Source organism: Myzus persicae, unplaced genomic scaffold (genome assembly GCF_001856785.1).
Source record: "Myzus persicae strain clone G006 unplaced genomic scaffold, MPER_G0061.0, whole genome shotgun sequence".
Classification (NCBI taxonomy): Eukaryota; Metazoa; Arthropoda; class Insecta; order Hemiptera; family Aphididae; genus Myzus; species Myzus persicae.
Genome location: NW_019102320.1, coordinates 295,771 through 367,859, shown reverse-complemented (window position 1 = coordinate 367,859; position 72,089 = coordinate 295,771). Strand labels below are relative to the sequence as shown.

The following is a 72,089-nucleotide window of genomic DNA, read 5'->3' as shown; positions in this document are numbered from 1 at the left end:
TTTATAGACTAGGTACAAACAATATAAGTATTATAGATTTATCACATATAATATTACATTATTACGTCATCTCGGTGATCATTGTTTACATATTTGTATACTTCCTAACATATACAGTGGCTTGATCTCAGAACGTAAAAAAATACAAAACCTTCAAGATTTAAATTGTTGACTAATGACTATGTATATGAATAATTCATAATATGTATTACATAATATTTACCTATACCACAGAGCTATAATTGTATTACAGTCGTCTCTCGATAATTCGAAGTTGACGGGACTGTTGAAAAACTTCGAATTACCAAGAATTCGAATTGTTGAGTAGTTCAAAATAACGAGAGGGCATAAAACAATTCAAATTACACTCTTAAGAAAACAATTTTGTTTTTTATTATTGTACATATTAATTATTTCAGTAAATTAGGTAGTACGTATTAGAGTTATTTATTGTTTTTTAATTTAAAATTAACTATATAATAATTATTCTATGTAAATTAAATGATTATTATAGAAGATTATTTTTTTTTGAAGAAATCTGTAATGGTTTTCTGCTTCATCGAATTTAGTTTCATTTTACAATAGTATTTTCTATAGTAAATAAAGCATCAAAAACCTCAGCAGTGAGTCAGAGTTCTGACTGGAGCAAAATGTTTCTTAATTTTTCCAAGGATGAACTGGCTTCTTTTTTAGTCACAAGAGGTAGAGGACTTGTGTCCTCCTGTGAATAATAATTCTATAGTTATCGAAAATTAAAAGCTGAATTTCTACATGATTGTATAGTAAATTATTAACAAAAAAATTATAAGAATACAGATAAAATACATTTGGTGAATATACTTCGAATTGCCGAGCGTTTAACGAATTATACTTCGAATTGTCACGTGTTAGTGGCCAGTTTTCCCATTATTTAATTTCGAATTACCGAGTGTACTTAAATGCATTGTTTTTATTCGAATTACCGCGTGATTTTCAAAGGACCGAGTATTTATTTCGAATTATTGAAGGTTTGAATTATCGAGAGTCGACTGTATATATATATAACTAAACTGAATTCATTTTTACTGGGAAAAAAATAAATCATTATAAAACTATTTTCCCTGAACAAATTGTGTGATGTGCTGCGAAAAACAATTTATGAGGCTGAATACTATATTTTTATTTTTATTTCGTCAAATTGTGTTCGGGACGAATAACAACATCGGACGCTATTTTACAAATTTATCGTAACACAGTTCAACGAATATTGTTATAGATCCCACGCGAGTACCTATAGCAAGCTGTCTGACGTCGGACAGGTATACACACTACACTCACGTTAAAAAAAAATACATGCCTAATATATATATATATTATAATATGTATATTATATTAATGATGCTTAAAATAATAATCATAATACAAAATATATACTCACGTTAAACCGATTAAAGAATTATAATGTTTACCACTCTACGAATTGTTATTAATTAAATATTCGTAAAATACTTCGAAACCGCACGCGCGCCTGATTTTGAGTTGCTGTGAAAAAAAATAATATTAATTATAACTAATATATAAATTCTTTTGTTATAATAATATGACGCTAGTAGTTTTAACCCACTGAATTCGTCGATGTCTGTTTAACACATTTTAATAAACAAAGAACCCACCAAAAATATTCAATCTAACTTAACAATCAAGTTACATTATAATTTATATTACCATATTAAATATACCTATATTAAATTGAAAAGTGCATAGGTAATTTAGGAGCGCCAGGCAATAGTGTACCCAAGTTTCAGTTGTAAGGTGGGTCGAAGAAGGGGTAACAATGTAACATGAAGGGCAGATGCGCATCAACAATATTATAGTACCTATGAAGTATATTTAAAGTATCTACTAAATAAATAATAATTAAAAGTTTCTTATTAATCTTACATATTATATTATAATTTATAATATTCATATTTCAAATCTCTACTCTTTTCTGCTGACTTCTGATGTGATGTTTGTGTAAAAGCATCTATTGGTTTTAAAAATGAATCAATCATCTTAATCATTATAGAAAACAGACACTAAATTACAAAAATTAAAAAACAAATTTTATGAATTTTAAAATAGTTTTAATGAATTATAAAATGACCTATACATTTTTGTACCGATCTTAGCCTATGTTAAAATATAGCTTGTACAATTTTACTCAAAGTTCATAGTAGGTATTCGATATATGCGTTAAATTTTTTATTGTAATATGAGTTGAAATGGTCATGTAATATGTAATCATAACTAGTTATGCGTTTATGCACTCTAAATTTATAAGTCATAAATGCCATATTATTTTGTTAATACACAGTATAAGATCTATTTATCTAGCGGTAAATCAATCATTTTGTTAGCATGGTTTATTAGGGCTGGGTGGTTTCACTGAAAATGCACCCTCTGTAATTACAGCAGAAACAAATTATTCATACCTTTCTACGTAAAAGAGAATTAGAAGGCTCCTTCTATCTTAATTAAAACATTTTAAATATTCTTTCAGTGAAAATTTTGAGCATAAAAATATTAACGACCTATGTGGTTAGTAAGACTGTGACTGAGTCGTTCATACGCAAATTGACAAATTATAAAGAAAAGGAAACAGCTGAGATCATGATATTATGATCTAATAACATGTTAAGGTATTAAAGTCTCCATTCTGAAATGGATTCTTGAAACTTATGGGTAAAATTTAAGTCCTAACCTGAATTTATACTTTTTTTTATCTTTTATTTATTTGCCTATTCTCCTTACGTTTAGCAAATTGTTCTTTTCTTTATTTTTTTTTCGTAAATAACTATTATCCATTGTTAATAATTGTATTTAGAGTACTTACTTTGTGACTCAGTGCCTCCGCCACATGCCTAGTTTAAGGGAGGTATTTATAATTTCACTCCTGTGTATAACTTGTATTAGTTGTATTTATGTACACTCATGCAGAAATAAAATAAAACCATATTCATATCAATTATTGTGACAGAAAGTTCATTTCATACATTTCGATTGTCATAATATTTAATTATTATAGAAAAAAGATTGCTTACCATTGGAATAAAAAAAATTAAATTAACAAATAATTTAATAGCTATAAAGCCAGTGAAGTTTTTTTTTCATTATTTTATAAAGTTTTAAAATATATTTTATACTAATTTATAACCAATTAATAAAAGGTACCTTTTTGGTTATTTTCTTTAATTTTATAAACAAATATCGTTTGTCCGTTCAATAGCCTAATTTATGAACTATAATTTAATTTTAAAATAACGAACTTAAACATTCCGTTAAGTGTATTTTGTACTTTATCATATTGAAATGCAATTAAAATATGAGTTTATTTTTTTATCACCTAAATGTTGAAATTGTATTATACATTTTTAAATTGCTTCTAGATTTTTTTAATTTTCGAAGATGTAGGTATTCATATTACATAGTATTGTAAAGACGTAAAGTATTAAGTATTAGAGTAAATATATTTGAATACTTCGATTGTATTTGTAATACTTTTCAAACACTTTTCAAATGAAGTGTTTGGAAACTGGAAAGTTTTTTAAATACTTTCTTGTTTGTATTTGAAAATCAAATGCTTTTATGTAAATATTTTTTAAAATTCAACAGAATTATTTGTCATATTTTTGATTATTTTTGATAATCATTGTTTACATTGTTTTATTTATAATAAAAATCAAATTATTATTGTCTATTGTTTAATTCGTATTATTTAGTATTTTAGATTTAATACATAACACATTTTTGTTTATTTTAGTTTTTCAGTATAAAATGAAGTGGATAATTCAAAGTTCTATTGATACTTAAAATAAATGTGACAATATAACTGTAAAATAGTAATATTATTAATGACGAAATTTTTTTTTTTTTCTTAAACCTACCTGTACAATTAAATAAGTAAAATTGAAAGAGTATTTGAAACGTACAACTTATTTAAACTTTAAAGACATGTCAAGTTTTCATATTTGTTCTTCCTTCTCAAATAATTTGTTTTGAAAATGTATGGATTTATACCTATATTTAAATACAATTTTAAAAGTATTTTTATACAAGACAAATATTATATATTACTTACAACCCACAAGCGGGGTTTCAATATACTTTTGTTTAAGTATGTATATTAAAAGACGAGAGTATTATTAAATGTGTTTTTAGATTGTTAATCAACACTTATAAAACATTGTTTATAAGTTTATGACAATCCCTTAAAATAATATGCAACCTCCCGGACCGAAAATCTTCAGTTCTAAACTTTCACTCCTATTTGATCGTTTTGATTGGTCAATTTCAATAAAAATTCATCACAACTATCGAACTATAATAATACTAATTTCTACATGTATCTAAAACTAACGTGTTGTAGTCATATGTTCAGGAAATATTGTTCGATCCGTCTGATTTCAAAATAGAACTGTATCTGACTAGTAATTATAAGAAAACACTATTAAGTATTCAATATCACAACATAATAATATGCAGACATACTAAAATAAAATTAAGGACGTCGGATAGTCAATAGACTATAAATAATGTAATACCTATACGTTAGACATGAGTCAAACGACTGTACGAGTCTAACACACGGATACTTATTAGTTATTACTAATTAGCAAAAAGAAAATTCAGCAAAAATTAGCGACAATAGCTTTATGAAATATAGTTACTAAGGTACTAATATAAAGAACATTGTACCTACCTCCATATATGAATAACCGCGAGAGCTATGAACGCTCTCTCGTAATATTCTGTTCAGTGGATTGTAAATCGGACGTACGTGCGTTCACGTGCGTGGTGCCCTCTTCTCCCGATATCTGATATCTGTCAACTATAACGTGCATGTAGATTGTAGGTATATCGCACACTTAGTCGTGTACCTATAAGTAGGTATTATGTATTATACTGTATACGGGGTGATCTGTATAACCGGCTACAGAAATTTTCTAAGTAATTAAAAGTAGGTAATTCTAAAAAGTTCTAAGAATTTCTAAGTGAGTAATTTCTGAAATGTTTGAAAATAAAATTAGAACAAAGGGTTTAAACTCTACATTTTTACTAAAAAAATTTCTTTCATGTTTTATCATATACACAGTGATTATTTATAAAAATATTTAAGGTTTAGACGAATAAAAGCAAAATATCAAGGGATTTCATCCCAAGACAGTTGTGGTTGGCTGCCACTAACCGTTAATTTAAATTTTAAATGTTGGTTAATCGAAACCTATACCTATATTTATTAAATATTTGATATTTATGCATCAACACTTTTAGGAAAAAATCCAATGCTTCCAGGTATATCGAATCTAAATAAATTTCACATGCCTCATGAAATAATGAATAACCTAAAAATCTTCACGATACAACAATGGTAAAAATATAGATTTTTATAGTGCAACAAATACTTAATCATTGGAAAACAATTTTTTTTTTTTTAATTTTTGATACCTGACTTCAATAGTTAGAGTGTCCAGTTAAAAAGGTATTACCCCGTACATAAATGTTTAATAATATGTAGGCATTAAACACAAAAATATGTTCGTCCGGGTTCGATACACGTACTTAGTACCTACACACGACAATGTTAAAAATTCAAAATATTATTTTATGTACGCGGGTAAACCTATACAGTCGACGTGCATATAAAACAGGTTTGGGAAAGCAAAATATAGAACAATATATAGTACCCATCGTAACTATTCGTTTATGTGCCTGCGTTTTATTATTGAGATTTGCACATAGGTATCGAAAAATGTGAGGAAAAATTATACGAAATTGTACGTCAATAATAATAGCAAGCCTCATTCCTGTTAATGAGCACACACACGTCATGATGTGCATCTCGAATATGTGGATCAGTTACACATGGGGAGGACTATATGGGTACGCGATTGTAACAGTTTTCATAAAATTATTTATTTCTGACAAAATGCTGAGGTCTATCCACTGAAGTCTGCAGTATTTTTCTATAAAGTTTTCGTGGTAAAAACGTACTCCAAATCGATTTTATATAGTTTTGATACAGTAAGTATTTCATTATATTATAGTCTTAGAAATGGGACCTAATGTTTATAACAGCTGTAAGTTCCATGTCTAACATCTCTTACATTTAAAAAATAATACAATTAAATTTTTACCTTGAAAAATCACACATGTTGACAAATATGCATACCTATGTACTAGTGTCGTACTGTTACCTACATATTATGGCTACATTTAATATAAAAACATCCAAACAATGAACAATTTTGCACGTTTTTAATTTGTAATACTACCTATAGAAACTACCTGATATTAGACTAAATATATTAAGTCTATTCTATATTTCATGGAAATTACAATTTCTAACTATCAGAACTTTTATAGTTTTATCCGTATAGTAGGTATACACATATTTTAACAGCTTCGCTACTATATTTGAAATTAAAAAAGATACATTAAAAAAAAAAAACATTTAAAATCATCAACAAATAACAGCAAAAAAACGGAGTTCTCATAAAAAAAAAGAAGTTGATATCATTACACTATTACAGTATAGACTCTTTTAATGGTATAAAAATAAATAAGTATTTTAAGATCAGGATTCGAATGAATGTATTATTAATGGACAAAGGGGATAGGTGAACATGCTCTGTGAATCATTTTGTATAATATATTATTGAGAAAAAAATATCTGTAGCGTGTAATAAGAATCAATTTAAATGCCATCAAAAGCTTAAAAGACGTACCTAAATATCTTGATACATAATACTTGTGCAATATTATATTAAGTGCAGGAATATTTAAAAAAATGCGTTCTTTATTATTACGCACGTACCTATAATACAGTATACACGAAAATCGTTATATCTAAGTTTATGTAATAATTACGAATTCAAAAATTCGTTTCCAATTTGTAACATTAATGTTTTGAGCTTTCACACCTCTTGCAGTACGTAGGTATAATATTTACGCTGTAGTTTTTGTTTATGTATATACGGGATGGATGAACGAGCCGGTCTTGCAGGCGGTGGAGTGGTTGAGAGGAGAAAAAACGAAAATTCGATAGCGACGCGCAAATAGACAATTTCCCTCAAAGTGCTAACGTACACAAATATATATATATATATTACCGCGGAAGAGATGTGTTTGCTGCAGTTGAGGAACAGGAGAAGTATAGGAGTATACGAGGAAGAGGAGTAGGAGGAGAAAATGAAGGAGAAAGAGAATAAGGACGAGAAGAAGTTGGGCGAGAAGAGGAGACGTCGAGGTGCATACGGTGCGTGCAGGTGCGTGGAAGGATTGCGGCAGCGGCGCACAATTAACTTTTAGGCCTTTAGTTTCGGTGTGCACAGCGAAAATTGCTTCCGTTCGGCGGGGCGCATACGGCCGAGTGCACGGTCGACAGGGGCGGACGTGTAATATACCTCCACAGACTCTTCTCGACCATGAGGGGTTGAGGCCGGTAGGGGAGGGGCAAAGCGTCTGACGATCGGCTCTCTGCAGCTGCGGCGGCGGCGGCGGCGGCGGCGGGAAAACGCAATTACTACGTAAAAATAAAAAAATATATATGTACGTGGATGTAGGTATACGTAGGTATATATAGTTAAAAACGTAAAACTGAAAAAATCCACCCGAGAGCGCAATCACTTCCGGATTTTCCGGGTTCTCGTCCGCCGGTCTGTATACGATTTACCTATATAGTATATAATATAGTGTATAATGTATATATGTATATGTATATTATTATCAGTTCCGTCAGCCATCGCCATCGCTGCTGCAGAGTGCAGCTCCTCTCATCGTCCTGTCGCCTTCCTTACGACGCGCGTCTTATAGCACGACGGCGGCGGGGATTGAAATGAAATTCAAATTCACGCGCGCTGGCGGCTCCGGTTAAAACCGATTTACGATCTGTTCGAGTTCCACGCACGCGAGATATGAGTGCACATACGTACGCATATATACATGAGACCAACGATGATGTATATACGCTCGTGAAATGTGAAACTAGGGCAAACGTGGTTCCCGCCCCCTTTACCGGTCCGGTCGTCAACACCACCGCCGACACCCCGACCGACTTTATCTCTGTGTGTGTGGGGTGTGTGTGTACAATATACTGTCCCACATTTTCGCGTCTTCTCCCCTTATTGACACACTGCGTTACTGATACATATAATAAGGGTGGGCCGCCGTGGGAGCATAATATAATATTATGATGCACGCGCAGGCATGTATTGGTAAATACCTATAATATGCTTCGAGTATACGCCATATTTTCCTAAAATGTATCAAAAAAAAAAAAAAAAAAATGGTTCTTGCTGCTCTAGGAAATTAGTCAAAAACCATAAACTCGTGTCGATTAATCCTTGTATAGATTGCCAACAACGTGCCAATAACAATAAAAATAAAAACAATTATAATGTATTATAATTTATAACTCTACTTTTTTCCATTAAAAATTTTTTTTTTTACACATCAACTATGTTTATGCGATTTCCATGTATGTATCTCAATTCTCAAGGAAGGTAGTAGTGGAGTGGTGGGTCACGGATAATCATTATAGAATTTAAAAAGAAAGAATTCAATTGAAAACGGATAATTAACATACTCATTGCCCACAGTTCACTGTAATCCCACCGTATACGCATATGAAAATTAATGTTTTTTTTCCCGTTTGTAATAGGTATACTCATTTCTTTATAAATATTATTGTTATGACTTATATCTGAGTAATGAGTATACGCTCCATATACCCTTATTACCCTTGTATTCAAGCTAATATGTACTGTGCCAGTGCAGATGGTGATGGTTCTAATAATATTATGTTCGTCCGCGAAATCAGGTCACTGCTTTGAATTTGCACAGACTGTGAACTTCCATTGAATTCGCTGATAGCCGCCACGGTTATACGAATGTCAACTTTGAGCAGAGTTTTTGATAGAAAATTAAATTTGGTTGTTTGTCCGAGGAATCAAAAATATAATCAGTACTTAACAAAATAATTGGGAAAAATCATGCATTTTCAAGCAAAACAATGACATAACAAAATACAATACAATGATAGCATTTTTTCTTATAAGTGTTTAAAGTTAATTTTTTTAAGGAATTCGTCAAAATCACTAAAATATTTAACTACTATTTGTAGTTAAAAATGCATAAATGTTTAATTCAAACACTTAATTATTTAAGGTTTGTCAATTTAATACAAGATTTCAAATCAGTTTTTGTTATAGAAATTCAAAAATATTGTAGGTATAAAAATGTATATTTTTCTTATAACCAACAGGTATTCATTTCAAAATAAACATTATTTTGTAGTTAAAAATGTATACATTTTTAAAATTGAATAGCCGAGTCTAGAAAAAGGAGTATAAGCAGGTGTTACTTCTTCTAGTGCGCGATTATCGTCACTAACATTTATACAATATCCCGTTAATTATTCCGTGAATTGTGTCATATATGTATAATATTTAGGATGTAAAGCAGCTGACCAGCAGTCTGCGTTTCACTTATAAAGTACAATTATTTGTCAATTTGTGCATATTCAAAATGTGGTAGGTAGTAGGTACACGTACACGTAATTCTGTGGTACGAGCGAGGTATTTTTAGGTAACCGCCGAAGCATGAGACCTATAACTCATCGTAAACTCGTATAGGCTTAGTTATCATATCTCCCCTTATTTTTTCACAAAATAATGCACAATCTCTCTTTTTAGTATTTGTATTCAAATAATATTATTATTTTATATAATTGTTGAGCTGTAATAGTAAAACTAAAAGCTAATAAAAAATAATAATAATAAAAAAAAATAAAAAAAATATTATTATTCTTATAGTAAGTAAGTTAGGTTTAGGTATATTTACAAGTTAACATGAAAATAATAATAAAAAATAATATATCTATACAATATATAATTTTATCATGTAGGTACCTACTATACTGACTTACTAAACATTCATCATTTTTGAGCGGTAATAACTTTATTATTTATGACCAATACGACGAAGATTAAAAAATGATTTTCGATTGTTTGTTCGTTACGAAAGACGGTCTGTGTGATGTATAAAAATATGCGCGTTAACCTGAAAATTGTTGACTAAGACAAATATCAATTATTGTTCAGTATATTATAATTATTTTGATTTAATTCATAGATCGTATGCATACTCATTCACTCTTCATTCAAAAAATGATTTACATAGCTTTTATTAATGACCACGGCTGCAGTTATGAATAGTCATATGAGATTAAAAAAAAAAAAATTGGTTTTTACTTTTTATTATCAATACGTATAACGTTATAATATAATCGATTGAGCTTTGAACGAGGAAATATAAATTGACGTTTAATAATTATTAATTAGTAACGAAATTTAGTCAATTTTTTTTCGTCCTGTTTTTGCATTAGTTTCACTTACAACTTCACAATGTACAGTGCATTCTATATTTATTTTGAAACAAGTTTTTAAAATAATTTTACGAGAACTGCTATTTTCGATAAACAATAGTAACTATTAAAAAAGAAAAATCAGAAAAAACATTACAGAACCTAATATAATATATTATATTACAGTATGTTTATCATTTACTATTGTTGGAGTTAGGCTTAGCTGCCTGTTAAAGAGGACGTCGTACTCGCATATTGTGTTGTCTACACCATACTGACGCAGTAACTCATAGTATTACAAAATTGTCATACGTCCTGCAGAAGTTTCAATTTTGTGTTAGATTGAATATTAGAGTGCAACGACCTATTATAAAATTTAATGTGGAGATTATTATCTAGAGCACAACGTAAGATTTTATTGATATTATTTGTATGTAAATTTTAACCTTTTCGAAACTCTACAATGCTTGTACATTTTAAATTACTATAATTAATTAGTAAGTTGAATACAAAAAGAAAATTAAAAAAACGTAAATATTATTCGACGAAAACTGACGAATGCAAAGTGACTCATAAATTATAACATAGATATAAGGCCGTGTTACGCAACCGATTTGTACCCCCAAAAATTGTACGATATATATAATAAGACTACCTCACAAAATTAAATGAATACTAATTTTTATTCAAATTAATAATTTTATGATTGTGCACTATACACGAGCAGCAACGATATAATGTGAATTTAAAAGTTGTCGTCAAGTGCCTTTATTTCTGATAAACCAGTAGGCATGATTGATATTATTTTAGATTAAAATGCTTGGATTTTGTTAACATTTTTATTGTCTTTGAAGCTGCACATATCTAAATTGCAGGTGATGAATAACATACGAGAGAAGGTAGAACATAGATGAAAACTGTTGAATTATTTGGCGAGGGAACGGAAGGGTTGTAATAAAAAACTTAAAATACCTATACACAATATAAAATAAATTTTATCGCATGACTCGAAAAACATTGCTACAATGCCTCAATTGAAAAATATTAAAAATTCTTTAGCACCAACAGATCACAACAATTTGCCGATTATTTTGTGCTTATGAATTCATAAAATATTAAATTTAAATACCCATAGCTTGGAAATGTAATTCAAAGTTCCTCATCGTAAATCAAAATGTTAAAAATATCAAAAAGATATGTGCACAGTTTTATTTATTGATGAGCGGTCGAAGTGCTAATTGCGTATCTCCTACTATCAGATGTGAGACTTGGTTGTTTTATAATTTATTAAAAAAAAAAAACACATACTGAATCATGTCAAAAGTGTTACTGATGGAACATGTACGTATTTTACCACTCTTTCACGGCCATAGTATTAAAAATACATTATACCTATACAACCTACAAACATTTATATACTAATCGTAAATAAATTAATAGGTCATGTACTCATGAAAAAAAGAAGAAAATATTCTACACCATATTTTTCATTGGGCATTTTGGACTATAACGATCCATCGAACAAATTGTTTCAATCATTTTTTAACTCGTATTTAAGATAGCTTAAATGACTTTCAACGGGGCCGAAACCTCCTAAGCCTCCCTCTCCAATTTACCCCCAATGATGTACACGCCTCATGCGAAGCAGCACCCAGTCAATACATTCCTGGCATTCCTCCCGATTCATAATAAACAGTGTGTCGGTAAAAGAGAGAGAGAGAGTATCTACATAATACTATAATTGAACATGAAAAATATATATCGCACATTTTAATATTATAATCTTTCAACGGACGTCTTGTATTTTTTTTTGCACAAGTTTTCTAACTATGCGCTGTAAAATGTTTTTTTACCCACAATCAATTAGTTATTTTACATACACACATATATCCTTGCGCATATATTCTTATACCTATGTACACGTGCGTACATAACATTTATGCGTTCGAGTTGTTATTGCACCAATACACTGCACTTGTCGATGACATCTACTGCAGCAGTAACGTCGTAACGAAAACGCGTTAATACCTATATACATTCAGACTGACATGAATATAATATAATGATATACACATATGTTATATGTTGTGCCCACCGTAAGAATACGTGCACCTATATACATGTATTCGTACATATCACATTTTAATACTTGATCCACATAGGTATACACGCGTGATCGACGTTCGGTGGCCGGTTATAGGTGTATATAGGTAGCCGCAGACTTAGGTACTTATGATTTCATTTTTTTTGCCGATTTCGATTAATCGATATCGCAATTTCCGTTCGATTAAACATTGTTTTTCTGTACAGTTTTTAATACATATAATATTATATAGGTACACGTCGAGTTTATTCCTCCGAATCACACCTATAACGTTGCAAATTAAACACACGCACACACGTTCAATAATTAATACAGTTAATAATATTACGATATTATACAGCGTGTCTTGAATACTGTCGACTGCATTCGGCGATACGATTGATTTGTCCCGACTGTGCAAGTATATTCGGTTTCATACCGTCGCGCTAAAATGTGAAAAAAAATCACATACACGTGAGATGAAAATGTTAAATACAGACGATCCCCATAGGGTGTGCGTCGTAACCATAATAGGCTCGATTCGCACAATAATACTACACGGATGAGTTGCCATTGATACAGGCGCCGAATACCCACCCGCAATCGCATAAATGGCTAAAATATATTATGTGAAAAAGTATGGACGCATGACTGTTATAACAGACGCTGGCTGCAGTGGCGTGTACGTGAAAAGGCGCACGTCGGACTTGTGACTTGGACATGTGCAAGTATAATAATAATTACTGCACAGGCCGTGGAGAGAAGATTGCCATGAATCATTTTTCGTGTTCACGGGGCACGGCGGGAACGATCGAAAAGTTTGTACCTCCATCGGTATATTTATATATTATACATAAATAATATATGTAATGCGTCAATCATTGTAAAGTTTCCTTTTTCGAGGGTTTATAAGAGAGATTAGATTGAAATATAGATTATAATATACTTAAATCAGGTATAGTGTATGTAATTTGTAAAGTGATAGTGTAATAATATATACCGTGCAGCATGAGTGTATAATACAGGCGATTCTTTTATCAAAGAACACTCGTTATTTTAAAAACACCATCAACGTTTATGATAATATTTTTTTTACATAGGCGGGTAATTTTGAAACGTTACAAAATAACGTTTTTGAAAAAAAAATGATATATTTTTAATATTTTTTAGTATTTTTGTTTTTTTGAATATTTTTTATTTCGTAATCCAAAATATAATTTTCCTGAATACATTTCGAGATAATAATATAAAAAAAAATTTCGGACTAGTAGTTTATTAGGTATACATATTTGCATTTTTATGGTCGGACTAGTAGAATGGTATAGCTATAAGGGTACAAATAAAACAAATACTAGTCTAAATGTTTCGTTTTCTTAAATGTTTTATGTAAAACAAACTTTAAGAAAGTGGGTAAGCGGATAGCGCTCTGTTGTACATTAGCTGATGTACAGAGAGTCACTGTAATGGTTGGTGTTAAATTTGAGTTCAATAATATGAAGTCATTGTACCTATACGAAAAACGATTCTGAGAGAATACGGTCTGTCAGCTTATAATATTACTATATAAGTAGGTTTATTTTATGAAATTATTGTGATTAATATAGTTTATTTTACTATTATGCGTTAGTACTACAGTAGGTTTAATTTTGTCGAAAAAATTGCATTTGAAAATATAATTTTCTATATGTCTGTGTAAAATTTAATAATATAATATATTTAAAAGTTTTAAGTACCAACGAAAAGTATTTTTAAATTACAATAAAATAAATAGAATCGCTATTCTATTAGTTTAAATATAAAAAAAACTGTATTTATTTATTTTTTGGATTTTTTGATTACAAAATGAACTACTTCTTAAATTCTCAATCTTTAGCTATAAAAATCGTTTGATACATTTTTAACTATAAAATAATTTGTACATTTTCAATTTCATATATATTTTGCCAAAATTTGAACTTTGAAATGGTTATAAAACAAAATTTTGTCTATGTATTTTTAATGTTTTCAAACTAAGATTGTAAAAATGTGTGAGGAGCTTTGTATTAAATTTTCAAGCTCTATGACCCAATGAATAACATTTTATTGAGATTTGTAGAAAAATCAACTAAACAATTTGAATGAAAATTTAAAATATCTGTAAACGGCTCAAAACGAGTCAAAATATTTTGACAATTTTATCAAGTGTAGAAATTGTTAAGATAAACATATTTTGTGAATTTCAACTATCTACGGCTATTCGTTTTTGGATTAAAACAAAAAGAGTAATTTTCTAAATGAAAAATTGAGTTAGATAATATACGCTCTTAAAAATTTAATTTGACTTTTTGGCAGACATTTTTTTGTTTTTTTCATAATATGATGTTAGAATTTATAGAATGCATTGTGAATCAAATTGTGATTACATTGTATATTATACACATTTGTGTAATAGCATATAAATATTTTATGTATATTAGCCATTACTTACCATCTTACCATGATGTCTATATTACAGCCATTTAAAAATATTTCGCGTCTCTTTCTAGTCTTTAGTCTTTATTTAGGTATGTACTTATCTATTTGAATGGCTTCGAACAAATACTAATTTATAACTGAAGTTGCGGAAATGAAATTAAGCACCTACATGCATGGCAACACTATTCCCAGGTACGTATATAGGAATATACAATATACCTCATAGAGAATGCACCACGTGTTCTAGAATATCGAGGGAGGAAAAATACAAATAATCATCATAACTCACAATACATATTATACTTGTAGATAAGTAGTAATATACCATTAGCATGGTAACGGTGTCTTCTGCGACATGTTTAGCGCACTGGTGTCGTAATATTGTATTATTACACCATTGTCGGACATTTGATTATGTATATTAAACAGTTTTTTTTGGGGGGGGGGGGAGAGGGAGGCAGGGTTGGACTTTTGAAGTTTCTGGATATTAAGTAACCTCAATCGATGGCCATCTATTGAAGCGATTGTAACAGTAAAATAATAGATACATAATAACAATATATAGTATAATATGTACGATCATAAAAAAGAACGATTTTATTAGTACAAAAATTGACCTCAAAGAAGTTTGTATTATTATTAAAAATAATATTTTTGTACAGAGTAAAATGAATGACACAATTCGACAGTAATAATAATTATCATATACGATATTATTTCAATAAAAAATAATAACTAAAAACGTAAGGATACAAATTGAAAAAATATTTTGTTTTGATCATATGAAATACACAGTTTTACATTAGCACTACGCATGATGTCTGAGACTTAAACAATTACAAAAAAAAAAAAGAAAAAAACACTGTACAACAATACATTTTAATATAAAGACTATAAAATAGTTATAGCCTATATTTTAAAAATATGTTTTTTTTTCAATGAACACAAATTATTTGATTACACATTAATATCAATAACAATATACAACATTAAATCCATAAGTTCTGTAACGCTCTGTCATATTATATATCCCACTTCCCCCCGGAAAATTACAAATGCAAATGAACACGATACTCGTTATATTATAAACGTAAGTATATTTTAAAAAAAACGTTTTATTTTGGAATGCTTTGCTGTCTTTGGGCTTTAAAAAAAATGTCACGAAAAACTGGAGATAAAATTTGAGTTCAGCAGTTATATATATGTAATATATTATCGCATTGTATGGAATGTAAATCGATTTTATCATTCTCCTTACACACAGGTTTGATTGCGGCCGAATGAGTACATAATATAATCAAAGCACAACCTTCCTCTCTATATATATATTATATAAAAAAAAAACAACTACCTAATGTCGTAATGATATGATTAGAGTTTAAAAAAAAAATATATATTAAAAATCGAGAAAAAAATTACAGACTTTCACGTGATAATAATATTATTTTAAATCGAACACTAAAATAATATATATACATTTTTTTTTAATATTTGCTCTTTAAGTTTATATAATCATCGTTTTCCTCGACACGTTTAAAAGGAACAATAATACAAAATAATAGTCTTAAAAATTATTCAATTTTTTTATATATACATACAAATATAGAAGTGATAAAAAAAAAACAACGTCCTTACGTATATAAAACGAAAAAACTTAATAAATTAAATGTTTGTTCATACGGAACACGCGATTAGAAAATATAGTCAATTATAAACATCCGGTTAGCGCCAAGGGCTCGACCAATGAAATATCTCAGTACACATATTACAATATTGTGTTATACAATATATACTATCAATATTTTTATGGCACAAACATTTTCATGCGGTTTTCTTATACATATATTGTGTATCGTATTATATAATAAGATATATACATCCCTCTGGTCTGATGTATCGATTACCATGTTAATTTTAGATTAAATATCATATATTATGATATAATATACATAGGCATACGTAAGACCGTGATATTAATCAATACAATACAATATTACGTATTATATACGAGTATATACCTACAAATAATAATGATTTATAATATATATTTTAATAATAAAATAAATTATTACAATTTTTTACACTGTACAAAATATGGGACGTTTACAACCAAAAATATTCGCAGATTTAAAACATGGTAGTGCAATAAAATTTCATATAAAAAAACGCAAGATTTTTTTGATTTTAAATTACAAAAGAAAAACACAACGTAAACGAATATAAACAAATTTTTTTTTATCACAAAGACGCCGCGAAATAACAATATTCTTGGTGGTTTTCATTACCGTCAGCAGTTTGGTAATTTATACATAAAAGTATTATTATTTCAATTTTTAACAAAAACTACGTTAAAATTGCACTAACCGATTATATTTTTTTTTATCATTTCCATTTTCCATCCTCAATCGAAATCGTTACCGAAACAAAACAAACTCACACCACATATTCTATTATATAGTAATAATATTAAACTTTCCTTAGTCGGCATCCACAGAGTTCTTTACTCCGCCATAATATTATATATATATTATTATTACATGTATTTACACACACGAATCGTCGAATAAGACGTTTATACGAAATACTTATTCGATTTGTTCCCAATTTTTTATTATTTTTTTTTTAAAGTAAGTTTTTTACACCTATCATTAATATATTATGTATACCAACGGTTTTACCTCAGATGACCGCGTCGGCGTTGTCATCGTCGTCGTTTTCCGTTTCAGTCGCATGTTCGGGAGAAGCGGTGGACGCTCGACCAGCGTTTGTTTCGTGTTCTGAATCGTCGTGCTGCTGGTGGCGATGTTCCTGTCCGTCCGGTGACTCAGGTCGTGGCTTCTCGTCATCGCTGTCCGCGGCCGAGTCCTGGCATGACGGCGGGGTGGCCGCTAAGTCTTCCATGTGGTGGTCACCGTCGTTTTCAGCACCGGCTACTCGTGGCGAACGGTCCGGACTGCAGTCATCGTCTCCACCGCTGCCTTCTCCACCTCCTCCCTTAACGGCGTTCTTGGCCGCCGCTTGGACGGCCGCCATAGCAGCCGCCGATTTGAGGCCTGTCTCCAAGCTGGACCTGATGATACCATCCAAGAAGCTGCCATTATCCGTTCCATCGTACAGGTTTTCGGCAACCTCACGAGCGTTCTTGCCGAGGCTGGCGATGGATGCGGCAGCAGCAGCCGCGGCCTGATGGTGTTGTAGCCGTGACTCGGCCTGGATCCGTTGCATCATCGACATTGGTGTGAACGCCGGATTCCGCTGGAAATCCATGGGCACATGGAACGGGCTGGGGGCCCAGAACGGGAACGACGGCTGATACGCGCCCACCGAACCCGTGGCATCGAACATTTTGAGCCCATTGGGCGTCTGGAGTGGCGACAGTTGTTGTTGAGCCGGAAACTGGACGTGTGCGGGGAGTTTGATGGCCGGTGGCGTGGCCGAAGATGAGGATGACGAGGTGGTAGTCATCTTTTCAGCTGGCCGAACGACCGAAGACGTAGACGACAGGTCGGACGACGACTTTTTTCGGTCCGCGTGATGATCGACGGAAACCGCAGCGGACACAGAGGACGAAGATGGAGGGTTCTTGGGCTCACGCTTCCTGGGTCGCATTAGATGTCTTTCTTTAACTTTGTACTCTAGCGTAGAGTGCGGCACGCCGTAATAAGAACCGGCCCGGTGTACGCTCATTTCTCCCCGTTGCACCGCTCGCACGGCTTCCACCAGGCTGTCCCTGTCGTAGTTTCGGTACTTACCGCGCTTGGGCCTGGTGCCCTTACCGCCAGCAGCCGCCGCAGCCGCAGCTGCAGCAGCCGCTGCTGCAGCTGAAGCCGAGTTGGATGATGATGATGACGAACCACCAGTGTGGAACCCAGCGCCGGTGGACGATGGTGTTACGACCGACGATGTTTTATTGGTGGGTGTCGGTACCCGTTTCCGGCAGTCGTCCTGCTGCAAATTGTTGTTGTTGTGGTTCCTGATGATGGGGTTGCCAGTACCGAACGAGGTGGGTATGCCATGCTGCTGTTGCTGTAGATGGTGATGGTGGTGCTGTTGTTGTTGGTTATGGTGGTGTTGCTGCTGGTACTGTTGGTAGGCCCGAGCAAACGACTCGACGGCTGGTATGGGCGGTGGAAGTGGGGGATCCGACTGGAACCTTTGTGTGATGCTCTTGGCGATCACGTCTTTCAGGTTGACTGGATGCTTGCCGCCAACACCACCACCGGATGACGACGGTGGTGACGACGTGTCACTCCGAACGCTGTTGGCCCTTCCCGGTGATCGAATGTCCCTGTTGCACGACATCAACTCGTAATCGCTACCCTTGCCACCGGGAACTGGCTTGTACGATGGTATTCTCAGGATGACGTTGGATGGGTTCGAGTCGTCATCGTTGCTGCGGACTGTGTCCATCGGTTCAGATGAATTGCAGCCGTTGGACGACCACCGCCTCGGGTCTGCCAAATTTTTTCCGTACTGATGCTGCAACTGCTGAAGCTGCTGCTGTTGCTCTTCGTCCAGTATTTTGCGCATCAAGTCCTTGACGGTGAAATCTTTGAGGTATTCATGCTGGTGGTGGGCCGCAGACATCTGCTGCTGCTGCTGCTGCTGTGGCGGCGGTGGTGGTGGCGGTGAACTGTCATGTGACGGCAACAAACGCGGTGACCCTAGTCCGGCCGAAGGTGACACTGCCGCCACAGACGAAGACAGTAACTGCGATAGATATGTTCCCATGTGTTGAGGGTCTAAGGCAGCAGCCGCGGCCGCGGCGGCAGCAGCCGCCGGCCACAGGTCAGCTGTCATGGGTAGCGGAAACCTGGTGGCGGTAGGGGTGGTGGATGGTGGTGATGGCGATCGGCCGTCCGCCATCGATACGTCACGGCCGCGGTAATGCGGTTCTGTTCTGTTTTGGAGCAGTTTGTTGTTGGCGTAGTGTTGCAGGAATAGTCTGAGCGTTTCGGCGTTGGGCATGGCCGCGGCCGCTTGTTGCTGTTGTTCCGCCGTGATCCGCAACAAGTCTTCGACGGTCATGTACGGCGACGCTGTCCTGGGCTGCTGGCCGCGGTGTTGCGGTGGTTGTTGATGGTGCGGCTGTGGCACGTGATGGCGGTCCTTGCTGTCCGCCGCCAATGCCGCCGCTGCCGCTGCTGCAGCTGCTGCAGCCGCCGCCGACTCTCTGCCTGTGCACTCATCCTCGCCCATGGACACCGTGTCCTTGTCTTCGTCGTCGTCATCCTCAAACGGCATCCTTAACGGCAACAGCCCGGTGACCGGTCCATTGGACGGGTCGTCTCCGCCCGTCGACGGATCCCTGATAACACCCACTCCTACACCGCTGCCACCACTGCTGTCCCGTTCGTGCGCCAACTTGTACACCTTGTTCCGCAACGTTGACCTGGGTATGCCGTATATGACGGCCGCACGTCTCGTGCCCAACTTGCCACTCTGGATGTCTCGAAGCGCCTTTTGCAGCTCATCCTCCGTGTAAGTCTTCCGGCCGGCCATGTGACTAGGCTGTTTCACCATCTTGGGCCTATAACATTTAAGCGAAAGGTTTTAGCAATGCAGAACACTTATCCAAACGGTTATTCACACATAAGCGTAGTATTATTTGTGTTAAAGTGTAGAAACTGTATAAGTTGGACTTTGAAGAGTTTAAAAATCTTTCTAGAGGATTGCACGGATAGTCCATTAAATCGTTATTAAATCTTAATTATTGTCCTATTATACGTGTGATGGTTTCAAATGTCTGACACTGTATAACACTCGCATGTTCCAAGAATGGTAAGCGTGTACCACGGATGGTACTCATATTAGACAGTCTCTTGACCGTTGCGCCTCACGTCTGTCACGATCGTACACGTAAACTCCCGTGGTAGTGTTTGACTAATCGTCGACAGTCATTCTTATAAGCGATTTAAGTACTGTGCAAAATTGAGGAGTATGAACTTAAAGGTTCAATGACGAGTGACGAGAGTACGAGCATGTATATAGTGTTATCAATTACGTATAGGAATTTAAATACCACTGAGCAGTTAACGTACAACCCATGTCTATAGAACCAGTAATTAGACGATGATGACTATAAACTCTAATTTCGTGTTCATATTACCTATGCATAATATATATGACGTGTTTACTGTGTACTCATTTACTTCACAATATAATATTATCTCGCGGTGAACGGATTAGACGATCACTGTGTTTATGGTACCTATATAGATGAAATATGAAAAATACGAAAAATAATCAACAGCACTCTAAATAAATTCGGATGAGAAGTAAGTATAGAAGCTATAGAAATTCCAAAATTAGTTTTCTCGGTTTACCGAATAATATATTTCACACAATCATCAATAATGTAATTCCTACCGAGGTAGTCATTTAACCAAATGTTCTGATTCAAGTGAAAAGTAGTAAAGTACACTAAATGCATCTAACGAACTCGGACACCTGTACGCCACACACTCCATGTACTTTGTACATATTATGTTCACGCACTCTGACACTCGTAAAACCGTAACAAGTACTTATTACGGGCATAAATCACTTTTAAGGCATACGCATACGCATTTACATGTACAACACCAACATAAAGCTACTACAACGTGCGGCCACGTGCAGTATAACAACAACAACGATAATGATTGCAATATGTAACTATGCAATAATTGCCAGCCGGAATGAATTTTTTTCGCCAATCCGTAAGGAAAAAAATCGGCAAAGCGAATCACGATAAAAAAAACACGTTTCGTTAAATCGATCGAACGGAACGCTGCAGTGAACGGTCAAATACAGCTAAAATGGATTTTTTAGTGTTCGTTTAAAATCTTATCGAGTTTTGAGATAGTCTAGCCCATGTGTTGCTGCGGCGTACATATCATGGAACATCTAGAACAAGACTGCCAACATTTCAAAAAGTGTAAAAGGGAGCAAGTCTATATTTTTCGGAGAGCCGTTCATAATATTTTAAAAAGTCACATTGTATATAGCAAATACATGGCTGTAAGTATTTAAGTTTTTAGTTTAAAATGCATATAGATGAAGAACTCTTCGTGTTTATATCTTTATTTTAAACTTCAAATCGTTTTTAATCAAAACTTTATATTTTTAGTTGTTGCAGTCCTGCAGTTGTATAAGAAGTGCGAATCAAAATAATATGTAATATTATAATTAACAAGTAGTAACCATGTTATACGACAAAATGATATATTACTACATTCAAATTTTAAAGTCCAAACGGCCACTCACTTGAATATGTTTCGGTTGTTGTTGGTGAGTATGGGCACATTGAGCGGTTGGTGCGGTAGGAACGTGGACGAGGACGGGCCCGGTAACAGGTCACGCAGCCGGTTAACCATGTCTGTGGCGATGAGATCTGACGTGAACTGGTGAATGGTGACGTCGGCGGCGTCGGTGGCGGGCACGTTTTTCAGCTCGGACGACGACGGCGTAGACGACAGGCTTGGGCACGACGGCGTGGACGACGCGGGCGACGACGAAGCGTTGCCGCCCGGACCGCTGACGCTGTTGTTGTTATTGTTGCTCTTGGCGCTGAGATCGAGCGGTTGATCGAGCGACTGGTGTTGTTGTTGCTGTTGATGGTGACGGTGGGCGGGTGGCGACCTGCTGTTAGTGGCCGCCGTGGTCGCGGCCGCGGCTGCGGCTGCTGCTGCTGCCGCGGCGGCTGTCGTCTCTTGCAGTCTCAGCGTGGCGGCGGCCAACAGCCATTTCGGCAGGCCGGCGGCCGCGGATTCCAGCGCGCTGGGCGACGGTGGCCCGCCCGCCGGTGTCATCGTCGCCGTGGACGATGACGACGACGAGTTGTTCAGAGACGCGACCGCGGCCATTGCGGCGGCGGCGGCGGCCGTGGGGTTGGGCAGCAACAGCAGTGGTGGTGGTGGCGGCGACCGGTCATCGGCGCGACACGGCTCTGATGCCGCCGGGGGCGGTGTGGAAGACGACCGCCTGCCCGGTTCCGGTTCCGGACTCTCTGCGCTGCGACTGCCGCCGCTCAAGCTTCCCGTTTCAGACGATGGCTCCTGCGAACACGGCACATGATATTTTAAGTATATAGTATTACAGACAGTTATAAATTTACTGACATATAAATATTTTTTAAGACAGTTGCTGAATTGCCCTGCTTTGCCCGAGTACAGTTTTGAAAAAAAATAGTACCACCTATTTTATTTGACTACCTGATATTATATTTATGATTTAATTATTCTTTATATACTTTTTTAATATTACTTCGTAATTTGTAATTTGCACATCATTTTTTATCATACCCTGAAATACATCTCTATTGTTTCTAGAACGATGCTTCGAAACACGGTGTTTTGCCCATAAAAAATTTTCATGAAAGACTGAGTAGACTTATATTTTTTAGTTGTACACCATTTTCCCACTTATGTAGTAGTAATGTAAACTGTGATCAATTTATTGCAATAATTTGTATAAACAAAAAAGCATTCTATTTTTAACCATCCAAAACTAATGTCATGTGTTAGCCACTCTATTGCAACCTATAAATAACGAACAAAGTAAAGTTTGTTTGCTATATGTATATAATACATACAGATGAGCAGTATTTAATAATAGTATGATAATTATTAATTATACATTTTGGCAAAATAAATTATCAATATAGGTCAAGCCAATGAAGTGAATTTACCTCAAAATTATTATCGACCGTTGTAAATAAAACGTCGCCAACATGACACTGTCTTAGAATTTTGCAAGTGTGTGTATGTGTGTGTTTTGAAGGTAGTATGGGGATAGGTGACGTCTGTAACACGGACTAGTGCAATATTTTATGTTTGTTTTTACATTATCAATAAAATACCGACCGAAAACTGTGTTAAAACTTTTCTTATAATCGTTTTCCGTTCTACTCTTATAACAGAATCACCTCTATAATAATCATCAATATTATCATAGTCAATGATTTCTTATGACTAATTACAACTAAGGAATGAAATAATTTGAATACATCTGCTTTATACGGCCTGAAGACTACATAATATTATGTTCTTCTTAAAAAAAGTTAGATTTTTCTAGTTGGAAGATTAAAATAATGTTTTAAATAAATAATTTTTTTAACAGTATTGCATTATAAGTATGCAGCCGTTAACTGCAACGCACTTGCATAAACAGTACACCGTTCGTATCGTTGCGACAGATTTTCAACAACGGTCGTACTGAGGAATGCATTACCCCTCGGCCACCGCGGTGATGTATTGCAATTTTCCAATAAATAGTATATTATTTTATCCCTACAGGTTTAAAATGCCTACCATAAATACACTACCGAAAGGTTGGGAATGTTTAAATGCTCCAGGAAAATGATACCTCTCCTGGGGGCTACAAAATGCCTAGGATACATTGCACTGCAGGCATTATGAAAAAACTGGACAGCTTTTGCTTTAGACCTTCGACGCATACGATAAGAATCTAAAATGAATCCGGTGAAATTGCTCGCCGATTAGTTTTTATCACGATTAAGCGAATCGATTATAATAATAATATTATTTTATTTTATAAATGACTATCCACACCACGCTGTACATACGTGCAACAATAACAATAATAATAATAATAATACCGCAAAACCATATAAATGTACACTATTATAGGAAATGCCAAATCGGGCGATCGGAAGCAGGTACCTAACCTATACGCACCGCCACTCGTGATAATAATAGCATATTGTTTCAGGGATAAATAATTTATATTATTACCACGCACGAGCGAAACTTTTCCAACGAGTCACGATTCACTTCCGTGATACAAATTCGGTCAAAAGTTTGGAGTATAAAATATGCTGCATGACAAATTGCGATAGCTGCACGTTAAAATCGACACACAATAGTATGCCCGCGAATCGGAAGAGAGACCCTGCTGCACTTTATGATACAGCTGCAGTTAGTGCTACACTTTCTGTGACAAAAATAATAATATGCTTAAAAAATTGTCATCGACTATTGCAGAGCTGTACTCGAATTGGATATGAATAAAACTAATAATTTAGCCCATATAACACGCGAGTATACTTAATACATAATATTATATTATAACAATTTAATCAGTTAAGTTTTTTTTTTTCATTCAAATATATACTAAAACAATACGTATAACACAATAGATATAGGTACCTACACATTTTTCGTTGAAATAATAATACTCCAATAGCATACTTGAAACCTAATAAAGAATATAATTGTATTTGTATGTGCTCTCCAAAAGTAATTATTTAGCTATAATTGTATTATAAATCAATTTATATTCTTGAAATAATAAAATGAATGTAACATGATATAGAAATAAATCTCGATAATAAAAAAATTCTTGAAATGTCAAATGGTTCTTTTTCTTTGATGATTTACGCAATTATGTCAGTGTATCTATCAAATGATTGTATTAAAAAAGAACTGTATTTTTGCTAAATATTGTGTCATTGATTTATACTTTAGTAGAGTTAGATGTAGTGGTGTACTTTTCTTAAACGTTTTATAAATTATTTACGTTAATACTGTTTAATAAAAGATTTATAAGAAAAAATTAAATATATTGGTAGTCAAACGAAATAAAAGCTTTATCTAATGGTTAAAAAATGTTTTTAACTCTAAATGAAAAATTTTCAGTAAGAATATTAAGTTGATTGAATAATGTACTTTTCTCAATAAATGTGTGCCTCTAATTATATAAATATACCAGGCTGATTATGTTGAAGTATATTATATTTATAAGTAGGTAACTATTAAGTGTTAACTACCCATATACTTAGGCACAATGTAATTATTACTCAAATTTTAAGCAAAACCAGTACAATGAACGTGTTTAATAGAATGTTTATGATACATAAATAACATAATAATTAATAAGGTAGAATTTTACAGGTAGAAGTACACACCCTAGTAGCCCCAACTCACTGTAAGATTATAATACATTAATTATAATGTTTTCCTTGATAATTACAATTTCCGTAATTTGTATAGGTGTACATAATATTATGTTCTCGTTACTTTCGCTTTTAACGCACACGTTTAAAACCATTGGCCCATTTAGCACAATATCGAATTTAATATTATGGAGTATTTTATGTATACATTTGAATAAATTAATAATTATATTGATAATTGAAGTATACCGTATTTCTTTTAGATTACCTGCAGCTGCACACTTGCTGGTATACGTAAGTTACGGCCCCGTGATTTTCAATTATGCAAATAATAGTATTAATTGAATACTTTACATGTAATATTAATATTATTCATAAGGACCAAAATATACTTTGATACATCATCATATGAATGTGCATTATATTGATGTCTATATATATATATACCGAAACTGAATTTGTATAAGTATAATATGAACAACATTTGTGCATTATAATTATATATTGAACTACCTACATTAAATAGATCAAATAATGCGACATAATGCCAATAATAGATCGGATGTCCAAATTAGTAACTATAAAATTTTCTGTAGTAGATTCTTATAAAATCCGTGAATCACTAATCAAAAATACGACACTAAACAAATAATATTTAAATATAAAAAAAATCAACGATTGCTAATTAATTATAAAAATACGTAGACACTCAAGATTACAGAGATTGACAATATTTATCATAATTTAATTGGGTTGAGTTTTGGCATATTATATCATATTATATTAATATTACAACCTACAGTATACTCACATAAATTATTTGGCGTTGAGGTATTAATAATAGTAATAATAATGCTCTAAAAATAGAAGTACAGGTGCGTACTTACATATTATTATGTATTTCTACATATTCTATACTTAACAGTAGCTAATTGTAGTTTGTATAATGATTTTCAGTAATTTGCATTATTATTATTATATTATAATCATACTATACAGCAGGGGTCGGGAACCTGCGGCTCTTTGGAAAATTCAAACTCATATTAAATAGATACTTTTTTGTGTTATTGTATTTAATGAAATAATATTATATTTGTATAAAAAAGAATAATAGTAATAATAATGAATTAATCGAACAAAGTTTTTCTATATTTTTTAAATTTTAGACGTATCATTATGTTTTTAATGACTACCAATTTTTCAAAGAAATAATAATATCTTTATTCTAATTATTGTATAATATATTGCCTATACCAGTGGTTCTTAACCCGTGTTTCGTGGACTTGGTATAAGTGTTCTCCCCCCAAAAAAATGTTTAGTTTCATTGTCTTAACATTTTACTTTTTATGGACACAAAAGTATAAGACGTGTATAACAATATACTGTATAGTTTATTGGTTTAATTATTCAAAAAAAAAGTAGACTGCATGTTTCTTTCAGTTAAAAATAACAAAGAAATAATTCATATTAAAGCAGAACATTTAGTAATATTAAAAGAAAAAATCATGATAGACTCTATACTAACAACTACAACTAAAAAAAAGGTTGTTCAAACCTGTGCGGCTCCCTGGACATGATGGTTTTGTAATTTTTCGAAAAAATGGCTCTTTCTTACGAAAAGGTTCCCGACCCCTAATATAGCCTAATCCACAAAAAGTCTGTTAAATCCAGGATACACCAAGCATAGGTATATAATAATATATTTTATGGTCGTACAGTAAACTATACTTGTGTCGTGTGTTTATAGTGTTTACAATATTGCAGGCGTGCGCAATGCAAAAGCTCGTTGTTTTATTTTAGATTAATAATGCGAATCGAATTAACGAGAGCGTGATTTTTCTTTAACATGACATCCGATTGTCGGCACACGCGTTAGGTATGATATTATATATTATATACAATTTATGCGAATAGAAAAAAAAACGAATAAAAATATCGCGAGACGTTTTCTTTTGTTACACATTATTCCGGTGTTTTACGATTTATGAATAAAAAAAAAACGACCATGAATAATAATAATTTCTAGGGAGCACCTAACCTCCTGTAAGAGGTTAAAAGCAAATGAATAAAATGGTATATACGTATGACGACCACGCGAAATGTAGGTCATTTGGAAACGATGACAAGTGGACTCGATCATATATTATATACGTACGCGGGCTGCAGCCATTTAAAAGGTAAACGTCCCACTGAAAAACTTCGCGAGCTCCCGCACGTTGCAGTTTTACGACAACAACAATAATAATATTGTACAATTCGCGCAAGCAGCGTTGCACATTGTTCTTAATTTCGTCGGCGAATTCAAAATTAGGTACACTATTTAACCGCTGTATATAGTCACATATAGTTAAAACTACGCATTGATGTACTGAATTGTATTCATATGATATTATGTGTTACATAATAAACTATACATTTTACTCCGTTTCAGTATTGTATTCGCAATATGTCTTTTTCCGGGGGTATCGAACCGTGTTAATAGAAATAAAAATCAATATCTAATATAACTTCAACATAAGTTACTGTAAAAAAATAACTAAGCGAATATTAATTATACCAATTTATTCCAAAGTGAAAATCGGAAAAAAATCATTAACTATTACTGTCTTGGTATAGTAAAATTATTATCGATAGAATATTTTTATAATTATATTACCCAAGTATATTAATAATAATTTATATTATAATATTGCTATTTCTATACTCATTACTCATATTCACATTTTGGGTATTAATTTAATGAGTTCGACGCATTAAGCAACACATAGATATACGATGAGCTGTCACTGATATGAAGTATACCTATTATACAATTAAGATACAGAAACTAAAGAACTCCATAATTTTAAATTAATAATGTATGAGTAGTAAGTTATTATAGTCATTACTACCTATCAACAATTAATACTACACTTGCCAGTTAAGGTGGTGAATGGTGTCACGGTGATGTGTCAAAAGGCTGTTATGAATAGGTACTGGTTTAAAATAATGAAAATAAAATAAAATATATGAATTTTAATTTGTTAAGCTTATTTAAATACTCACTAAACGTGGTTATTAAATGTTTAAGTAACAAGTTCCAATGCTTTAAGTGTTGCTTTCATTTCATTACCTACCGATAATGCCAGTTATTATTGCCAATTTTCATAAAATACAGTCACAATAGGTATTACAATCGGACTTGGTTAAGCCGAACCTTTTTAACTCAAAATCAACCTCGAACCTTTTTCCTGAACTTTTTGACCGGTCTATTTAACTTTGAGTTAACCAAGTCCGGCTGTATATTATACTTGTATTTAACTCACCTGGGATTCTAAAATTAAATAATATCAGATATATAATAGGTATATTTGCATAATTTACCAGTTCTGAAGGTGAGTGATCCGCTACGCTTAGGTCTGTGTTCACATCACACGAGTTACACGTTTTGACGGGAACCCATTCTCTCCGGTCCATCAATTCCTCTTCCAGTAAATAATTTTTCGCCAAAATGTCTTGATACTGGTGCCATTTTCTTCTTCCCATTAACTCTTCAGCGATCCTTTCCAACCCTGTAAACATAACGAACGGAGACGTTACTCACAATGGCTGCGGTAATAAAAAATAACGATGTATTATATTATAATAAGCGACGACGACGGTCTGCGTGTCGTGTGCAACGAAAAACGTATTGCACTAGTAAAAATATGCATATAATATAATATGTTATAATACCTATGAGCTCAGCAGCGACAAACTAGAATTTCCAGAAATAAAATCGGAGCGCATACGAAATTGTAATACTGCACTGTTAGATACGACCTATATTTAAGATTTAGACACCAGATATGTATATTGTGTATCTACGCTGTAACACCACGCACGCATACACTAGCTGCGCGTCATAATATTATGTTTTACCTATATTATAATATGTATATGCAGTGTACAATTTCAGGATTGTTTTCGACTGATTTGGTCCACGAATTGTATATATTTACTGTTTAAAAAAAAAAAATATAATACAACACTATGAATCCGGTTTCATATCATATACAAATGATAATCGTATATTCGACGAAAAGAAATTGTTTTATCGACAGTACCAAATAATAATAATTAGTCATGACAAACAAAATTATATGATTGATTATTAATTTTTGAGTAACTACAAGATCTACGTCTACAATATAATATTTACTACACATTAACATTATAATATTTTAAACGCAATATCAAAATAACCGTTATGCGATATTGCAATTTTTTCTAGGTACTGATACTTATACGATTCTGTTTGGTCGTTCTAATCCAATATACCTACCTATGCTTATCCTATTGCTAAATACACCTGCTTATCGACCATATTTCAACGTCTATACCTGCAAAGACGTTGAATGGATTATAATTTATTTATTTTTTGTACTGGCTATATCGTATATTATTATCTGATTAAATGTAAATATCTCACTATATTACATTACAGACATAATATACAGGAAAATCCAACAATATAGTGCAGCAGTTAATAATATGCCATCTGTACACTATCTAATATATCTATTAGCTGTACGTATATATAACATGCGTATACATGAATACACGATTACAGAACATAATATGATAATGATTTAAATTTTTAGTTTTATCGCACAGCAGATTATTAAATTGTATAATTTTCAGAGCTGCAGATTATTCTGATCAACGAAATGCTGAAAGGATATATTATTATTGCATTATCTTCGAAAAGAAGTAGGTATTTGTTAAAATTTCCACACGAGATTATAAACGCATTCCATCATAATAATATGAGTAATTTGAGTTTACTATATTTTATTTTTAATTCAATTTGCTATCTTCGTGGTGTGTATGCATTTGTCTGTGGTAGAAAGAGAGAGAGAGAGAGAGATGCTGCTGTCTAAATAGTCCAAATTTACATAATATTTAAACAAGTAAACAGGAAATATTATATGTGGCGTGTGTTGCGTTACCATAATACTTACAGGAAAATAAACTGCTATAACTATAATTTAGTTATATGCATAAACTTCAAAACAAATATCAGACTGTGGCATCAAATGTATATTTAAGCACTTTGCCAGGGACTGCACATATTAAATGCATCGTAGCCAATTATTGTATTTTACTTACAAGAAATAAGAATATATTATAACTACATTCTAAATCATCCACTGTTACTCCGTGTTAAGACCACTATATATTTTTATGCTCGATTTTAAGAAGTTTTTTGTTTGTTTGTAATTCATAATTATTATTATATTGCTGAATATGTCATGCGTGGGACCGACGCGTTTAAGAAATTGAAGTATAAACGAACGTTGAAAATAAGAATTATATATTATACTAAACTATAAACTAATCTGATATGAAATCGCGCCAAAGTTGGCAATGCTCAAATGCAATCAATTTTCCAAGTTTAATCTATACGTTGGATACCTATACCGCACCTTACACATTTAACCAGATGATTGTTCGCCATCGATGCTGCAGCTATTAGTTTAAATTGACTTATTTATTTATTATAAATTAACACAATATCAGTTTAGATCATTATACGCATATACATTATAGTCAGATATACATCACACACAGATATTATAGGTACCTCTACAACAGTGAATAATATACAACTCAATTGGAGGTGACTATAATAACATAATAATAATATGTATTATTTATTTACTGTGTTAAATTTATATTGTAATCAATATTATAGTATAATCACATACCACGCGTATAAAATAAATTAAAATTTTTAATGTTATTTAGAATTCTTCAATAAAATTTAACGAGGAAAATAATTTGTTATACTACGGGTTTGGTTATGGCAGGTGATAAAATTGGTGGAACCAAATGAGTAAGAAGTCAAACCGTGTTCAAACAAAAAAATTGTGTGAAAAACCCAGAATAAAAATCTATTTATTATTTCTATCTAATTAGGTATATAGATTATAGGTACCTAGGTAGGTAATTATATTTATTTTACGAACTAAAAACAATCTCTAATGTTTAAACTTTAGAATCTAATGTGTAAATATTATTATATATAATATATACCAATTATGTATACACAACTTGATGATAGGTAAAATAGTATAATATCAATATATAATATAGCCAACTAGAAAAATCATTCACACGTGGATGAGAAACACGTGTGATTGTTTTCGCATTGAGCCCGAAACATCCAAATGTTTTTTTCAACAAATGACCATGTTTCATCGAATTCAGGAATAATCTGTGTTACCGGATTCTCATTATATCATATTATGTATTTTATTATTATTGATCTATTTGTGAAACGTGTACCGTGTATACGTATTAAATAGAAAAAATATTTGATTTGAATTTTTCTCTGTGCAAACACATTTCAAAAATGTTGTCGTAAATTCTACATGTTGTAAAAACGTTGGGTCAATTTTGGTGTAAGTTGACTACAGTCGCTTGCATACGAGACTGGGTACTCGTGCCCATAATAAAGACCACGATAATATTATATCTGTAATTAACTATTATACGGACATGTTTGCGTTTTATGTGGCGACGGATTTTCAAAGTTTATCTATTTATAAAAAATAATTAATATATTATGCGTACATATAAAGGTACCGTCAATATATTGAATTTATACAAGTGGTTTGTCTGCGGACGGACGTCCCGTCGATGTTTCCATATAATATTATATAAATACAATATAATAGTAATGTAATCATCATTATACTATATTTAACTCGGGGACGGGGGAAACAACATGATTATGAAAGGCGTGTCGTGTGATCGTCGAATGTCGGTCAATTTCATACCCTGCCCACCATCTTCTCCACGATGGCTGCATGCACACTGCACTGCCTGATATTTATAAAGGATATGTATATATATATAGGCTTATATCACCTCTACGGTTGTACATATACATTTATTATTAGATATATTACGTGTGCCATATCGTAGCCATCGAATTCGCGCGTGTTCGGGCGGTAGACAGGTATGAATGTAAAAAAAAAAAAGAAAAATAGAAAGGAATTGATGACATTCCGTTTACGTTTAATGATATTCAATTAAAAAACTCGGCGGCGGCGCCGGCGGAATGGACGTCGGCGGCGCGCTCGATACGCGCACGAGCAGAGATACGCTAGGCCTATATAACATAATAATATATTTTTAATACTATTTCTATTATTATTATGTGTACAAGAAAACCGGGACCATGACGACGACCATTTTGAAAATGAGGCGGTGCGTTTGTCGCTCAGTGTAGACCGGTTCACCATCGATTGGTCAAATCCGATTCAAGCCTATATACGCGCACATTATATATGTATTGGTACCTGTGTTTACCTGTTTCGGCCGAGGCGGCATTTCAAATATATACATATATATATATATATATATGTATATATATATAAATATAAGTGTGCGTGTGTGCCTATATTTGTGCAAGTTACCCGAGGTACTTATGTATTTATTATATAGGAATTATGTATGTAGGCACTGGGCAGGTACCTACCCGACAACGCGTATATACCGACTTCGGTGACCCCAAATAGAATCGGACGAGACGGCGATTGAAGGTATTGCTCCTCCCCTCCTTTACTCATAACACAACAGTGTTGCGTTTATAGGACACTTATATAATGCTATATATTCACAAACGAAGTAAATAGGAGGTGCCTGCACGTATATAAGGTATATAGGTAATACAATAATATACTGCGACAAGCTGTGACTATAGTATATGTATATATACAGCTGCAGCAGCGTCCGAGGAACCCACAACCGGTGCCTCATTGCGTGAGAAAATGGGGGAAAATATATATGATGTTATCCGCGACGGTCGATCGATGCATTATTATATGCGTATAGGGAAAAAACTGGTTTTTTTTACTCCGTGTGTTCAATTGACAGCCAAGGATTAATGTAAAAGCCAAACGCCGAACACAATCGCCGTTCGTCTAAAAATGCCTAAAACGAACATGGAAAACGCGTAGGTACTTAAAATGTGTTATGCGCTTGTGCGTATATAGATACCTATAATATACTATACATATACGCTATATTATAATAGTACAATCTCGCGATTCAATCGTTTCGTTTCAGACCTTCTGTCCTGACTGCTCTGCGGCTTGTGAAAACTCGTCGATCGACTGCGCGATTACGTGCTGCTGCTGCTACAACGCGTAATATATTATAACGTGCGATAGGACAAGGCGGTCGAATTTAGTGCAGCTATGGATAGGCACGCACATAGATATAACATACTGCAGTACATTCTGTGGGCGGCAAATAAGGTCCAAAATTCTAAAAGACCGGCCTAGGGCTTTGGAGCTAGTGAAAAACGTCGATATTACTCATCAATAGTTATACATCCGTAATGATCTTATAAGGATACAAATATCTTCCTTCCGACGAAAACGACCTTAGTATTCATAACATATACCTAGGTAGATACTGCAGTTTCTATATATATTGTATAAAGTTATAAGTAAGTATATCTCCCCGAGGTATACAAAAAAAATACAAATCAATATAGATTATTAACATGTACTTTTGTGTTCTAAATAGCTTTCCAAATATTTTTTTTTTAAAACATCTTTTACCTTCACATATAGATTGCGCATTGTATGCACCTATGTTTATACAAAACAAACGCAATATTACATTATTAATGTTTTGGTTATAAAACCAAATCGATCTCGTCGCACACCGTTCATAACAATAATAAAAAAATTGTCGACTTTGCATATGGTAGTCGTATTATACAGACTGAATTATTTATAGGTATATACTATTATATAGGATTAAATAATCATTCAAATTCAATAATATGCTGAAACCAATAGAACAAATAAATATTTTCTAAATTAGTTTGTATATAAAATCAGGTACATATTTATAGGTACATAAATATATCAAGCTATTATTCACAATAGTTCCAAATAAACTTTGATTTTGGAAATCGCGTACTTTGAAATTATTTGGTAGGTACATGACATGTTTCAAAACACATTTTAAGTGTCTACTAATACCCAATTAGATAATTATTTTGACAATATTTAAAATTGATTCAGTAAGGAGATTAATTAATCAGTTAATGACCTGCAATATATTCTACTTCAGTAATATGCAATAATACTTAAAAATTCAATTTTTTTATGCCTTTAACAACTATACATACCTACATAATTTTGACGATGTACTTAAATCCAGTAAAATTACACTTTACGCCTTAATATACCAGGAAAATATTATGTTATCATTTTTAATAGATTTTGAAATGAACAAGAAAATAAATTCAAAAACATAATAATGTTGGTGAGATACGTTGAAAACCTACTTGATTTTTTTTCAAATGTTCTTATAACTGCCTATAATAAAGAATAAAGATTTTTTCAAAATTATATTTTAAGTTGAAATACAGTCCAAAAATAAAAGTCGATCAAACGTTTGATGTATTTAGTATTTCAGTAATCTGGTACCTAATCATTTAAGTGCTGTACTGTTTGCACATTATATATATTAAATTGATACAATTTCAATCATTACTATAAATATAATAACATACCGCGGACTGTATTGTTTACAGTATACGTATATGTTCGTAGTATAATACAAGTAACGTTAGCTGCACTTGACTATATAATATGACCATTCCTTCCTATATTGTTAGACGTGCAAATCAAAAGGCAAAGGTATGGTAGTAGCTCTTCGGGGTTTCAAAAAAAAAACTCCAGTATTCGTGGATATTTTTACCATAAGATATACCTATAGAATAATATAAGAGTATAAAAAACACGTGCATTGTCGGCGGTATACATGTAATATGTGCGTGTTATATTATGCTGATGCGGGGAGATCAATTAAATAGTTGTCCTCAATTTTTCGTTTTTACTAGCACGGGCCGGCGCATGGAAAAAAAAATTTATATATATATATGTCTCATCACCCTGCAGACCGTGAAATATGTGCGTGCGTGGTGTGTCGGGACTTGATGTGCCTACACAAAGAGATGAGCAACGTAATCATATATACGTATCATACAATATATAATATTATGTGTATAATATCATTGCGTGGAATCTTTATAATATATACATGTACATAATTGTATATATCTATTGGGATGTATATATTATATTATATTATTAGCTTCGAGCGTGGCGTTGATGATGTGCTTTTGCTGCAGTGTGCTCGGAGATATATACGAATATATACGCGAATGTGATATAGGAACATCTGAGGGTTTGGCGAGACATCAACGAAACTCCCCTGCGCGGCATGGCTGTGTGTTCAACAATATTTGCCGACGACGTAGAAAATTGCGAATTTGCCGCACACAATATAATTATTATATATCGTCGCGAGTATATATAATATATAGTTCAGAGTTCTGTTTAGGACATAATATCGTACATAATGTATAATATTTATATATTGTATGTACACTTACAGTGCCAGTGCAGTACATACATAATATATTATTATAATGTATACATATTATAATATTATACAGGTACATACGAGTTCGAAATCGGTTAGTCATCGGTTTTGTATTTTCGAGTTAATACTTGAAAAATAAAAAAAAGTCTAATGCCCCCGCGTTAAGACTGGTCGTGTATAGGTACATTGAAGCCTTACACGCATCGTCGTCATCTACGCGTATAATATACAAACAATGTTATACACTTTTATAACGCATATTGGCTTTTACTGCTGCACATAATATCATATTAAGTGCATACACACAGTATATACACACGCGCGCACATTGGATAATAGTCCATTTGGTGCTCGCAGACGCGTTCGTATATATATATATATAATACGGCCGCGGGAAATTGGACCGTTTCTCGATTACATGGCGAAACGTTTCGATAATCGTTTCGTCGCGAAACAGAGCAGCCACAGCCACGGCAAGGAAAGGCATGCAGTATTGTGTATACCGTTGGCGATACGATTTTATATTGCGCGGTGTAGGTGGTGCCTATGTGTAATATATATATATATATATGACATGTACGCGCGGGCCCGGGATCGCTGCAAAAATATATATTAAGTGAAGGGGGAGAGAAAAAACAATTTTAGTCACGTAGTTAATTGTGAAAAAAATAAAATATATATACATACAGAGAAAAGGCGAAATTGCTTATCAAGAGGTGATGCAGAGGAGGCCTCTCGTATATACATAATACGTATAGTTTGCGCGCGCGCGCCAGATGAATAGACGACTCGTGGTGTATGTACGTGTGGTTGATGGGTGTGGGGGGGGGGGTTGCGGAGTGTATTATAATAATATATGTGTGGTAGTTTATAAAGCATATATTATTATTATTATTATTATTATTATTATTATTATAGGCGTAGACGATATGTGTGTGTGTGTGTGTGTATATATATAAACTACACAAATCTGCGTCCCAAGTACCTATATATGTTATGTATATGTGTATATACAATGTTTAATTCTGACGAGGTGAGCGTGCGTATATATTATAAAGACGCACCCCTGTTTGGTGGGCGGAGGGGAGCGTGTGGAAAAAAAACTGTTAACATACATACACTATATATACTTAATACTTCTATTTATTAGAATAGAAAACTCGTGCGTGGAGTTTTTATGGCGTCGTCGACGCGTTTTAGTACGACACACACAAATATCGTCGTTTCCTTCGCGATATAACTTCGACCGAATACCGGGTACATAATAAAACAGGCTCGTATGAATACATAATAACGAGAATTTAGCACGGGCAAAATAAATGGAAACAATATTTTATGCAATTGTGTGTGTGCGTACCTTTATACAACGCACGCGAGTTAATATAGTTTTGTTTTGTTTTTTTTTTTTTTGGTATATACTCATTTAACGCGCTCGTTACGGTTTTTAATTAACACCAATACGTGTATATATTACGGAGTGTGTGTGTTATTATAATATTGTAATATTGTATAGAACTAATTAAATATTTTTGTGTTCAACTCAAATATATATATTTTTTAATTCGTTTGCGAAAAGTACCTATACGTAATAATAACGTTGTTGGATTTAATTTTTGACTTAACTTTCGAGATGATATTGTATAATATTTAATAATTGGTATTGCTAGACCCGTGAACTTGAGTGATATAGTAATATATAATTCTAATAAATAATAGTCGTTAAAACTTAAAATAAAATGCGTTATATTATAATCCTACTTATAGGATGATAAATTATGGTGTCAAATCAAACAGTATAATAATTAATCTATTTGATCGAATTTAAAACAAACTGTCAATAAGCGGTCTTTTTAATAAATATTATAAATTATCCACAGTTAATTTTTACTAACGATTTAGATGTATGTGCATTAGAATTAATACAAATAAGAGACAGGTACGGAGTACGAAAATGTAATCCATATATACATACCTATAGGCAGTAGGCATCTTAGGTATACAATTTAACGTTTTCGGTAATTATTCATGTTCTAAGTAATATTATAGGACTACGAGTATACTACTTATACTGTGAATATAATTTAAGTATTTGCTCTTTAAAACAAAGATAAGAATATGTTGTATGTATATTTGAAGCATCCGTCTGAGACATAAAATATCCCACTCTGAAATGTTCATAACAATATCATCAGCCAGAAAAAAAGAAGCGTTATCGCATATGAACAAAATAATTAATTTTTAACGTCATTACTACCATTGAACGCGTGTAAATAATCTAAAAATTTGGCAATGTTTAAAAATTTTTAATTAAAAGTAGGTACTTATATGAACGTGAAAAATAGTGTCAATAAAATTATAATCACTCTTTGTTTTCGGCTTACACATATATTATAATATGCACACAAGTGCGATTCTTTATCTAATAATAGTAATAACCGAACGAAATTATTAGTGTTATTATACATGTAATTTTAATTGATGAGCGTTATTGATATAATATAATGTTATACGAAGCAAATAACACATCATAAATATGTAATAATATATATTAGTATGTTTAATAGGTACCTACTGAGTATGTTATATTATAACATTATGTAAATAAAGAAATAACAAATAAGCATATATTGGTCTAAAATAAATGCACGTAACTGACCATTATTATAATAATATAGACTATAATATAAATAATAGTGCAATAGACAATATAGTGCATCATAATATGATATATTATTGCACAGCGCCACAGTGGTGTTTGTTATCTGGTTACCACCTATACCCACTACCTATAACCTACCTACTACCTATAGTAGCTGCTTCACGAGGGTCACAACGAAACCTTACACAGTTAAATAAACACTGCCGACGAAAGGATTATAATACGTAAAACGTGCTAAGAAATAACATATTATTATTATTTGTTTGACGGGAATCAAGACGCATTATATATATTATGTATTATAATATTAGGTACCTATATTATATTATAATATTATAAATTATAATTTACGAATATAAATTTTAATTCCTTGTCAGAATATTTGAATCTGAATAATAAAATTATTCACACATGCAAATATAACATATATTTATAAATAAGATGTAAATTATTATAAGTACCTACCTATATATACGAATTAAAAGCCAAACCTTAGTCATCTGCATTTCCAAACATAATATTTAAATTGTGGTTCTGAATATACTATTGAACTGACGTGTATTTAAATAGCAGCGTATTGCAAAACTTGAAATTCACTTAAAATAATAATGTACTTATTCGAGTTTAATCGATATACAGAATAATATTATAGTACACCATAGAATATATGCATCATACACCAATATAGTGCATCGTTTTAATTGGTACTGATTTCAGCGCTACTATTGTCGAAATTATAAATATTGACCTTTATATAGGTTACCAGTTACAATAATAATAATAATTATAAATCCGAAAAAATCTACAGGCGAATATACATACATAATATGTATAGTGTATACGGAGATAGTTATATCTCGACAGCTCTTTCGGTTAGCAATAATATTATAATACGTAACCTTCGCCAGTATATATTGTGTTCTTTTGATTAATTTGCACATCGTAAATAAATCACTTTAATGATAAAATAAATTTGTTTGGCGAAAATAGGTTTCTTATCAGTATCGAACCTTACTCATGGCATGCGTACATACATACATACATATTGTATTATATAATAGACCTTTTTAAATGCTTAATTCTATATACAAATAATATTATAGTATTATACGTTATTAGTTATTACAGTCAATATACCCAGGGTAAATAATATTATAATAAGTCCATTTATACAGTTCAGACTGCAAGATGCACGTTAAAAGTAGGTTTAACGTGCAGTATCGTATGCACTCGAACTGCAGTGTATATGAGCGCATACATGTATAGTAATAAATAATAATACGCATATTATAAGGTACCTACATAATAATATTATGTGTTGGGTTTTTTGACGGTGCAGCTAATTGTTGAGTCGAAAAGTTGCATTGTTAATGGTTAATGTGGTCGTTGCTACTGCCGTTGTTATTTTTATTATTACTATTATTATTTGAACAACAATTAATATTATATTATTATTTTAACGGGCAGGATTAGAGTGTGTTGTATAATAATATTAATTGTAACCTCGCGCGTGAAAAATTCCGGCATTATCCTACATACACACGCCTGACGTCATTTCACATGAAACTCGATATTTTATATTACACCCGATGAAATATTCGACGGCGATAAAATAAAAAACCATAATAAAAGCGTCACGACGCAGACACGGTACACGCCGATACACCACACACACACGCACACATAGCGCAAACGCACAATATTATATAAATACATAATCGTATAAACAATACTTAATTTACCGCACTATCTGATCGATTTGTATTATTATAGGTACCTATTCTTTATTGTTGCAGTCGACTGATATCGTACAGGCGCCCAGCCCTGCATTCCCCCCCCCCCCCCCAGTATGGCGAGTGATATAGGTAGTATAGTAGATTTAGTATTTTCAGATGTTTTTGATTATTATAGGTTGCAGACCTTTTGAGAACTCGCCATTTTGCAAAGATGGTGGCCCATTTCAATTATTAATTTTTTTTTCTCAAAGAGCCGGTTGACTTTGAGGCTTGTCGTGAACAGACTATACTGTAGTATACTTACGTCCATAATTGCCGACGGTAGTTATATACTTCAAATATTTAAGAATTTGGGTAAACCTACACTTAAGATCGATATAATTTTATAGCAGAGGTCGTCAATTAATATTTTTGAAGGGCTACATTAGTAAACTGGAAATTGTTCATCAACATTTCTGAGTCAGTAAAATCCGATGAAGAAAAACGATAAATTCTAACACTTAGACGTATAAAGATATCGGTTTTTCTTTTTTTTTTCATTGTCAGCAGGCCGGATTAAATTTGTCGGAATTTGTCAAATTCGTCAATACCATTTGGTGACCCTCGATTTATAGTGTAATAAATAGCTAAGTTGTAATTTGTCGTCGTGGTATCACGCCGTCCGTACCTATATCGTTTTATTTTATGTGCACATATACATTTCGACACAAAACGATTAAAACATATTGTACCATGCACCCGTTATCTGAGTCGGTTTTTGTTATACGATCGTGTTAAAAATTAATTTGGAAGCGATCGCGTATTATAGTATATTATATAGAACTAAAAGTCTGTAACTTCTAACTACGTATCTGTATGGGTCTGATATATACCTATACATGGTATTATTATTATACATGATGCGACGGTAGATATACCTACCGCAAAACAAAAAAAAAAACACATATTAATATTATGGTCGTGCCGGATGTAATCGAGAGATAACATTACAAATTATTATAATAAAGCATCGGTCGATGTACACACCATGTAGACGTATAAATAAGGCATGGGCTGAACGTATATATTATAGTGATAGAGAAGTTTGGGAACAACATTGTTAGAAAAAGATAGCATATACAACTTGGTCCATCTGCAACCATTAATAACTGCGCGGCAGAGTGATAGGGAGAGAGAAGTTTAACAACAAAGATAACAACATTTTTAGAAAAATATGCAGCAACACTGCAGCACTTAGGGTCCTATATCACAATATTATGTCATAGGTGTATAATATGCACGCAGGTTTTGGCTATCTCTTTCCAACAACGTTGCCACTGTATATTATAGACGACCCATGGCAGCTGGGGACTCTCCGTCCGCGTATTATTAAAGTTTCTATGCCGTACACCGCGGAACTCGAAAGCGTTTAGTACAATAATATAAGTAGGTAGGTAGAATAATATGTGTTATATTATCATGTTTATTTTTGTGCAAACGCACCACTACACTCGAAAACGATACACTATTGTTAAAAACATGTACACTGGTTTTTGTTTATTTTTTGGGCGTTCAAATCGTACGCGAATCGCGATAATATTATAATACTTTGATAATAATAATGTACATATAATAATATTATCATTATAATAATATATTATTACATACTAATCGCGGGGCGCCGAGCATAGGCAATATCCGTGTTCAACTTTACGGCCGCAACGGTGATTACTCGACACTAAAATAATTGGCCGTCAGCGTGTGTATAAAAAAAAAAAACAAAAAAAGTTTGTATTCAACAGTGACATAAGGTGCGTGTAACAATAATGATAATGTGTAATAATATATTGTACAATACTATAATTTATATAAGCTGGTAATAATGTATTTTAGTGTGTACCGTTTAAAAAACTCGAATCCGACGATATTTAAAGCGTATATTTGTCGTGCATGCACGCGTACACTGCGGTTTTGTCGCATAATAGCCCAAATGTTTTTTTCAGAATTGAAATCCGATTACACTGTAACTACTTTAATTTGGATTTTTAGAACCGTTTAGGTCTATTTCGCTATAAACTAATTATCGGCAGTATATGGTATAGAGATAGTGACCAATTCTACCACACACACACTCACGCGCATATTACATTGATGTATACATTGTGTGTGTGTGTGTGTGTGTGTGTATATTATTTTACAGTTTAGAACAGAGATTGTGTTTGTCTTGTTAAAATATAGCTTAAATGTATATAAGTATAAATAATAATAATTAGAAAACAATTAAATACTTTTATGCCATTGACATATACTTTTAAGATATAACAACGTTGAAGATTTTGCACAACACGATTTATTAATTTATTAATATGTTAATAATTATGATGGATTAAAAAAATAGACATCATTTTTGTCGATTTCAATAAAAAAAATCCTTATAAGCAATTTTGTATATTCCATTTACAATCAATGTGATTCATAATAATATAATATATTTTATCGTCGTGGGTCGAAAACTCAAAACTCAATTTCCGAATTCTGACAGCTGAAAACTGATTATAGTTTATTCGTTATTAACTTACTGTGGTTTAGGCTAGTATAAATTCTACAAACTGCTAACTGAAATTTCACTTCAGGGTGGGCTGATAAAAAGTATAATGCCCCATTTAACGCCACATTGCCACGAGCCGTTATAATATATATATATAACGCAGTTGAACGAATTTTGCTTATAGTATTTTCCTATACCTATATATAACAACCTATAGGTACTTTAAATAGTATAGTTTTATGCATTTGCGCAGTTAAAATTGTTTCACGGTTGTATTAATATAGTTTATTTTGTAGGGTTAATGACATTATATAATATTGCATATATGTATACACAATATTTAAGAAAAACTAAAAATAACAATATTATTAGGTAGGTATAGGTTATCACTTTTTTGTAGGGTTAACCTATACTGGCTAATGCAAATAATGCAATTTGATGGAAAACATAATTTTCAATGAACACATTATAAAAATAGATAGATGTATTCTTATACAAACTGATTAATAATTTATTACTACTGTTGATGTATTCGTCTAACAAAACGTTAAAAGCTGCTGACATTGAATTAAACAAAAGTTTAGAAGGGTAATAAGTTCCTTTGTGTCTTTCACATGTTCAATTTTATGGTATTAGTATTTAAAATTAAATGTTTATGAAAAATAAAATATTATCTATGTCTTTAGCGATTACTGCATATTAATGTGTTACAGTATCCATTTTTTAAAAATATTAGCCGAGTTCAGTAAAATAAAGTTAAGCATAAGCGATATAATTATAATATGATAGACATAAACTATTAAATGTATTAATAATATCATACCATGACCATAATATTAAATAATTAAATTAGCATTTAGCAGAGTTTAATTGTAAGATAATATATATTGTACGTGAACTAATATTATAAATACTTTTTAACCAAAAATACATCACAACTTTACTAAATTTGAATACAGCTAGTATGAGATTCATATGAGCATATGATACTTCATTGAGCGATAAATTCATATTCAGATCACAATTAACTGCAAGTATAAAATTAAATCGTACAACCTTATCTTTGGGTACACATTTAAAACGTTCAAAGTATATCAAACTTTAAGTATAAAAATAGCGAGATGGATGTGCATGAAATACTATCATAGTTTATTGTGTAACTATTTATGTACTATTCGGGTCAAAACGTAATAAATTTAATGTTTAAGATTTGGAAGTAGTAGAATATTCAAACGAGGACAAAATAATTGTATACATATTTGACTTGTATAATATACAAGACAGTTATTTTGAAAATTATTAAACATTTTTGAAAAAAAAATTATTTTTTAGTGTTTTTTTTAACTTTATTACTATATTTTCACTATTCTGAACAACAAGAATCATTTTTAATTTCACCCTCCGAAGCAGAGTATGAAAACAAGTTAGAATGTAAAAAATATGATTCTTTTCAAACATTTTATTTGGAAATAACTTGAAATGTTATGTAAAAATACATTTTAAGAAACATAATTCTTATCGAGATAATCAGTGTTATAACTTATAACTGTTTAATTAATTACCCAGTGACCAGTATATAATACATTATAGTACAATATTATATTCTACACAGTATGCGCACAACAATATTCAACAACTATGATTTGTAAGCACATTACAATATTCATATACTATTACTATACATAATATAATATACACGCCTTAAACGCATATAATTACAAATATTATTGCAAATTATTGTGTAAATGAAAAAAAAAACGAGTATACTGCAGTACTTAACTTTAAACCAGTGGTTCTCAACGGGGGCAATATCGCCCCCCTGTGGGCGGTAAAATGTCACCGAGGGGCAATGAACTAGTTTTGGGTGGTAGGGGGGCGGTGAACTAATTTTGTGTGGTAGATTACCATAATACTAGAACTATAAATAAAAAATATATCAAATATAAAAAATAAATAAAAACATGAGTTATTAGATAATTTCAATTTTTTCTTTTAAATTTTCCAAATACCCTTAACCTAACCTTTATTATAGAATTCTCACATTGTAGGGGCCGTTAAAAAATTTTTTGACACTCAAGGGGGCGGTAACTTAAAAAAGGTTGAGAAACACTGCTTTAAACGTACCTATTATACATTGGAGCCGCTCATTTCATAGTTTCAAAAACAAAAATTGTACTTATGTAAGTGGATATATAATACGAAATATAATATATAAAATATATAAAATCATAACACACTGTATAGACGTTACGTTTATATTAGAAAAATACACGCTAACGCAAATGTACACACACCCATATTTATTATAATAATATTATACATACTCATATGCCGGACATTCTTCATTCAAATGCGATAAGGTTCATTTTGCCCAGCAAATAACATCATTAAACGATAACAGTATGTTGAACTTTTGTCTGATCGGCGAAACAGCTGCGTGGTATTTTATAATATAAGCGTTTAGCAGTATTTTGTCGTTTTACAATGTCATTGCACTCGAATATTACAATATTTTCGGATTAACAATATAATACCGACGGAGCCGAACACGAATGTATTATTATGAAAAATAATATTGACTATATTATAATACTGCAGAGTACCAGTTACTTTAATATCGTTCATATATATTATTATTGTGTACAGCGTGACACGCGGCTGTTTAATGTTTACTATAATATACGCGATGGCATTTACGGGTAAACCGTAGGTATAATTATTATAGTGCCATGATGTATGAAACGAAAAAAATGATATGATACATTATATTTTATTTAACATGCCGTTATTTCAAATTAAAAACAAATGGCATTGAACCACTGAAAATTTGCACCGATTCGTATTGTTTTCGCTGCGCACGCGTGCACGCAGCATGATATTATTATGTGTGCACGGTTAACCAAATGTGTCGTTCTTGAGTATAAGTCCAGCATTTATTATCTAATAGTTAAAAAAAATATCCTAAAAAAAATGTGGGAAGGCATGTTTGACATAAAAACTATACTGCAGAGCCAAAATATAGTATAACATCCGTTTGCAAAACTATAAATTTAACCGAGCCGACATACCCGAACGAAGGAGTAAAACATTACATAGTTAACTTTTCAAAAATTCACACAAAAATAACCTCATCTTGTAAATTGTATTCGCGCAGAATCGTATTTACTATGCCTACATAATATTATAACATCGATATCATAGAAAAGTATTTTTTTCTTCTAGATGATCGTGTTGATTGGAAATAGATTTAGGACTTTAGGAGTTTCGAAAAGAAGTAGGCGTATACATACAGGTATAGGTATTATACGGCATGTTAGGTCAACGTGTTTTATCGAATAAAAAGATTGTACCTATATGGAGCAACATCATTTAGATAATAATGTAGTATATCGTATATGTACATTGTCACCGGTGTCTAGCAGGTAATAATAAACTTAATCTTAAATAGACATAGAGTGATAGACTCGGCTTTATATATAATAAACACGTACCAATAGGCAATCATATAATATATACTATACTGCAGATACAACTCGAACGAAATTAGAATTGGTACTTCAATTAATTTTCTCGTCTTGAAAAACGAGTTATACCTATATACAGTTAACGTGGAAATAAATCAATAGCGATGTAATTCAGCGCGTTATTTTACTTCACTAAAATGACAATTTTACCATCAATTACATATTATTTATACCTACAAGTAAGTTTACGCCTCACGTGCGGTAAAATTATACATACAGTTGGCAAACATTTTTTTCTAAAACTTATCGAATTTTGAATGTCGTCGATAAAAATAATACACTGTGATACAGTATACACATAGGTACCTACTGTATACATTGCACGCATTGATCGGTTAAACATAATGTATATATATATGACGAATGCGTTATCTTAACGAATCACTGGGAAACAAATCGATTTGTGCAGAGTTTTCACCGATGCTGATGATGCAGCAGACCTATATATATATATGTAGGCATTACGACCGACGATGTGAAAGTCTATAACATCGCGGTCCCTCCGGAGGAGACGCTATATAAACGTCACGAACTTTGAATCGTGCGTAACGAGACGCTATAATAGTATGATAATATTTAGGCCATCGTCATTATTTTATACGAAAAAAGGCCGTAAAGGAAATCGGAGTTCATATTATACACGGTAGTTACACTGTGTGTCCATGTATATTGTGTGTTTACACATGCGGGGTGACAACGATGGCTGCTCGTGACGTTAAACATTTTATATTAATGATAAATGATAATTACAAGCAGTATACGAGATGATTAACGCGTTTATGTGTAATATTATAATATGCCGTTCGAAAAATTCGCAGTGATGCGCACGCAAGTGCCGTGTTTTCTTCGAAGCGTATACATCTGTTTTGTGAAGACTTAATTTTTTTGAAATTTTCGAGCCAGCTGATAATTTAAAAAACAATGAGTCACATTTTCTGGCACAAATCAGCCGGGAAAACGCACTCTATCGTATTATTTTATCCTCACATATTATTACGCGTAAAATATTATATTTTGCGTTCACTCCGGTCTTATATAGACGTATAATATTATTGTATTATTATGGGTATACGCGATGGGTTTCAACACGGTTTTTATTTCGGCAAAGAAACAAAAACGTTTACAAAATAATAATCGAATCCTGAGAAAAACTGTGTGCGTGCATTATGGACGCATACCTACTTTATATTATTATTATTATTATTATTATTATTATTATTATTATATCGTCGGGCGTGAGCGTTTCATTAATCGAACCATTTTGCGATTAATGCGATTGTAAAATATACGATCTACGTAAGAATCCGGCTATACATATATATAGTACAATAATTAATAATATTATATCATGGTGAACTATATGGGTTATGTATATCTATTAAATTATTGTGCCACAGTGGAGAGTGGGCGAACACCGTTTGCATTGATCATTAAAAAAAAAATAATAAAAACACATAAATTAATCTGTGCATCAATCTACACTATTCAAAATGTCAAATCACACCTTAAAGAGGCCAATTTCATGGCAACTTTATTTATTCGAAAATTTAATACACAATGCATTATTAGTGCCTATATATTATGTATACATAATATAAGCATATACTCTTAAGTCTTGTTTACATTTCCTTTACGCGGCTACTTTATTGAATTCCTACACATCTCCTCACGTAAATTTGAAGTATAATTGTGATTTTTTTCCCAACTTAAGAATAGTCGTTTAACTGTATTATAAATATATATGTATAGTATAATGTAAAATAAAATGTAAATAATTCAGAGAGTTCAACTAACCACTCTCGAGCTTGTTTGTATTGTTGAAATTAAATTCACTTTCAACTTATAAAACTCAAACATATTTTTATTATATTTTAATCGTTCAGTTACAAATGGAATTTATGTAATAAATATATATAAACTGTATTTATAATGTAGTCACGGAATACCTAGAATATGGTAAAAATTAAAATCATGTCTTTATACTTTATATAGCTGTTATTATAAACTTAAAATGTGTTAGAATAATGTGTTTTATGTTTTTTCACTCGATTTTGTATAATTTCTAATAATGTACAGTTTATTTTTGTCGGATGTGTACATTTATCTACTCTCAATAATCGTATAGCCTTTGGCCTTTAAATGCATTACCAATTACTTTATTAAATACAATAACGGGTTTTCATTAATTTACAGTATACAATTATGTTTTATTAGATACGGTAATAAATCAATATACTTATGCCTATATTATGTGCGTCGTGTGCGCGGTGTTTATTACTTCCTAATGTATATAATATACGAGTATGTATAGCTCTTCGAATTTACCGCAGTTATATAGGCTGACCGAATTAATATTCAAATGCAGTTCGTACTAAACGTTTCACATCAATTTCGTGTATCAAGACAATATGCGTGTCAATGTCACAATGATAGCCAGTTTGCCGCAGTGTATCTATTGTAGTTACCAATAAATAGTGGAAGGTTATTGTTTTATACAATAAAACGCTGGATTTTACTGGTATATAATCATTTTAATATACTCAGCATAACGTGTAATATAATATAATATTAATTTGAACTGAGCGTGGACTTTTTAAGGGGCACAGCATGGGCGGTATAGGTCTGAGGTCACGTCGCCGTCTCGAGTAGGAACCTAATGGTAAAGCTTTTATATTTGGCAAAAGGTTATCAGCGGATTTTCTTGGTTTTTTTCCTACGGGCGAGTTAAATTCTTTATCAATAATATTGATATATACATATAATATTTAAATTATAAGCCGAAAAAAGAAATGGCGTTACTCATTATTACGATAAATTATACACTATACAATATATATATATGAAATGAAGCAGAGGGTGGGGCAATTTGTAAATTATTGTTTTGAACCAAACAGCTATAATATTATAATATATATTAGGACACACAGAGAGAGAGAGAGAGCTCTATATAAAATTATGATATCAAAGCAATCGACAGTTTTATAAACATTTATATTATATACACAGCCTGCAAATCCGTTGATGATTTAATGTGTAGGTATATAAATGTATAAAAAAAACAATTATTTTTAGGTAACACATCAGTACATCACATAATATTAATAATAATGACTATAAAAATATAATGTTAGTCGTTAGGTATATGTTGTATAATAATTTTACCCGACGACGACGACGACGACGACGGGTTGTTGTGGTGGCAGTGTGTGTGTGTGTGTATTTCTACACATGGAATAGTCGATTATGGCGGACAATTTGCGATAACCGTTGAAAAACTGTCGTTTGTTGTCTGTGTGCTATTTTTTTTTTTAAACTATTAATCAGTTTACGCTCGAACGAAAAAAAATAAAACTTGAGAACAAAGCGATAAATACGAGTTTAGTATATTATTATATACTCTATAATCCACAAAATATTAGAGTGAAAAAAAATAATATATATGTCATCGGAAATGTTATAATATGTAACGTCTCCCCGATAGCGGCCACCTCCACTTTATGTGTTTATATACAACAATCACAACTCTATAATCGCGTAGGTACACGTAAAAAATTGCATGACGCAAAACAGGTTTTTTGGAGGGTATTTTGTTCTACCTAGCACATATCCGATTCCAAGTTATCGTGTCTATAATATATATTATATTCCCGCGTCACGTGACATCACGAACACGCCGTATTACTATTATTACACCTATTATACAAAACAGCCGTAGGTATAGGTATATAGTGCAAGAAAAAAAATTTAAGTAGAACCACGGCAGAAGAAAGAAATCGATTGGTCGAACCGTGGATTAGGGTTGTTCCTTTTCTACTGCAGTATTATAAGAAGCACTGTATGCGTATAAGGTTAGTTATATTATGTACAATGAGAGTTTTAAAAATTGCAGCTCACCCGCGGTGGACAAATGAATTATGTAAGGCGAGCGTTTGCCAAACGGTAAAATGCGAATAAATAACAGCCGCGGAGTCGTGAAAAATGATTATTATGGACCGTGCGAAAACGTTTCAAGCGGCAACGTTATATAGAATCCAATTTGGCTAATGACCGGCAAATCACGGGGCCCCCTCGTCCAGCAGCTATACATTTGCATAATTGCTATTGCATACTGGACCCCTAGCGCATTGTAGGTACATATAAACAAACTTTTTTTTTTTTAAACGACCGTTTTTATCCACGTGCGAGCTCTATATCATTATAACATACAATAATAAGAATTGTATAAAATCGACTAACCACTTATTGTGCGCACTTTAATTCTTCGTGTTATAAAATTATCGAGGTGACGAGGTTACACGATTCGCTGTATAACGAAAACAGCACTTTGAATTTAATCGTTTTTAAATAAACAACACACTTGAGACGTTATGCATGTAGATTTGGTAACAAATTCGGTGGTAATTATAATATGATTATTTAATTATTCACACACACACACACATACACACGAATATTTAAATTAATTACACTGTTACTAATTACATATGTTTTTTTTAATTTTACGCTGCTCAGCGAGAAAGAGAGAGAGGAGGTCAGGCGCAATGTCAATAACGCCTAACAAATTCGACCGAATCTAAGGACGATGTTAGACAATGGATGACCTAAAATTGAGACGTCAAACAAATTTATTAAAATAGTAAACGTACCGTGCCTGAACTCTCTGGGCCGCCAAGTGTGAGGCGACGAACAAAAAATTGAGTTTGAGGATAATTCGGTGTCCAAATAATAATCGTTTGCTGGTTGTAGCACGAATACGGTCGTGAAACACGAGTTTAATACATTTATGAAAAAACGAAAATAATTAATTATTTACTTAGAACTAATATATAATTACACGAGCACAAACAAACGCACACTGCCGAGAAATAATAATAACGATAATAATAATAAACAAAAAAATGAATAGTAAATTAAAAAATTGGTAAAAATAAAAATTATTTTCGAAATTAAAAAAGTAAAACAAGTAAAACGGAAATAAAAATATTAAACAGATTGGTAATAAATTTATTTTGAAGTCGTTGCGACCGCCCGTTGGTGCATCCGAGCACAGTGCATCTGAATGCAGGAGGACCGCTCATTTAGGTTGGTCGGGCCGTCGTCCTTGGAGAACACGAAATGTGCAACATGCATTAGGCTGTCGAAAAACTGCATTTCGCCGTCGCCGCCCGGCGCGCACACACGCACACCCGCCCGCCCCCACCCGTCCAAACGAACGCCGCCGTCGGGCCGGAGGAGGGTATCACGAAGACGTCCGATGCACGGCCGGCGCCGAAGACGGCCGAACCACTCTCGCGCAGGGAGCGGTGGGGCACCGGCAGCACCCCCGACCCACCAGTCTTTTTTGTCTCACGCCCCGCCCCGCCGCCGGCCCACGGTGCATTTCCTATAAAACCCCGCCGTCGCCGTTACCACCCCCACCCCGGACACCAACGCCGACGTCGTCGACGCCGCCACCACTACCACTACCACCGCCGTTACCACCGACACCACCACCCCCACCACCATCATCACCACCACCACCATCGTCGTTGTCGACACTACATACACACACAACACGGCTACTACCGCGCCGCTACCTCCTCGACCACATCGCGCGCGCCTACCCTCGGCCTACTAGGATTGACCAGTGTGCGTGCGCGGTTTTTTACGCCTAAAAAAAAAAATGAGAGAAAAAAGAGGGTCCCGGACCGAACAAAATAATCGATTTTCGTTGCCGAAACCTCGTCGTCGTCGTCGTCGAAGATTTATTATTATTATTACTATCGTAGTTGCGGCTAAGAAAAACAAGATAAAAATAAAAATAAAAATACGTTACAACGCGGATCGCGTTGAGGCAGGTCACATACACACATGGTGTACTATATATAATCCTGTATAGGTACAATATTTGTATATTAACGCTCGTCTAGTCGTGGTTTATGCAATAGTGATCGGCTTGCGTACTTACCGATGATGAGCACCATGTTGTGTGACCACCGGCGCAAGTGTTTCCTGACCGCCTGACGGTCGTGCGCCGCGGCCGGGCACGGGCCGCATCCGACGGCCGTGCGGCGCTGCAACTGCATCGTTCGCGCAGCGTAATCGCACCCCGTGTACACGCGTGTATTATTATTAAGGTGCACTGTGCAGTTTTATGCAATCGTCGTCGTCGTCGTCGTCGACGAGCGCGATACACTCTCTCTCGCGCGCGCGTATCAATAATTGGCGGGACGGCGCACGCGGCTCTCTACTCGGCCACACGACGGCGACGACGGTGACGGTGACGACGGTACGCGCGCACGGCGGACGGTCGCATAGTATATTACAACACCGCGCGCCAGTGATCCGGCGTGTGCATGTATATGCATGTGTGCGCGCGCGCGTGTGTGCGTTTGTAAGTTTGATGTGTTCGTTTGTAAGTCTGTGTGTGTGTGTGTGTGTGTGTGTGTTTGAAATCGTATGTGTGTACATGAGTGTGTGTAAATCTGTGCGTGTGTGTGTATTTCGCCGGACGCGTTCTTCGGTAGTGACGTCACGAGTCTGCGGACCGGACGGGCGGGCGGGTGGGCACGTCGTGATGCAACACGTAGTTGCATTCGTTCCCCACCAGTATACATTGCAACCGTACTCATACACATATATATAATATTATGTTGTGTATGTATGTGTGTACGCCGAGTGCACGGGGGCGCCCCCGCCGGCCTCCATCGACTTCCGCTTTTTTCCGTTCCCCTTCTCGTCCGGCCGAATTTTTTTTTTGTTATAATCACTTAGCAACCGAAAAAAAAGGGGAAGATAATCAATACTTCGGGTCTAGCCGGGCCACGCCAAAATACCGTCGTCTCCACGCCGCTGCACGTATATATACCCGACCGCTTTTTTAAAAACTTATTTCACACACGCGCGTACGAGGCCGTTTTTTTATCGACTCGACTTCGGTGACGGCCTATACGGAGCGGCGGCGGTGGCAGAGGCCGCGACGGGAATGGTAGTGAGAGCGGTGGCGGTGGCGGCGGCGGTCTGCGCGATAATGCACTCGAGGGAAAAACGAATACATTGCACAAAACCGAATCCCCAAAACGCGTCGCGTCTTGCGCGCTGTTTCCGACCCGTCACCGCACCCGTTTATATACATTCTTTTTGAGTACTACATGTATAGACATTACCCTACATATACGTTTTTTCAACGAATTCGACACAATATACTTCCCGCATTATCACGTTTACTGCAGTGCAAGCGTACACATTTTATAGACCAAATAATACACAGACCCTATTACACCCAAATAATAAATCTATAATATATAGGTAAATACTTTCCATACACTCGTAACTGGAGCTTATGGGAACTTACAATTATACGCATTAAACAGTTCCGTTTTTCCGAAAATGATAAACATAATATCCAACGTCTTAATGTATTATCATTGAGTATATACATTATACACACAAGACCGTTGCCAGAAAAATATTTAGGGGAGGGTTTTATTATAAATCTGTTATATTATATAATAAAATAATAAAATATAAAAATATTATTTAAATTAAATTAATCTTTATTTGAAAAATAATTAAACCTTATTTAAAAAACAATTTCGGGGGGGGGGGGGGGGAACCCTGCCTACGGCTTTGTATACATATATATTATACAATATGTTATACTCAATGGTATTATTAAAAATAATAAAGGGTCGTTGAATATTATTAAATTAATACTTTATCAGGTTAAAGTACATAAGAAAATATAGAATTAACGCTATATATGTTCACCAACAATGAGATAAAAATGTAACGTTATTATAATATAACAGAGTTCCGTCTTCTGAGGTTCTACTGGACGGCGCAAAATTTTGAATAAGCCTTTTACAGAAAATAAATGTTGTTTTCTCCAGAGGTTTTAGTATTTTACATTCGATTATCGATAGTAATTACTCCAGCCACTGTCATGCCAATTCTTTTTAACTTGCGGGGTAACGACCGAAAATATTTATCACCTATATTATTTTTAAGTATATTCAAAACATTAGAAATATCCTTAAAAATCATAACGTAAAGATATTATAACATCGATAACAATAGACGACAATTCTAAAAGCTTCAGAATAATGTTTTTATTTTCTAATAGGAATAAGAAAAAAATTAAACTAGATATAGGTAAATACATAATATTTTTTTATCAATATATGTTTCATAGGTATATTTAAAATTATACGTAAGAAAATTCGTCCTTTGTACCCTCATATTATGGCGCTTCTGATAGGTTTATGTTCATTCTTGCAAGGCGCATATCTAATGGACCGACCGAATACGAAATGCGATGGGGTGCGTCCCAGACAGACCGCTAACGATTCTCGTTATTTTTTTTTATTTCTTCGGGCCATGCAGTTTTCGCGAATCGGCCGAAAACGGTTTCTCTTGTGAAAAATTTCCATTTTTTTTGTCATCAGCGTGACAACCCTCTTTGTTCGGAAACGCTGTCTCCCCTTTTTTTTCTCGAAATATTATGTATAATATATAATATATAATATAGTGTATACATATTTCGTTCAGACATTGTTCTGAAGGGTCACAGCGGCGGTGGCGGCAGTAGGAGGATGTATTTATATACATATACGTATATTATGTACATACTGCACTTTATGTATTACATAGGCTCGGCGTACATATAATGTATATATACGACGGGGGTTGTGCTCCGCGTGGTTGCCGAATTTAGCTGGGCTTTTCTTTGTCGTCTCGCACTGCATGGGCCCCGCGCACGCACCGCCCGCCGCCGTCCCGTCTGCCGTTGCTGCCGCTGTCTGGTGCCGATAGCAAGCGGCAGCGGCGGCGGCGTTGGCGGCGGCGTAGGCCCACGTCGATAAAATTCCCGGCGAATTTGCATCTTCTCTCTGGCCGACGCCGCCCCAAAACGTTCAGGACGACGGCGGCGGCGGCGGCGGCGGTGAAGCGAGTGCAGCGGCTGTGCATTGCCGGGCGACGGAAGTGCGGGGCTGGTGCAGCGGGCGGCGAAGAACGTGCGCCCGCGGCGGGTGGCGGCGTGGCGTCCGGTGCGTAACCGAAAAAAAAAAATAAAAATAAAATGCCGCCACCGACGAAAATTAAACGGCCGCCGCCACCGCCGCCGCCGCCGCCGCGAAAAAAGAATTTCGTTGATCGATCGCCGCCGCGGCCCGCCTGTACCCTTTCTCACCGTCGTCGCACCCACTCGTCGTCTCGCCGTCACCCAATAATGTACCAAACGCACGCATCGCACGGCGGCGTTATCGGCGCGTCTGGCCTCTTACAAGCGCGGCGGCGGCGGCGAGTGCATGTACAGGGCGAAACAGATGCAGCTGCAGCGATCGCGTTATTTTTAATTCATCTCCGCGCGCGAGCATCAATTTAGGGCGGCGCGTGTGTAACTCGCGCCGCCGTTCGTCTTCTCGCTGCAATACCGCGGTATATATAATAATATTGTTACCGTTTTTAATAACGATGACGAGTGGGCGGTTTGCGCTTTATTATATTCGTTTATTTATATTATGAAACTGTGTTTATCACTAATACTGTAACGACTCGAGTTTGCTAAAGTTGTTATATTTTTTATTATTATTAAACACTGCACATAGTATGTTGAGAGTGATATTGTTTAGGTATATAATATATTTAATTATTTACCGCCGTATCTACTATACATAAACTTGACACTGCAATTATACCAAGTTTACTGACGGTACACTGTTTATGTGTGTCCAAAACATTACGTCAAGTCATTTTACCTCGAATCACTAGAATTTCGGCCACTGAATTTGCGTTTAACCAGCAACTAATATTAGAATAAGAGAAAATTGTTTCCGCCTTGGAAAGAATTTAAACTCAACAATATGTAATGTCACATTACTGTGAACATTATGTGAAATGTATTTAATACGCATGTATATATAAGTATATAAATAGGTATATAAGACGTCACCGCTACATATTCAGTCAGTCATATATTTCTATATTTTACTTAGTGGATACAACCTAAAATATACCAACATTAAAATAATTTTAAAACCAAAATTCTATAATTTTATCAAATAATACATAATTAAATATCAAAATTAATCTTAAAAATCAAACAGAAATTTATTTTTTTAAACATTACAATCCAGTTATCAATATAAATTTAAAAAAATATAAGTTAAAGAAATATTATTTTTATTTAATGTATGATAATTAATATTGCTCTAAAGTCAATGAATAACTTTATACCTAACTGTTAAAGTGTTATCACCTTTAAGTGAATTAGTGATATTTGAGGAATATTCTTTATGGGATTATTTTTTAAGGTCCTCTGGAATCTTGATCAGATAGAGAAATGCAAACAAATAATATATATAGGTACTATTTTTTCGAAAACCAAATTAAAATGATTTGCTTCGCTGCGAAAATGAGTTTTCTAGAAAATATATTTTGAGATCTAAGTTTGATAATTAAAGTTAAATCGATTTTGCAAAAAAAAAAAAGGTACATTATATATTACAATATATAATTTATAGCAGACTGCTGCAGTGAATTATGTTTATAGAGCAATTATTAAGCTTTGTTGAAGGGGTATACATATTATTTTCTAAGAATTTACAAGGAGGTTAAAATATATAAATTGAACATTAAGAACTACGAACATTTTTGTGTCAATGCAAATAATACAATACATACCTATTTTTAAATATATAAATAATACCGTAGGCCATTGTTTAATTTCTTACACATTAACAAAGTTTTGTTTATTTATTAATTCAGCCAGATATGTGTTCATAACATATGTGCAAATCTGGTCTTATAACTTTTGCCTAAACATTACTGCAGAGTGCTGGACGCTGGTAAGTATTCGTATACATTATAACTATACGACACAGAAGACTACAAAAGTTATTTAATATCACGAGAATAATTAATTACTGGGAATTGTTAATATAAAATAGGTTAATAATATGTATACTAGAAATTTTATCTACTCAATGTAGAACCTATCTATAACTTGAAAGCTTCTTGACGGTTGACAGGTCGAAATCCTTTCCATAATACAATTAAAAGGCCTTAACATCTAGGTTGTTTCTTGGAAATAAAACAAAAACAATTTAAATCAAAAATATTATTTTCTGTGGTTAAAACTATACCCATATCTACATATATTCCTATCTGTATAGGGATCAACATTTCCGAAGAAAACTGATAAGACTGGCTTTTTTTCTGAAAACAAAAAAATTGGAAATGTTTGTTTAAATAAAAAGTTTACTGAAAAATGTAAAAACTAACATTGTTTAAACTTATCTACAAGTCTAAATTTTAAATTAAAAAAAATACATAAAATGATAAAAGTTAAAGAACAAATATGAATATCTGTACTTATCGAATGCCGTTAAATACTGAAGTTTATCGAGCAAAACCAAATGTAATAATTCATTACAATTCTATTTTCTATATTTCTGGATATTAGTTTTCTTCCAACTTGTGAATTTGTTTGTGCTGAAAACGATGGTGCAATCAGAATTGGAGTTAATTTTATGGCAAAATCTGCAATTTTAAATTATAGTATCCCTTCTTTGTAGGTCGTTTTATTGCTTAAAATACATAAAATTGTTTTAATTTAAATCATTTTGTTTTTGTCTATATTTATTTTATTTTATTTTATTTTATTTTTTTTTGATTTTTTTATATAGGTACTTTTAAATTGTTTAAGAGCAAATTAATTTTTTTTCGGAAAACTACATTTTTTTCTGAAATTTGTTCAAAAATTCTCTGAGTTTTCCACATTTCCAGGAATTTTGGGAAGTTTTCCCGATTTTATCCGATATTTTGAATAGTTTTTAACACTTTAGGTACAATGATGTCTATATTAAATCTCGAACTTATAACAATTTGCATACAAATATATAATAGAAACATTATAATATAGGAAAATTAATTTGCTTAAAAGAATAAAACTAAGAAAAAAGACAAGCAATATTCAATCAAATAAATAAAAATTTTCTTATTCACTATTGTTCTTTATATATTATTGTAAATAATTAATAGCACAATACAATATAATTTAATATAATGAGCATATTCAAAAAAAAAAAAAAAGTGAGACATAATTTTGGCGTAACAAAAAGGCTTTATAGTATCTATTTATAATAATTTTCAATTAATCTACAAGCTATTTCACTTTAATTATCTTTTATTCAAAAATAAAAAGAGAACATTGTATTTGTAATTACTTACTTCATATGGTTATTTAAAACATTATAAAAACTATAATAACCTAGAAGTTATTTGAGGGATCGAAATTTATAAATTAGTTACCCATGTAAATGAATTAACTGACTAAATTATTTAACCGTATAATAGCGATTAATTTCTTTAAAGATTAGAAACTAAAAAGTAAAATTAACGATTAGGTATGTCTAAATCAATCTAATGAAATAAATTATTATCATACTTTTGTTGTTGTATTTACCCAATTCATCAATATAAAATTGAAAACGGTTGACATGAGATGTGTGGCCTATATTATAATAGTACCTATAGATTAAAAATGTTTCAAGTACAAAATTTGAATTGATAATAAGTAATAACTAATAACTATTATGATATATAACTAAGCATGAGGCATAAAGTATTAATAAATATATTACGCATTAAAAAAACGATTACAAGCAGAACTTGGTTACCTTATAAAATTCAAAATGGTTAAGGTCTTGTTAAAAACAAGGATCGCACACATTTCTCCGTCAAAAACTAAAGAAAAGTCAAAAAATGACTGAATCATGTTATTCGAGATTAATTATCGATTTAAATAAGTCTATGATTATTGTTTGCATACAATAAAAGAATACATTATCGTTGATCAAAATATATACCTATCTGCTAAACTTTGAATTTGCTTAATGCAGCAATGTGATATTTTTTTTATTAAATTTATGAATAAAAAAAAATAAGAATTCAATATAAGTGTTTGACCATTGCAGTTTTTAAGAGCAGTATCGGTATAGGTATATATGAGAACCGAACGAGAGTATTAAAAACGAAATACACTATGTAATAAATATTACCTATTGAAAGGTAGCAATTAGTATAGGTATATTATATATATACATTATACTCGAGAATATAAATATATAAGTTGTGAGAAACAGAATTATTTGACGAATAAAATAACTTTTATTCTAATTTATATTTTACAATGTTTTTCATAAATATAATTCATAGTCGGTTGCTTTATAAATAGTACAGCATACATTATTTTCTATAGACATTCAAAATTAAATTTGTAAACCTAATTTTTAAAAAAACGATGTTGGTATTAATGTTTATTGAAGTTAAGAAGTTTATTTTTTACAATATCATTTTTTTTTTGATTAAATTAATTTAAAACGTACCTAATACCTTTTTTCAAAATACTATTTTTGGGAATTTTCATATACAACTAAATATTTAAATTTGAAGTTATTATTACTATCTATGTAATTGTCATTTATTTAACTATTATTAATTTTTCCTTTGTAAAGTCTTTCTGTTACACTCAATGATGTAAATATGAATTTGTAAGACTTTAAATAATATCACATTTTTTTAAATAATATTTTTATAGTTCAGTTTCGATATAATTAGACTACAGTATGTTATTTCATAATCTTGCTGATTTTGTTGTCAAAATGTACCTCTAATATTATTCTCACACATTTTTTTAAATACTTAATCTTCTTGTTTCGATTGATTACTGTATGAAAGTATTTTATGAAATTAATTTAACCACTAACTCATTTTTATTACATAGGCATTTACATAAAACGAATTCAATATTAAACGCGGGGTTCGATTCCTTTTGATATTTTGGTTATATCGATTGCCAAGTAGAGGAGGGGGCCATAAAACCATAAGAGTGTAAGAGGAAGAGAGGGGAGGTTAAAAGTACATTTGCTAGTTCTCTCGTTGAAATTCGATTTTTTTCCAATTATATATACCCGGTCGGGATTCAATTCAGCGAAAACCTTTTTGAAAACCGACATCAAATGAACTCTTCCTCTTGACATAATTATTATTGTACAAAAGGTCCAATAGCTATTTTCGTAATTAGACACCATTCCTTGAATTGAACTAAGCATGAACACTATAATTAAATTCTAGACTCTAATAATGTGAATATTTTTAATTACATCAATTTTATTTTAAACAAAGATAATATAAAATTGACCACGAAACACATACATACACATTTTTCTACTGGTAGCTATTACTAAATATTCAAGTAAATACAGAACAATATAATATATAAGCTGACTGACAGGTATCAACTTCGATAATCGAGGTATTCTGATATTATATAGTATGATATAGATAAACTATAGTTTTATAATATCCATATTATACGTCTTGTATATTATGGTTGTGTACAATGTACATTTGTGTAAAATAACAGCGACGCAGTTACGGCCTACCTATTTATACACAAAATGGAAATTGACGGTGTAATTTTAATTGACGTTAAGGGTATGTACCGTATACGATATAGAATAATAATTCAAGTCTATTTACCAGAGTGTAAAAAAATTAATTCCAAATCATTACAATCTATTTCATCTCCGTGGACTTGGAGTTGACGGACAAATACATAACGAGGGGTGGCTTTGCACCTCACTATATTATATACTGTGATTAAACTCTCATTTATTTACAGTGTGCGCATTTAATCAATGATACACTAGTAGTCACCGTGATAATAATGGCATGAAAGAGATCAAAAGAATTGCGGTAATGCATATACACACTTTATATTTAAACGAATTCAAATTACATCAACCCTATGTAATATTGTACATAACCCTTCGCATTGTTATTGTAGCGCAATTTATTTCTACCAGTCTTTTAGTCTATTTTTTTCTCCATATTATATTATATCGGTTTTATATACCTATAAACACGCACACACACACACACACACGCGCGCGCGCGTGCGCACATATATATACATCTGAGTTCATTGCGAAGTGTATCGAATCGTTTCTCTGCGGAATAATTATTATTTAATTTTCATATGCACGTATGCCTATATGGTAGGTATATTATCGTCTAATGAAGTGTTATACGAAATAGTCAGATGCAGATATGCGATGTTCATGTTGTATTTTCGTGTTCCGTAGGGATGATATTTGTATTGATGTATGCATAAGTTGGTAAATACCTATATAAACCTATGATATATAGTATATACCTATGTTAATGTTAAATAATAAAATTAGTTTTTTTCTGAGTTTCCAAAAAATGGTATCTCCCTTTAGCCAATTCTCAATTATTGTGTCAGACAAACTCTATTTTTTTTAAGAATGAATTTGAAAAAACCAGTCTCCATACTTTACCGAACATAATACCTACTTTTAGAATATAGTGATATTCAAGTAGGGATATCCAACTACGGCTGTGGTGATCGCGTATTCGTGTGACCGACCGCGGTTATTGGACTAGAAATTTCGTAGATGGCCAGTGACGTTGCATCGGCCGTCTGTTTGCCTATTTTTATTCCACGAAAAGCGTTCAATCGTATCATAAAACACCAGGTGCCATACTGCCATATTTTTTCTTTTTTAAAATCGGAAATTTGATTGTGCGTACATTAGATTTTTAACATTATTATAAATAATATATTGCCTTCAAATTGGGGTGATTTCTGTAAATCTACGGCTCTTTCACTATTATTGTCATATACTGACAAAACCTTGATTCAAACCCATCAACACCGCGGTGTGGTATATACCTACGTCCGCGAGAAGTTAAAACACATAGTTAGTACACAAACTAATAATTTTTCTCAAATTTAAGCCCCTCTACAATCTACCAAATTGGTTACTTCTTAATGTCTTATCAGCAGTTCAAACTTTCAAAGTTCACATTTTGGTAATTATTCTGTTGAAGAATTGTATTATTGTTTGTACATACATTATATTATTATGAAATGTTTGATGGTTTGCAAGAACAAGGAGTGAGTGGAGGTTTAGGTGTTTGGTTTACTGATGTAGGTACCTCAGGTAAGCAAATTTTTTTTACGTTATCACACATAAGAGTAGGTCTTTTCTGAATTTTTCTAATTCAATCTGCACTGTCCATAAACGTCGTGGTACCTACATGTAATTGTATTACAAAGGTTGAATAGTATAATATTGTTGTTTATAATAGTGTAAAACTGTTGACATTTAAATGTTATATATAAGTACACAGAAAACGGTGTTTCACTATTCGGTATTTTGATACACTCCCCTCGGTTAAGTATTTATATATTTATATAATATAGGACATAGATACATATTACATGTTATAATAATATAGCAACCCAAGCGCTGAGGGTTCATTAACTATCGTACATCGTGGACCACATTTTGAGATGGATTATAATATGACAACACAATGTGGTCAGACACTAGAACATACTTACTATTATGAAATATGAAAGTGCGCAGACTTTATCGGCAGGTCCAGTGGGATTAAACTGGTGGGGGGGGATGAGGGGGATAGATCCCACATGATATTGTTTCAATGTTTAAGTTTTGATAACCATAAATTATATTTTTAATAATCAAATAGTGTATGTTATATAATCAGCCATGTCCTCCCCCTACTTGATAAAATCATTTGACCACCTTCGGACAGATAATGATATGATACTGTATGGAAATTTTCGAGAAAAAAATTCTACGTGCAATATAAGTAGTTATTGCAATCATTTACAAAGTAGAAACATCAATTATTATGATTTCATAATTTTATAGCTGTTTATAATATTTTAGGGGGGTTTGGGGGGTCAACTTCAGAAACTGAAATGGAAACCTATATTTTTTTTTTTAAATAGCTCTCAAACATAGAGGTTTGCATTAATTAATGATGTGCATGCATTAAAATTTAAAATGTATTTAAAAAAGTCTTCACACTATGCTTGCAAAAAATTATAGGTTCCCGTTTGAATTTCTAAAGTTCTAAAGTTCACCTCCCAAAACTCCACTAAAATATTCTAAACAATTATAAAATTATGAAATCATAATAAATGTTTCTAAATCAAAACACTTTTGTAGGATATATGTTTTACTATTTTGAATATTTATATGATAAAATGATAAGATGGCTATAACATAAATTTAAATCACTCTGTATACAAATATATTACCTATACAACTATTATATCGAGTGTCCTATGCAAGAGTTATTAAAAAACATGTTATTAATATTCTTGTGATAACATTATATCCATCAAATATGTATATATGTGTCTATTGTCCATATATTTTAATAGGTTTATGTTGCTTGATGCATAATATTATCATGTATATGATGTGCTATGTAGCAATTATCTGTACAGTCAACACGATTATAATAGCATATAATAGCATATACATTTAATACTCGAAAATGGATAAAAATATATCTGCAACCACATCTTTATACATGTAAGTCTAAGCAGCCTCGATCTACCTATCCGTCTCGCGTGCAACGTTTCGTAATTGGAGTGTTTCCACTTTCCTGTGTTTGGGCCTGCACGACTACGATTGCACCGTCTATTGGAAATCATTTAAGAGAAGATTTTAACAGTTCGAGGCACAATAAATATTATTTATACCTAATGTATACATATATTATGAGAGTATAATACGAGAGTGACGACTGGTTGCCGGCGGGAGCTATCGGGCAGAGACGATATATGATATTATAATAAATAGGAGAAAGTGCAGTGTATATTATAGATATATTAAAAACCGTTGAACGGATATGCCGCCGCTATAACACAGTGTAATAAATATAACTATACGACTTATATTATTACATACTCGTCCAGCCGACATCTATTTAAAACCGTATTATAATAATTTATATAAAAAAAGATATTACATACATTACATCGAATGGTTTTCGATATTAATACGAATTTGTGTAGATACACTAATAACAGTCGAAACACGCAGCTGTCGAAAAAAAAATGTAATTTCGTGTACGGGAAATAGGTATGTGCCAGGTGTCTAATTATGTAAGTAACTATTATATTTTTGTTGAATGCAGCATAGATAATACTGTAGTTGGTAGGCTATAGCCCCATTATTATGGTTCCATATATACAATGAATCCCGGACGAAAAGTCGGACAGAAAGTGTGAATATACTGTGAGAGTAGTGCAAAAATAAAATATTGTTTTTATGTTATTTATAATATTGATTATATAGCTTATACAATTTTGATGTAAACTTGTATAAGAAAATACAATACCTATATTAAATATTTTAAATAATTGATAAAACATTTTGTTTTGTGAATCGAATAATTTGTATACTTGGACTTTTCGACCGGCAATAAAAAAAAATTAGTCAGTACTTTTTTCCGACTACTCAAATCGGATATTTCGTCCCCGGACGTTTTGACTGATTGCCTGCATATTATAATACTACAATAGGTAGGTATTTGTATTTATAAGGACAATTTTCTCACAGACCTAAGCACAGTTACACATATAACTTATTGTCCCGTTATAAGTGCAACACTGCACTGCACTGCATGTTTATGCGTTTTATTTTAGCTGCAGTAAATTGAACCAATTAAAGGCAAATAAAACTTATACCTACGTACAGTGTACATGCACGCACGGAGTCCAATAAATTCGAGGAGATACTTGTACACGTAATTAGTATTACTATATGTGCATTGTAATTGTATATACCTATGTACAATATTATATTATATCTAACATATATTATTACGTACACAATATATAATAGGTAAATGATTAGGTAGTACATAGATACAAGCTCGTTAAAGACGCAATACACACTAGTACTTGCATATATATATAGTATTATAGTGTATATAGGCGCTAATGGAGCTTTTTTTATTGGGCTAGAGTGATTACCAGGTTCCTTTCCCCTCCCAGCCAATTATATGCATTTTAAAATTACAATGATTCTGAAACATTAAAAATATAGATCAATAGCATTTATTTTATTATCTATATTATACTTTCTACTCTTATAAGTAGGTATCTATTAAAATTTTTCTAACTACAAATACGATAGATACGATTTCGCTTTTTGGTTATGAAGGAGGGTTATGACCATTTATCGAGAGATTGAGCGTCCCCCTCCACGCATACCTATAGTTGAATTTACGACCAGAACACATCGAAGCAGTGGACGGTTTTTTTTCGTGAGTACGAAATGGCGTGAGAGAAAGAAAATTTACTCGAGCTGCAACCTCGGTCGCTCGCCAATGTGGGAACGTACAACAAAGTAATATTATACAGTAAGACAACAATTTTGCTTAGATAACCTTAAAACGTAGATAATGATATAATTATACAAGGAGCCGACAAAGGCAATGGTTTCGGAAAAATTGGTTTTTAAGACAGACGAATTGTTTTTAAACGGAAAAAAAACCACCAAGAGAGCAAAAAAATACAACGAATAACCAACGTACGCCTACGTATATTTTTTTTATCTCATTCAGTTTTGCCATGTTTTTCACACAAATAATATGTATCTCTATACACATAAACATTACGCCGACATTCCTAGTTCTTTTTGCGCTGTACTGAAATCCAGAAGTGTTCTTCCAATGGTTACACACCTGCACTCTACTGCATGAATGCATCACGAACAATTTGATGTGTGCATTTGATGTGTGCATAAAATTCATAAATTTCAGTACGATGGCAACGCACGCCAATATACACCAACATTTAATAATGAGTTTGTGCGAACTCTGATTTTAGGATTTTTTATAGTACTTAACAAGGTACCTACATTGATTGTTTGTGTGTAATGTAAGAAATGCCCTGTATACCAACTTCTTTTTTTAAACTAATAGTTCTTCTATAGTATCAGACACAAAAAAGTGAATAACCGTTTTAGTCCCCGGGTTGAATGCTTTTTAGAGTATAATACTTAAAAGTTAAAATAACTATAATATTGGTCCCTCGCGGCTCACGATTCGAAGATCGACAAAGACATCTGGCTACCATTTTTGGTGCATAATATGCAATAATAAACAATTATAAACTCAGTGAATATACAAAATGACGAATGTACATTGAGAAATATTTAAAAGAAATTCTATTTATTCGTAAAAATGTACACGAATGCACGAAGTGTATAGTTACTAGTTATACTCAATCATCACTGTAGAGTATAGACTAAAATTGTATCATTGACTATTGAGTATATACAGCATTTATTATTTATTCAAAATTATATTATGTTATTATAAAGAAAAACAGGCGTCCGATATAATGGCCGGACAAAACGAGTGTGGCACGCGTTAAATTACAATATAATATCAAATCACCCCGCAGTGACCTATTTTATAATATATGACATACGTCATGTTTAGTACTATTGTCTATAACACGGGCTGCAGTATTATTGTTCGCTATTGCAGCGAGTTATTCGACATGCAGTTGGGTGCACACAAAATTTTTATTTCAAACCCTCAGCCATAATATATATTATTTGCGTTTTCTTTGCCGATTGTATTCATGTATTTTATACCATTATAGATTATACCTATTATTATTATAACTATTGTACGTTGCATATTCGATGTGGCCCAGGAAGACTTCTTCCTGCATATTATACAATATACGCTTATTATAATAGTACTCGAACACGACGTCTGTGTACGACGGTGCAGTCGTATACGATCGGTGCATAGTTTGAATATTCAATTGCGTATATCATACATGGAATCGAAAACAAAATTGTATTATTATTTATTATTCATATTATGTTACGACACATATTCATATTCGATAATGGCACGTGTGTACATACTGCACGTCCTTTGTGCAATTATAATAATTTATGCAATATTATCATAACATTAAGTAATAGTTACCGAAAAAAATGATAGGTTGGTACTTATGTTTGCTGCGGAATAAAAACATCGTTATACGGGTCTTAGTTATAGACTCTATTAAGTGGTAGGTATAACATTTAATATTATTATTAATCTCCAGTATCCGATCTGTTTGGTAATAAAATGGGTATGAAATATGAATTTTAATTGCATTATTCGCAAATATTTGTCGAGTCTATGTTTTCGTTTAAATAATACTGTGATAAACCACAAACGCAGATCGTATGTACAATTTGTATAGCATACACGACGCATCATCATTTTTACCTCGAGTTTTGAACAGGAATTTTATCATATTATATTTTGTAACAATATGTAACGTATTTTATTATTAAGAGAACTGTTATCTCGCCTCTGTCTTACGAACGTATATACATTTTAAGTTCCCAAAAATAAATTTGACTTAAAATCATTACATGACGTACGGAAACGTAGGTACTTATAAGTAAAATGATGGAATAATAAATATATTAATTAAATAATAATTAGTCACAGGAGTTGTTGAAGTATAATTTATAATACCTATATATTATTATTATATTGTTTTCGTATTTGAAAAAATCGTAATAATATTACAGGCGGCATCGTTATTATTACAATATATCATATTACATTAAATAAATAAAAAACTGAACATATAATGAAGAAAGTCCAATTTAAATTAAATTGGTTGAGAATTACGTTTAGGTCAAAGGTGCCGTGGCTTGATGTAAACAGCTATAATATTGTTCAAAGGCGATAGACATATTATCGTATTAGCCAACGCCAAACCATGTTAACATGTTATCAAGTTTTAAGAACGCTTTCTTCATTTCGAAACTGATATTCGAACGGATTTATTCTCTCGTTTGATTTTCTTTACCACCAAGCGTCAATATTTATGCGTTCACTATGCGTTCATAGTTTATTATAGTTTACTTAGTATTTTCTAATCATTACAGAAATTAGTTTTTACTACATTTGACATAGGTTTATTATTATAATTAATTATTTCTGCTTTATAATAGTTATTGTTATGCATTTATTGCAGTTGATTTTTTCGAAATCTCTTGTTAATAATTGTTTATTATGTTTTTGTTGGGCTTGTATTTATTGGCAACATAGGTATCTATACAAAGTTCATGTTTACACCGTCAAAAAAATTTAAGTTTATAAGAAAGGAGGGTATAAAATAAATTAGCAAGAGGGCGCGAAATTTCAGAAGGTACAATTAATGCATAAATATATGATATATTATTAAAAAAAACTCTTCACGCGTGGTCTGCTTCCAATCTGAAATCACAGCATAATAAAATTCATCATAATAAAACACGATATAACCATACCTAACCCGTGCAGTATAATAATAGTATATAATACAGATATTTTAGGTATACGAACTGTATATAGTATCAGTGTATATAGGTACACACTAAATATTTATAGGTACCTGGAAGCCTCTATATAATATGTACACGAATCGGCAGGGTTATCGAACCGCCACAAGATTATATCGTTTTACGGTCCAGTCATGTCGACGACGGTTTTATCATAATAATAATAATATATAATACAGGTAGTGCATAATTTTTATCGACAGTTTGGGGCCCCGCAGTGTTCGTCGCGTAAATACAATACGTATACCTATACTTAAATAGGTTTATAAAATATTATCTCGGTGGGATAAATTGGTGTACATAATACGCGCGCATATTTTATGCGTGGCAGTGCACAAGCACGACGGTTTCTTAATTTTTTTTTTTTTATTATTATTATTATAATTTTTTTTTCGGCACTTAAAAATCGCAATCTAAAAAAATAATCACACCGGTTTTTTATGAGTCCCCGGTCGATGCAGATGGTATGATATATATTATATATATACAGTGAAGTTATAGTTATTTTGGAGTAATATAAATATACCATAATAACGCGATGCTGCAACTCGGAGCACAACCGAATGAACGTGAAGTAAGGTCAGGTCAGGCGGGCGGGCAGGCAGGCTGGTGGTCGGTCGGTCGCAAACCGGTCGTGTTCCCGCAGCCGTTTTTTTATTTTCTTACCCGATGGATGCAATTTATGTATTTATTGCTTTGGTTTTTTTTTACGCTTTTCGTTTCGCTCTTTTTGTCCAAGATGCGAACAGCACACACGCTGCTGCAGACGGCGACATTAGTCGAAAATGCATGTACGTCGAGGGTTCTTATTTTATTTACTTATTTATTATTTTTTTATTTTTTTTTACGAAAGACCACATTCCGGTTTCTTAAAATTTTTTTTTTCAGCACAAGACCCAGACCTACGCCAAAAACCAAACCAGTTTTGACCTTGGTCGTTGGCCGCCTATAATAATTTCTCTCTCTCTCTCTCTCTCTCTCTGTCGTTGGTCTGTCTTCTGCTGCGGCCCTCCGTGCGTCCATACTCACGCGCCATCTCTCTTTAACCAGAAACCATTAAAAAATAAAAATAAAAATTGTAAAAAAAATCGTACTCTCGCGTCGCCTCCACGCGTGCGCCGTTGTCGAACTCGGCGGGGACCTTGAACCGGCACCGACTTCGAGCACTGTCAGGCCGAATTATTTTACGATTTTACGCGTTAACCTAACCTTCTACCATGCGCGCACCGCACTGCGACAAACGCTGTAATAATAAGTCTCGGGCCCCCGTCATCGCTAACTGTCGTTACAAAATTCCCTCCGACACAAAAATGTACATTGTCGCGTTGCTTCGTTATAGCTGCGCGTTATACGTTCCAATGCAGAAACAATATATTATTGTAAATTGTAATACGAGTGCAATAATGGTATAAGATTATCACGCCAGGCCGGATTCAGGGCAGAGCAAGGGGGCATTGGCCGGGGTTGCTAATTTGTAAGGGGGTGCAAGATTTAGAACTATATATATGTAATATGACTAAATAAATAGGCACTCTTCACCACTTTAAATTTCAAATCCTAACACAAATAATAATTACTTTCGATTGCAGTTCATTCGATCGCTACTATTATTATATAATATTTAATAATTAATAGATGTATACATAATATATTCAGAGGTGAAGCCAGAGATTTAACTTTGTAAAATAGTGAAATGACTGATGGATTATAAAGAAATGGTTGTTCCGGTAAAATATCTTTTGTTTATACGTCAATGAGTTAAAATCTGTTTATAAATACACTATAATTATATATTATTTCTTTATTGCGGTGGTAGGACTGAAATCGACTCACTTCTTCCCTCCTTTTTGACCCCGACAGTTACTCTGTCAATATGCCACTGTGTATTATAATACATGCGTTGTATACGTATACAGACCTAACATGAAGCATATATCATGTATCTAGATTGGTAGTGTTAGTACATGGTATATTCGTATATATATATTATACTTACAGTTTCTGCAGCTATAACATTGGTTTAAATTTCGGGGTCCTTTCTCTTTTTCGGCCTCGATGACAAATCATCTGCAGCACCTATCTGCCGCCGCCCGCCAGAGAGTACAATAGCTGCAACAGATATCGAATTATTTATTCATGTGACTCAAAACTCACTTGATTGTACGCCATTTAAACTGCGATAAACGCTCGTTTTGACAAGGGCGTCCGTCGGTGGGTTGGTGGTGGGTGTGAAGAGGCGATTTCTCGTTTAGGTATTTCGTATTAGATATACTATAAATCTATGTATATATATAAAACATAGTAGATAATAATTTAGGATCTATTTTTTTTTATATATAATCATATAATACAATATATTATATAGTTTGAAAAATATACGTTTACATCAATTATCATCGTAAATCAAACGAAGTAGGTATTATATTGTATACCAGCTGTATATACATGATATACATTTTGTGGACGCCCTCTTGAAAACTACCGTGAAAATTGCAGTATCATAGAACAACAAACCATTTATAATAATATACCTCGCATGGATGTATAAATTGTTTAAAATTTCGAAGTCCTCGTGCACATTAATATGTGGTATTATTATGAACATTATTTTAGCGAACGTATAATTTGTCAGTATAAATCGCAACAAATCCGTTATTGAGTAATCATATATATTATTCCCCTCCTATATCTTATATTGATCCCCCTCTTGACCCTGGGTTAGTTTAAAGCTTGCAGAAACCGGTTTGTTTTGTTTTGTATGTATCAAAAAATTATCGTACAAAATAATTTAGTTAGAAAACTTTGAAATGTATGCTTTTATATCGGCATGTGCCAATTATATTACATTGCACCATTATACCCATTGATCCCCGTGACTATAATAATGTAATTCTGAAAAAAAAAATGACTGTTGGTACTATAGGTAGGTAACTACACTCAAAATATTATATATTAGCGAGGCAAGGTTAGATATTATTATTTTGTTATTTTCACCTATTATATAGAATATATATATATGCTGTGGTGCTAAATATTATTGCAATAATATTATAGGTATTCATTTTTATGCTTAGAATATATTATTATATAAAACGTGTTCGATCAATCTAAAACAGAAATGTGAGCCATGCATTATATTAT

The 72,089-nt window shown here is 32.9% G+C and overlaps 1 protein-coding gene across 4 annotated transcripts; it reads right to left on the bottom strand.

Annotated features, from left to right (window-relative positions):
- Nucleotides 1-15,848: 15,848 nt before the first annotated feature.
- Nucleotides 15,849-71,053, bottom strand: LOC111031863 (mushroom body large-type Kenyon cell-specific protein 1). 4 transcript variants are annotated; one of them, XM_022311974.1, is made up of 4 exons: nucleotides 70,945-71,053; nucleotides 29,182-29,369; nucleotides 22,170-22,960; nucleotides 15,849-20,451 (listed from the first exon to the last, which is right to left on the bottom strand). In XM_022311974.1, exons 2-4 carry the CDS (start codon nucleotides 29,341-29,343, stop codon nucleotides 17,601-17,603), a joined length of 3,804 nt encoding a protein of 1,267 aa, XP_022167666.1. In that variant the 5' UTR covers nucleotides 29,344-29,369; nucleotides 70,945-71,053; the 3' UTR covers nucleotides 15,849-17,600. The 4 variants fall into 4 exon arrangements, with proteins under 4 accessions (XP_022167666.1, XP_022167663.1, XP_022167664.1 ...); XM_022311971.1 differs by lacking the exon at nucleotides 70,945-71,053 and adding an exon at nucleotides 52,649-52,990; XM_022311972.1 differs by lacking the exon at nucleotides 70,945-71,053 and adding an exon at nucleotides 51,348-51,838.
- Nucleotides 71,054-72,089: the final 1,036 nt, after the last annotated feature.

What these genes read in the sequence shown, in the direction of transcription:
- LOC111031863 (XM_022311971.1), bottom strand. Translation starts at nt 52,766, where the DNA reads ATGCAGTTGCAGCGCCGCACGGCCGTCGGATGCGGCCCGTGCCCGGCC. An exon ending in ATCACTCACCTTCAGAACTG is followed by an intron (nt 22,961 to 29,181) that starts GTAAATTATGCA and finishes CCGTGTTCGCAG; the next exon opens with GAGCCATCGTCTGAAACGGG. An exon ending in AACAACCGAAACATATTCAA is followed by an intron (nt 20,452 to 22,169) that starts GTGAGTGGCCGT and finishes TAAATGTTATAG; the next exon opens with GCCCAAGATGGTGAAACAGC.